General features: G+C 39.3%; 2 protein-coding genes across 3 annotated transcripts; one reads left to right on the top strand and one right to left on the bottom strand.

The window, feature by feature from the left end:
* Window positions 1-33,258: 33,258 nt before the first annotated feature.
* On the top strand, window positions 33,259-36,951 carry LOC142531751 (putative MO25-like protein At5g47540). Of its 2 annotated transcripts, none has more exons than XM_075638007.1 (11): window positions 33,259-33,730; window positions 34,126-34,274; window positions 34,395-34,513; window positions 34,996-35,070; window positions 35,227-35,320; window positions 35,721-35,780; window positions 35,937-36,005; window positions 36,125-36,223; window positions 36,349-36,393; window positions 36,488-36,590; window positions 36,665-36,951. In XM_075638007.1, the coding sequence occupies exons 1-11, from the start codon at window positions 33,523-33,525 to the stop codon at window positions 36,772-36,774; spliced, it is 1,131 nt and encodes a 376-aa protein (XP_075494122.1). In that variant the 5' UTR covers window positions 33,259-33,522; the 3' UTR covers window positions 36,775-36,951. The 2 variants fall into 2 exon arrangements, with proteins under 2 accessions (XP_075494122.1, XP_075494119.1); XM_075638004.1 differs by having other exon boundaries at window positions 33,259-33,738; window positions 34,113-34,274.
* A 124-nt stretch (window positions 36,952-37,075) lies between these two features.
* LOC142531761 (small ribosomal subunit protein eS8-like) lies at window positions 37,076-39,229 on the bottom strand. Its single transcript, XM_075638017.1, has 5 exons — window positions 39,085-39,229; window positions 38,937-39,009; window positions 37,962-38,289; window positions 37,640-37,812; window positions 37,076-37,322 (listed from the first exon to the last, which is right to left on the bottom strand). Exons 1-5 carry the CDS (start codon window positions 39,086-39,088, stop codon window positions 37,241-37,243), a joined length of 660 nt encoding a protein of 219 aa, XP_075494132.1. The 5' UTR covers window positions 39,089-39,229; the 3' UTR covers window positions 37,076-37,240.
* Between the last annotated feature and the right edge of the window lie 32,860 nt (window positions 39,230-72,089).

Genomic DNA, 72,089 nt, shown 5'->3' with positions numbered 1-72,089 from the left:
ACAGCCAAAGCCCATTTAAAAAAATTATACTTAGATACCATATAGTAAATAATTATATCTAATTATTTAATAAAACATTTTTTCATTATTATCTCTGGTCTCGAGCGCGAAATGCAACTTAACATCCTAATGCATGAAACTTTAACAAACAAAGAAATAAACACCTATCCATGACATAATCATGCAATCATTGCATAAAATTCATTAAACACCTATTTTAAATAAAACCCTAGATTGCATGCAGTCAAGTTATGAACATTTCGAATTTCCTGGACCTTACCAAAATAGTCATTTTGCAACTGGGTCGAGTTAGCAGTCCTGACGGCGTCCTGATCACAATTTGACATGTTTTATATGTTTATGATATCACGCATATGACTTTTTATGGAAATATGAAAATACGCTGCATGCTTGACTTTAAGAAAATTTACGAATATGCATGATTTTGAAAAGTGATGAATAATTGAAGGGCCAAATGGTAAGAAATTCGAAACTCCACGGGTCAATTTGCAATTTCCAAAAAAATTCAAGATTAAATTTCGAAAAATTTAATGGAACACTTGGAGTAAATCAGTGATTGTTTAACGATTTCGGGTTAATTACTAATAGAAAATGCCTTAAGTTTCAATATGAACAGATTTGATGGTACTAGGAATCATACCAGAGGCTATGGATTTTGGATTCAGAGTTCCGATTCCATCCGGGGATAAGATATTTACCTCATAGATAGTGAATAAATTGGAGCTTTGTTTACAAAAAAACATGGTGCAGGCAGACGTGATTGTGCAACCGTTACCGGAGTTCGACATTATTTTGGGTATGGACTGGCTTTCTTTGAATGGAGCTGCTATAGATTTTCATCGGAGGTCAGTATCTGTCCGACCGCCCAGCGGTCAGCAATTTATCTTTGAGGCAGCCAGACACCAGCAGATGTCACACATCATTTCGTGCATCTGTGCGAGGAAGCTCATGAGGAGAGGCCGTTAGGCATTTTTGGCCATTATTGTCACAGTGACCGAGCCAGCCAGTCAGAGACTAGAGGACGTCGAAGTTGTGAGGGATTTTCCATGTGTTGTCTCGGACGACGTGCCAGGCATTTCACCAGACAGAGAAGTGGACTTTGCTATCGAGATGTTGCCAGGTACAGTGCTGATCTCTAAGGCACTCTATCGTCTAGCACCTACAGAAATGTAAGAGCTGAAGGATCAGATGCAGGATTTGCTAGATAAGAGTTTCATCCGCCCAAGATTTTCTCCATGGGGCGCACTGGTAATGTTTGTTAAGAAGAAGGATGGCAGCATGTGACTTTGCATTGACTATAGTGAGCTTAACCGGATCACAGTTAAGAATAAGTATCCACTACCCATGATTGAGGATCTATTTGATCAGCTTCAGGGAGCATCAGTATTCTCAAAGATAGATCTCCAATCAGGATACCACCAGCTGAATGTAAGAGAGTCTTATATGCATAAGACGGCTTTCAGGACGCGTTATGGACACTATGAGTTTTTGGTGATGCCCTTCGGATTGACGAAGGCGCCAGTGATCTTCACGGATCTCATGAATTGCGTGTTCCAGCCGTATTTGGACCCTTTTGTCATAGTTTTCATAAACGACATCCTGATCTGTTTAAAGAACAGAGGGGAGCACAATCACATCTGAGGACCATAGTGCAGACTTTATAGGACAGACAGCTGTATGCCAAGTTCAGTAAATACGAGTTTTGGCTAGACAGAGTGGCATTCTCGGTCCACATTATATCCCGTGATGAAGTAGAGGTTTATCCCAGAAAAGTTGAGGCAGTGTGAGACTGGGCAGTGCCGAAGAGTGTGACAGAGATCCGCAGTTTCTTGGGTCTAGCTGTGTCACGGTCTAGCCCACTTGTGATATTGTCCGCTTTAGCCCGAGGCCTCACGGCTTTAAAACGCGGCATATTGTGCGGCGCCACACACTGGCTCAAACCTCGCTCTGATACCAAATGTCACAACCCAGCCCACTTGTGATATTGTTCGCTTTGGCCAGAGGCCTCATGGCTTTAAAACGCGTCACATCGTGCGGTGCCATTAACACTGAATCTCATACCACATGTCACAGCTCAACCCACTAGTGATATTGTCCGCTTTGGCCCGAGGGCCTCACAGCTTTAGAACGCGTCACAAGGGGTTGCTACATGCTCATTTAAATACCCAGCATCTCTCCCGTTGTTTAGCAATGTGGGATTTTTCCTAAGGGCCTTTTCACCCCCCTTTCAGGATTCAGCGTCCTCGCTGAGGTTTCCCCCACCATCCCAAACCCACACGAAGTCGCACTGATACCAAATGTCACGGCCCAGCTCACTTGTGATATTGTCCGCTTTGGCCCAAGGCCTCACGGTTTTAAAATGTGTCACATCGTGCGGCACCACACAATGGCTCAAACCTCGCTCTGATACCAAATGTCACGGCCCAGCCCACTTGTGATATTAAAAGGCCCTTAGGCGAAATCCCACAGTCGCTAAATAATGGACGAGATGCTGGGTATTTAAATGAGCATGTAGCATCCCCTTGTGACGCGATTTAAAGACGTGAGGCCCTTGGGCCAAAGCGGACAATATCACAAGTGGATTGAGATTTGACATGTGGTATGAGAGCCACTGTGAATGGCAGCTCACAATTTGACGTGTTTTAAAGCCGTGAGGCCTCGGGCCAAAGCAGACAATATCACAAGTGGGCTGGGCCGTGACATTTAGTATCAAAGTGAGGTTTGAGCAAGTGTGTGGCGCCGCACGATGTGATGCGTTTTAAAGCCGTGAGGCCCTCGGGCCAAAGCGGACAATATCACAAGTGGGCTGGCCCGTGACATGCTGGGTATTACAGGAATTTCATTCAGGGCTTCTCTTCTATTGTAGTGTCTATGACCGCCTTTGTAAAAGCCTAAAAATCCTTACTTGACAATTGCGGAAAATTTAAAATTTTTCTTTTAATAATTAAAATTGCCTCATTCATAACTGAACTGATAAATAAAGTTTGATGTTCAAAGTGGCAGCGGAAGAAATTAACATTTTCGGAATAACAGTAAAAGGTTTTTCCAACGATAATTAAAATGTTTGAGCCATCAAATAATAATAAATGTTGAACTGAGGTCCTCGGGTCCTACTACTTCCGACTCGAGCCTGCTCACTGGTCCCCGCCCTCGGTCCCGACATCATTAGCACCTACAACAATCAAGTCTAGTGAGTCAAAAGACTCAACATGCATATATCGTAAATAACAAGTAAATATAGTAAAATTTCATGAGAGTACAAATATCATGTCATGAGGCATAATGTAAAGTATCGTGTCAAGATTAATTAAATACGTGCATAGCTGAACTGAAAATCATAGTGAAAAATGTTTGCTCATTGGATCCCTGTACTGAAATAGCCTGTAATAATTTTCTGGTGAGATATGGTCTACGCAAGTTGTCCCTGAACTGAACTGACCGGTAACTGGCGACCGGGCCTGTAACTGGCGACAGGACTTAGTAATGTACGTCTGATCAGACCACTGCCACAGTACTGGGTGAAACAACTGAACTGACCGGTAACTGGCGACCGGGCCTGTAACCGGCGACAGGACTTAGTAATGCTCTCATAACCGGTAACTGACGACCGGACCGGTAACTGGCGACCGGATTTAATCATGATAGTAAAGTGACCACAAGCCATATCGCATAAATCTCAAAATTTGTATTTTTGCACGTAATATAATTAAATAACTGAATTAAATATCCTGTAACAATTTTACTGAATTGATTGGATCGCTCCCAGGCTCATTGCAACCTAAATATGCCATGAAAAATATGCAATAGATTTATGGGACCAAACTATGCAATAACCTTCAAAAAATGTGACAATTACTCCTACCGACTTCGTATTTAATCACGACTCCGAACCAACCCGAACCAACACTGAATCATCATGTAGTCATGATTAAAATACGCCTAAAATAATTCTCCTAAAATAGTGAGGGCCGAAATCTAGGTGAATGGAGGCCAAAACATGAAACGCTCTTTCGAGAGTCAATTTGGCACATCGCACCGTAAATTCTCGTACGACCTCAAAAATGATCCGAATGACGAACGGCTAAAAACATGACCTTTGTAACTCAATGAGGCACTGTCCAGTCCAAGGCCATAGGCTAAAAGCCAACCGAGAACTCGAACGATCCACCGAACCGACACAGCAAGTTGCTGTCCAAAAATACAGCAACTGTGCTTGGTTTGCTTGCATCGTTTGCAAGGCTAATGGCCATTGGGGCTTGAACCACCGACCAAAACCTCTTACCAACATCCCAAGGAAAGATTTGAACCATGGCTAAGGACCCTAGGCCAGCCACAATTCGAACCACACCAGCAAACAACCGAACGTTCCAACCGAGAACAAATTCTGCACGTAGGATGCATTGCTTTTGTTTGGATATCACTAATCGTTCCAATGGCCATTTGATTGACCATGACACGATCTAGACATCTAGGGGCATGGTATGAACCGTGGCTACAGGCCATAGGCCAACCAAGATCCACACCAAACCACCAAAACCGAACCACACATGCAGCACAAAGGGAGAAGCCGAAGGGGGTGCTAGGCTGTTCTAGCGTTTTAATTAAAAACCGATTCACCATGGACCAAGCCACCAAAAGGGCGACTTAGTCACGTCATAGACATGCTAGGGAAGTTATCTAACCATGGCTATAGGCCCTTAGAGCAGCCAAGATCAGATCATTTCCCCTTGACAGCAAAAACCGAATTTTTGAAGCACAAAATGGCACCGATGGAAAGCTGCTGTCATTTTCGGATTTCATCATGCATGGGGTTTGTTTGAATGCTCCAACGCTGTCCTAATGCCTCCTAATACATGTCTAGATGTCCCCTTGGGAGCCTGGAGTCGAGCCAACCACCTGAATATACAAAAACAAGCAAAACCGTGAAGGCACAAGAGGGACCGAAAATCTGCATGTTTAATTTTCTGAAAATTGTTGGTATATTTCGGTTTTAGCATGAAAGTGATGATCATGAAATGTAAAAATAATGATAATAGTACTTGATTGAAGAGTCAAGGAAGAATATATGCATGCCTGGTTTCGTTTTGAAATAAAACGAAAGAACGAGACGATCCGGCGCGGAGGAGGTGGAGCGCTTTCTATTCTACCTTGCTTCTTACTCGATTTTTCTCCTATCTTCCTAGCTATGGAACCCACGGTTTTTCTTCTCAATTTCACTCTGAATTTCGAGATTAGGGAGAGGAGAATGATGGTTGGAAAGGTGAGGGGGAATATCCACTAATAAAAGGATTCAAATGGTATGACCAAGTCTCCTCTCTTTTTGAAATTTGAATTGGTTGATATCAAATGGCTTCTTGGATGGATCTAGAATGAGTGGCTGATTCTCTCATGCAAATCTAGACTAGGATAAAGCTTAATAATTAATTAATTAAGGTTGATTAATAATTAAAAGGTTAGCATGCTAAAATAACAAAGAATGGGTCAAAGGGTGAGTTGGCATATCAATGCTTAATCAATTAAGGGTGGCCGAATTTACACAATAAAAATGAAGGGGAAATGTTGTTTAGTTGATAAATTTTAATACCTTAAGAGCCTTACCTATCCCTTAATTAATTTAGTGAACTAACCCCTTAATTAAGGAACTTAAATAAATTTATTTTCTACTCACCTCAAGTAATTAAATTAAATCTTCAAACCTCCTTTTTAACTTAAATGAACTTATTTGCTAGCTAAAATAAATCTCGAAATATTTTCTGAATCTTAAATTTTATCTCTAAACTCCAACTTCAGTCCGGCCTCACTGAAATAACTGCAAGAATAAAATTTAAACTACTGAAATAAAATAATTAACTTTACAGAAAGGCACTTTAAGTACTCATGCAATAAAATCAATTTACTTTAAAATACTAGAATTATGCATGGCTTATACGTAGTCTAAGTTACGGGTTCTACAATCCTTCCCCCTTAAAAGAAATTTCGTCCTCGAAATTCGCTTATCCTTGATAAACAAAAAGTTTAGACTCTTAATTCTAGAATCCTAATAATCCACGCTTCCGATGCGCTACTCTGATAAGATAAATATTAAGTTGTCCTTATGTCTCCTCAATCCTAAATAAATTTGTCTACCAAAGTCCTCGTTTGTGAATCGCAACTTAAAACAACTTATGGTGACTTAGTTCTATTCAACTATAGCCCCGAATTTTGACTTATCCCGCAGTTTCTCATACTAGAGATGGATGTCTAAACTTATCGCACCTTACTTTTCTTATACTATACTCGTACCCTTAATCGACCTATTATATCAGCATTTATGCAGTTCGACTAAAAAAAAACCTTTGTACCAGAATTTACTGATCGACTTCTATTCTCAGTAGAACGCTTAGAAGTTATACCTTATTTCAACCTCATAATAGTATTAGCCTAAAATCCTTGAATCGAATCTTTATCTTACGACACCAAACTTACGTAACTTATTATTTAGAAGTTCATCCCGATTGTGAAATCGTTGTAAATCTTAAACCTCGAATAACGTTAATCCATAAAACTCAATTATACAACATCGACCTCCTACCTTAATAATAACACTTCTCGCATCAATTACCTGCTCAAAGTATCCTCTCCCCAATTACAATCTACTTGAGGCCTAGGACTCTGAACTCCTCATTGGAACAAGTGTCGCATTCTTATGTATCCTTAATGCTTACTTAATTCTATCATATAAACTTAATAAGTTAGCCCATGGTAGCATTAGACCAACTTTAATAAACCAATTTCACTTATAACCCATAGAATTCTAGAATCTCCATATCAAGATTTTAGATTCCTTACTTGATAAAAATCTTATTATTCATCAATTGATAATTTATATTGAACACAACTAATTTCCTTTTGTTTTTATTTCACCCAAAATTTTCGTATGAACGCATATCCCCTAAATTTGAAATTCAAACTTACGCAACCCAAATAGTGTTGGATAACATAATTCCAACACACATATTCACTTATTCTCAAGTTTCTTCATGACTTACAAAAATTCCTCAAGACAAGGTGTCTACCTCAATTCTTACATGTCTCTATTAAATAACCTAATCATCAATCATACCCAACTTTCTAGAAAATCAAATTCCAACAAAGTTATAAGTTTAACTCTTAAGATCATGATTAAAGCTTATGATACACCAAAATTAATTTCCAAAATTTTGTTAGCTCAATGTCTACTCTTATAACTTAACTGACTGATCAAGTTCACCTTAAATTGTCATCACTTCAAATTCTTAATTTGCCACAACATTATTTCACTAACGCTTAAATTTTCACGCCTAAGATTGATTCATCCTACAAAGTCCTTGGGTTACCATACATTATAACATTATAACCCAATTATCTAAATATTTTATATCTCCTTCGAGTCTAAATAACCGAAAATTCCTATCATTTGAACCGTTCAATTCTCACTTACTACTAAATAGGTTCTCAAATTTCTTAAAATTGTAAAATTAATTCTTACTTTCCTCGAATATCATCCAACTTTTCCCTAAATCTCGAAATTCCACAATTACCCATTAGTTCTCAGTATTCGTAATTTCATTTTATAGATTTCCCGCATCATAAGGTTCAATAGCCTTAAGTTTATTAAACCCAAAATTAATTCCCATAACACGTCTTACATTTCTATAAATACTTAAAATTCCAATTCCTCAAAAGTTCGCATTTAATCCTTAAAATTTTGAAAATTGCAATCTGACCCTTACAGTTCTCCAAATTTACATTTTGGCCCTACAACTCTTCGAAATTTGCATCATTGTCCCCATAAAATTTTTCATCTTTACCTCATTAAACTTTTAGATTCTCGAACTCGAAATTTAATCCCAAAATTTGGTAAATTCGAAAATAGTCCCTTAGAATTTTATTTTTTGAACCTAGGTCCTCAAATCATTGGTTATTACAATTAGGTCCTTAAAATTCTCAATTCCTGCAATTCAATCCTTAAATCCAACTATGTAGAGCATGTGTCCTAAATAAATTCTCATAACTAATCTTACATTTTTATAGATACTTAAAATCCTCAAATTGTACATTTATTATCCTAAAGATTGTCGTAGTCTTCGAATCGTTATTGCTTATATGAAATCCTCAAAAATTCACTCGACTAGCAACCAAGAACCATCAATAATTTCTTAGAATTTCTACAAATCCCAAAAGGATTCATAATTTTTTAAGATTAACTTATAACCCATAAGGAGGACATTAACACTACTGACCTAAAAATTAATATAGTCAAATCATTTTCAACCTCTCCTAAAGCCCAATATTTGAATTCTTAGACATGTCCAATTCCAAACGTACCCAACATGTATAATTCCTTAATTTATTTATTTTTTTATATATATAAACACTGAACAATTAAAATCTGAAGGTAAAGACATTTCATGAAAACATGCTGTTAAAATAATTCATACTTTAAATAAAATGCGTAAATGTAAAACTTATAGACCGAAGACGTGAATTCATGAGCTTCTCGAGATCATTAGTAGTACAACCCTATACAGAACCATTGCTCTTATACCAGCTGTAGAGGCCTAAAAATCCTTACTTGAAAATTGCGGAAAATTTAAAATTTTTCTTTTAAATAATTAAAATTGCCTCATTCATAACTGAACTGATAAATAAAGTTTGATGTTCAAAGTGGCAGCGGAAGAAATTAACATTTTCGGAATAACAGTAAAAGGTTTTTCCAACGATAATTAAAATGTTTGAGCCATCAAATAATAATAAATGCTGAACTGAGGTCCTCGGGTCCTACTACTGCCGACTCGAGCCTGCTCACTGGTCCCCGCCCTCGGTCCCGACATCATCAGCACCTACAACAATCAAGTCTAGTGAGTCAAAAGACTCAACATGCATATATCGTAAATAACAAGTAAATATAGTAAAATTTCATGGGAGTACAAATATCATGTCATGAGGCATAATGTAAAGTATCGTGTCAAGATTAATTATAATACGTGCATAGCTGAACTGAAAATCATAGTGAAAAATGTTTGCTCCTTGGAGCCCTGTACTGAAATAGCCTGTAATAATTTTCTGGTGAGATTATGGTCTACGCAAGTGGTCCCTGAAATGAACTGACCGGTAACTGGCGACCGGGCCTGTAACTGGCGACAGGACTTAGTAATGTACGTCTGATCAGACCACTGCCACAGTACTGGGTGAAACAACTGAACTGACCGGTAACTGGCGACCGGGCCTGTAACTGGCAACATGACTTAGTAATGCTCTCATAACCGGTAACTGACGATCGGACCGGTAACTGGCGACCGGATTTAATCATGATAGTAAAGTGACCACAAGCCATATCGCATAAATCTCAAAATTTGTATTTTTGCACGTAATATAATTAAATAACTGAATTAAATATCCTGTAACAATTTTACTGAATTGATTGGATCGCTACCAGGCTCGCTACAACCTATATATGCCATGAAAAATATGCAATAGATTTATGGGACCAAACTATGCAATAACCTTCAAAAAATGTGACAATTACTCCTACCGACTTCGTATTTAATCACGACTCCGAACCAACCCGAACCAACACTGAATCATCATGTAGTCATGATTAAAATACGCCTAAAATAATGCATCCTAAAATGGTGAGGGCCGAAATCTAGGTGAATCGAGGCCAAAACATGAAACGCTCTTTCGAGAGTCAATTTGGCACATCGCACCGTAAATTCTCGTACGACCTCAAAAATGATCCGAATGACAAACGGCTAAAAACATAACCTTCGCAACTAAATGAGGCACTTTCCAGTCCAAGGCCATAGGCTAAAAGCCAACCGAGAACTCGAACGAGCCACCGAACCGACACAGCAAGTTGCTGTCCAAAAATACAGCAACTGTGCTTGGTTTGCTTGCGTCGTTTGCGAGGCTAATGGCCATTGGGGCTTGAACCACCGACCAAAACCTCTTACCAACATCCCAAGGAATGATTTGAACCATGGCTAAGGGCCCTAGGCCAGCCAAAATTTGAACCACACCAGCAAACAACCAAACGTTCCAACCGAGAACAAATTCTGCATGTAGGATGCATTGCTTTTGTTTGGATGTCACTAATCGTTCCAATGGCCATTTGATTGACCATGACACGATATAGAAATCTAGGGGCATGGTATGAACCGTGGCTACAGGCCATAGGCCAACCAAGATCCACACCAAACCACCAAAACCGAACCACACATGCTGCACAAAGGGAGAAGCCGAAGGGGGTGCTGGGCTGTTTTAGAGTTTTAATTAAAAACCGATTCACCATGGACCAAGCCACCAAAAGGGCGACTTAGTCACGTCATAGACATGCTACGGAATTGATCTAACCATGGCTATAGGCCCTTAGGGCAGCCTAAGATCAGATCATTTCCCCTTGACAGCAAAAACCGAATTTTTGAAGCACAAAATGACACCGATGGAAAGCTGCTGTCATTTTTGGATTTCATCATGCATGGGGTTTGTTTGAATTGACCAACGTGGTCCTAATGCCTCCTAATACATGTCTAGATGTCGCCTTGGGAGCCTGGAGTCGAGCCAACCACCTGAATATACAAAAACAAGCAAAACCGTGAAGGCACAAGAGGGACCGAAAATCTGCATGTTTAATTTTCTGAAAATTGTTGGTATATTTCGGTTTTAGCATGAAAGTGATTATCATGAAATGTAAAAATAATGATAATAGGACTTGATTGAAGAGTCAAGGAAGAATATATGCATGCCTGGTTTCGTTTTGAAAGAAAACGAAAGAACGAGACGATCCGGCGCGGAGGAGGTGGAGCGCTTTCTATTCTACCTTGCTTCTTACTCGATTTTTCTCCTATCTTCCTAGCTATGGAACCCACGGTTTTTCTTCTCAATTTCACTCTGAATTTCGAGATTATGGAGAGGAGAATGATGGTTGGAAAGGTGAGGGGGAAGATCCACTAATAAAGGGATTCAAATGGTATGACCAAGTCTCCTCTCTTTTTGAAATTTGAATTGGTTGATATCAAATGGCTTCTTGGATAGATCTAGAATGAGTGGCCGATTCTCTCATGCAAATCTAGACTAGGATAAAGCTTAATAATTAATTAATTAAGGTTGATTAATAATTAAAAGGTTAGCATGCTAAAATAACAAAGAATGGGTCAAAGGGTGAGTTGGCATATCAATGCTTAATCGATTAAGGGTGGCCGAATTTACACAATAAAAATAAAGGGGAAATGTTGTTTAGTTGATAAATTTTAATACCTTAAGAGTCTTACCTATCCCTTAATTAATTTAGTGAACTAACCCCTTAATTAAGGAACTTAAATAAATTTATTTTCTACTCACCTCAAGTAATTAAATTAAATCCTCAAACCTCCTTTTTAACTTAAATGAACTTATTTGCTAGCTAAAATAAATTCTGGAAATATTTTCTGAATCTTAAATTTTATCTATAAACTCCAACTCCAGTCCGGCCTCACTGAAATAACTGAAAGAATAAAATTTAAACTACTGAAATAAAATAATTAATTTTACAGAAAGGCACTTTAAGTACTCATGCAATAAAATCAATTTACTTTAAAATACTAGAATTATGTATGGCTTATACGTAGTCTAAGTTACGGGTTCTACAGCCTTGGCGTAGAATAATGCCAAATTCATCTAGGGATCAGAGTGCCAGTTCTAGCTATGCCATGAGGGCAAGTAGAGTTTGTGCTTTATACAGATGCTTCGAAACTCGGTTTGGGCGCGGTTCTGATGCAGCATGACAGGGTTATAGCCTATTCGTCTAGACAGTTGAAGGTCCATGAGAAAAGTTATTCGACTCATGACCTCGAGCTAGCAGCAGTAGTATTCGCCCTAAAAATATGGAGGCATTATCTGTATTGGGAGAAGTGCAGGATTTTCACTGATCACAAGAGCCTGAGTACTTCTTCACACAGAAAGAGTTGAACATGAGACAGCGGAGGTTGCTAGAGCTAGTGAAGGATTACGATTGTGACATCAGCTACCATCTGGGTAAGGCTAATGTGGTCGTGGATGCCCTGAGCAGGAAGAATGCAGTGATCACTCAGTTGTCGGTAAAGAAAACACTACTGTTGGTAAAGAAATCACTGCAGGCAGAGATTCAGAGGTTTGAGCTTACAGTTTATGCAAGGGGCGATGCCCCTAGTCTTTCTACCCTGACAGTACTGTCGACACTGAGAGACATGATTCGAGTTGGGCAGACTTCTGACAAGCAGTTACAGAAGTGGAGACAGAGGGATAAGTCGAAGGACCTGAGGTTGTATACAGTTGAGGACGACATAGTCAGATATTGTGACCGACTTTGGGTTCCTAGCAATGATTCCCTGAGAGCGGATATCATGAGTGAGGCCCACAGCACCCCGGACTCCATCCATCCGGGGAGTACGAAGATATATAAGGATCTACAGACTCTGTATTTGTGGCCGGGCATGAAGCGAGATATTTTGTGTTTCGTCTCCTATTGTTTGATGTGTCAGCAGGTCAAGGCAGAGCATCAGAGACCTGCAGGGAAGCTGAGACCACTCCCTATTCCCGAGTGAAAATGTGAGAACATTACCAGGGTTTTCGTGACAGGGCTTTCGAGAATGACAGAAGGACATAATGTCATTTGGGTGATAGTTGATCGGATCACTAAATCAGCACACTTTCTATCGATTAGGAAGACTTACACCATGACTCAGTATGCAAAGTTGTATATCAGAAAGATAGTTAGATTGCACGGTATTCCAATGTCCATCATGTCGGACATGGACCCAAGGTTCACGTCTGCATTCTGGAATAGTCTGCATTAGGCATTGGGTACTAAGCTACTATTCAGTACTGCCTTCTATCCTCAGACCGACGGTCAATCAAAGAGGGTGATTCAGATATTGTAGGATCTACTCAGAGCTTGCTTGAACGACTTATAGGGCAGCTAGGATCCTGAGCAAGCTCTCTTGGAGTTCACATACAAAAACAGTTATCAGGCATCTATCGGTATGGCTCCATATGAAGCATTTTATGGGAGGAAGTGTAGGTCACTAGTCTATAGGGAGGAGGTAGGAGAGAGAGCAGATTTGGGGCCAAATATTGTCAGTCAGACTGCAGAGCTAGTGGTCAAGATCCGAGACATGATGAAGACCGCTCAGATCCGATAGAAGAGTTATGCAGATCATCGGCATAGAGATCTTGAATTCGTAGTAGGGGATCATGTATGTGAAGGTTGCAACGATGAAGGGTGTGATGAGGTTCGGAAAGAATGGCAAGCTCAGCCCTAGATTCATAGGACCGTTTGAGATCCTAGAGAGAGTTGGTACATGATCGAGAAAAACTTGCACGGTAAAACTCTTGGTTAAAATTAATAATATTTAAGCTCGAAAAAATCGCAAGTGCACGATGTCAAGTTATAATTTAATGTACTAGAGTACGAGTATCGTTCCACTAGAGACTGTATTTTGCAATTATTATTTTCAATTATTAAATCTTTAGCAACAAAATTTGAATGATTGTTTACTACTACTATGTTTAAATAAAAAATGCAAATGAGAAAGTTCAGGAATTAAATGTTGAAATACATAAGCTAGAATGGTGTATTTAAGTTCAATGAGAAATGAATTTGTTGGGAATTTCGGTTCACTTACCCCTCGTTATTTACTTAATTCATTCGATAGTGATTTACGCTTCCAACAGGATTTCCTATTCAATTGAACATGCTCTCTCGAGCTACACAAAACTAATTCTACGCAGTGAAGTAATTAAATTATTTAATTATTTATCAAAGGTGAATTGTATGCCAATCTATGAAATCCCCTAACTTTCAATCCTTATGACTATAACTATCAACATGTATCCAATTTCATACTTCAATGTAAATTGTAAATCCATGGACTATACTACTCGTTCTTATCACGGGCTATTTTCTCGAACTCACTCGCAATATAAAATCGTTATTAAAGTTAGCTATGCTCTAATAACGTGATAAAACAATAGCATAATTAAGAATAAACCAAGAATCAAAATATGAATTAACTAAATTCGGTTTCGGGGTAAGATCTCCTTAAACCCCAACAAATAATGTAAATTAGCTACTCGATGTCATAATTAAACTAAGAAAAACAATGTTTGAATAAGAGAAAAATAAACTCGAAATACTAGACGTAACGAAATCTACGAAGAACGGTGCTTGGAAGTCTCAAAATCTTCGATCCAAGCACTTGTCCAAGCTTTTTCTCTACTGCTTCACTTCCTTGGCTGCTGAATAATGTCTGAATGCCTCTCAAAATTCGTCCCAATCCTTTTCATATCAGCCTCCTTCAGAAAATTAGGAAAGAAATTGGCCAGCAAATCTTTCCAAAATTAAGTGGCACTCGGGCGGTAAAATCCTACCGCTCGAGCGCAAAGTCCTCTGTAAATTCTTTTCACTCTCAACAATCCGCGCTCGAGCGGTCACAGCCTACCGCTCGAGCGCCAAGTCTTCTGTAAATTGGATGGACACCAATTGCACCGAGCGCCGAGTCTTCTGTCTTTTTTTCTTCAGCTATCACCCCTCACGCCCGGGCGGTAAGATTTTACCGCTCGGGCACGAGCCTCTAGGCCCATTTTCCTTAGCTTGCACATTTTCATTCCGATTTCAGTTTTCCGGCCAATTTACCTGCAAATTCGTCACGTACAAGTGAGACACAATCATATGCACGTGCTTACTCTAAAACGAACAAAATGTAAATGAAATGAAAGCGTGTACAATGCAAACACACACAAAACTAATGCAATAAAACTCGTAAAAACCATACCTATCAACCCCTAGTACTTACCTTTTGCTTGTCCTCAAGCAAGCTAGGTCACTGACCACAACCAAGACACGAAACAAAACAAAAATTAAAAGTACTAAAACAACTCAACCGCTAGCGAAACAGCAAATTGACATCTCATGCCTCAGCGGATATTTGAATTACATCCAATTAGTCCAATCACATCATCCATTAAGACCCCATTCAAAACACCACAAAACATTTTAATTTTGCAAGAAAGCGTGTTCGTGTATGTGCGTTGTGGGTTTCACTAGCTTGTGCTTCAGATAGTTTTATTCGAAAATCATGTGGGTCGTCGAATCAACAATTCAACGCAAGTTTCAGTCTCCTGAGTTATGTTTCTATTCAGGACCAATAAGTAAACACAAAGTGGCAGAATTTCATAGTTGTACAACAAGATTTAGGGAGTCAATATCCATAAGTGCTCAAGTGGTTCAAAAAAATTGGTAGTACGTAGATCATTTTCACTATGCACTTGTCAGCAATTTTATCTGACATTCATCATCGCCTTACATCTCCATCTTGTTAGCCTTGGGATAGGATTTACATCCCCTTTTGTTTCTCACATTTTCTCTTTTTTTTTTGTCTTTTTTTTTAAGTGCATGCATAGTTTTCTCGTGCGTACTCCCTAGGCTCGGAATATAGGGTATGTTCATTTATTTGGTCTAGAGATGAATTTACAGGTTCTATGCACGATTGGGATGAAGGTTATTTGAGGTATACTTTGATTTTCTACTTGAGTTCATGCTACTAGTCAGTCAATCTTTTCAACAGACATTCATTCAAGTTCTACTCGCATCTCATGTTTTTTCAGTTTCCCTCACAGATTATTTTAAACTTGATTGTCATTCACACCACTACCAAAACCCACTATATGTGCATAAATAAAAACTTACAGTTCATGCTACCGGGGTGTTCATAACGAGTGACAAGACTAAGAAACATGCAATTCATTAATCCTAAAATCCTCATCGGCTACCAACCTACTTGTTTCGCCATTAATTGACACACATGCAGTACACAAACTAAATGACCCCCTCATACTAAGTGTGTGCAATTTCCCCATTGCAAAAAAACTGAAACACATAAATGGAAACACGGATGTAGAACTCAAAAACACATGCAAAATAAATGACAGAATGAAACAACAATTAGAACACAAACATAATGCAGTAAACAAGAAAACAAAAAGAAAGGGAACAGTAAACTCCCCCGATCAAGGCTCATCTTCATCATTTTCCCGTGGTGGCACTCCCGATGCATCCCCCTGCTGATAATAGTCATACTGAAAATGGTAAGGGGGAACGAACGGCGGAGGTGGTGGTATGGTCCCTGGGTCAACGCCCCCTTGGACGAGCATCGTGCACATCATTCACTCGACATAAGCAAAATGTTCCTTGAAGCTCGCGTTGACGCGATCCTGATGAGTCATAAATGTGAGAGTCTCATCCATTTTGTCGTTTTGGAACCGCCTGCGGGGCTGTAAGTGACGTGGAGCGGCGGTTCTCGATCCACCGGCATCCCCCTAAAGAGTGTGGAAGTATGTCTGTCGTTTCGCGCTCTTACGCTGCATTTCCTCCACACAAATGGACTTCATCAGTTGCAGCCATTCCTAGTCATCTCGGAAGACAACCCCCGCCCTGCCACACAACTCTGATATGATAGTGGGAAAGAAAAGACCGATGTGGCTATTATGAATACTCACCATGATTTGAGAGTTGATGAGCTTGCCCACATTGATGGCATAGTCCTAAGATAAAGCATAGAGAACCACTACCCGCTCTTTTTGTAACTCACTCTTGTGTGATACTGGCATCATCCTCCTAGCCAAGAACAAATACCAAAGGGCAACCTCGGCCCGCAAATATCGCTCGTCAAAACAACTCGGTGGCCCCCTTACTGGTTTCCAGGTCGCCCCTGGAAGACACAAACTCCCGAATATCACAGTGTAATCAGGGGCAGCAACCAATTCCTCAAATGCGGAGTCATCAATCTCGGTCGTTTCTAAGAGTGAGTTAATCGTGATAAAATCAAACGGCACAAGGCGCCCTCTAACAAAAGCCTTATCATCCGTCCTCTTACCGGTATTGGCATAGAATTCCATAACTACTGACACCACCGCCACCTTACGTTGTTCGCCAAATTTTTCCCATCCTCGGTTCTCAAAACCCACAAGAGGTCCCAAGTATCTATCCACCAATTTCTTACGGAATCTCCTCTCGGCAATTGGGTTTCGATGAATTTTTTCATTGTTATACCGAGCCCAAGCCATCTCATTCACATAGCGAGTTCTATCAAAAGACGAAGATTAAGAGGAGCCGGGAATGCCTTTCAGTTTCTTGGGTGCCATGGTTGTAGATGATGGAGATGGTGACCGGAGAGAGAAGGATCCTTGATTCCTAATGAAGAGTGTTATCCATGTTGCTTGAATAACGATTTGGGAGAGATTTGCTGCAAAAAAAACGAGAGTGAGCGAATTTGAGAGTTAGGGATTTAGGAGAGATTTTTGCAGCATGAGAAATGGGAAAGAGGAGGGGCGATTAACTGTGCAGTCGCGCGCGAGCGGTAAGATTTTACCGCTCGAGTGCCGACTGCTCTAGAAAAATTTTATGTGAAGAGGTGTCCGCGCTCAAGAGGTAAAATCTTACCGCTCGGTCGGGAACACTCTCCGTGTTTTCCTTTTTTTTTCAAAAATAAATAAGTAAAATAAAGAAACTAAAATGATAAAATCGAAGTAAGTACAAGATAAGGGGAAGAGAGGTAGTTCTCAATTTATAGTCGAGAGCTTGAGTGTCGGTCAGTTTCAGTTTGGATTGTCTTGGAACCGGGTGATTCCAAGTTTTGGCTCAATTATGCCATCCATGTAGTGCTTCAGTCACTGGGCATTGACCGTAAATTTCTCATCCTTTCCATCTTGCAGTTCTACAGCTCCCGATGGGTATACTTTAAAAATCACGAATGGACCAGACCATCGCGATTTCAATTTACCGGGAAACAGTCACAACCGGGAGTTGTAGAGTAGGACATTTTCACCTTCCTTGAATTCCCTTTCAATGATTCTCTTTTCATGAGCCCTCTTTGTCTTCTCCTTGTAAGATACTGCAAGATCATATGCCAGATTCCTGAATTCCTCCAACTGATCCAATTGAAGCAAACATCGTTCACCTACATCAGTAAAAATAAAGTTCAGTGCTTTTGTTTCCCAGTATGCCCCATGCTCTAACTCTACAGGTAAATGACATGTTTTACCAAACAGTAATGTAGTTTCTATAGGTGTTTTAAAAGTAGTCCTATATGTCCAAAGAGCATCATCTAACCTCACAGACCAATCTTTCCAACTGACACCTATCATTTTTCCAAAATCCGCTTGATCTCTCTATTAGACACTTCCACTTGACCACTCGTCTGGGGGTGATAGGGGGTAGAGATCTTATGTGTGACACCATATTTGCTCAAAAGTTTCTCAATTAGTTTGTTACAAAAATAGGTGTCACCATCACTAATGATTGTTCGTGGTGTTCCAAATATATTAAAAATATTTTTCTATAAAAATTTCAGGACCACTTGAGCATTATTAGTGGCATATGCTTCTGCCTCTACCCACTTAGACACATAATCAACCACAACCAGAATATATTTTTTCGTGAACGAACTGTGAAACGGTCAAATGAAGTTTATCCCTTGCACATCAAAAACCTCACACTCAATGATATTGTTTAATGGCATTTCATGACGGTTAGAGATGTTACCTGTCCGCTGGCATTTATCACAGGCAAGCATGTAAGAACGAGCATTTTTAAATAGAGTCGCGAATAGAAGCCACATTCAAGTACCTGAGATGTCGTCTTTGTTGGTCCAAAATGACCACCTACCTCACGGTCATGGCAATGGTCGAGAATTTGACCAAACTCTTCCTCTGCAACACACCTTCTTATCATGGAATCTGCACAAATCTTAAACAAAAATGGTTCCTCCCAAAAATAATGCTTCACGTCAGAAAATAATTTCTTTCGTTGGTGAAACGATAGATTTGGTGGTGGTATGCTTGTGACAAGAAAGTTACAAAAATTTGCATACCAAGGACAATGTTTCACCTCGAATAGCTGCTCATCAGGAAACCAATCATTAATGGCATGATCTACATAGTCATTAATAATAAGCTCCAATCTAGACAAGTGATCAGCTACCACATTCTCAACACCCTTCTTATCCTTTATTTCTAAATCAAACTCTTGTAAGAATAAAATCCACCTAAGTAGGCTTGAATTTGTATATTTCTTAGCAAGTAAATATTTCAGTGCAGAGTGGTCTGTGTAAACAATGACTTTGGACAAAACAAGATATGAATGAAATTTGTCAAGCACGAATACTATTGCAAGTAATTCCTTTTCAATTGAGCCTCATCTAGGGTCTTACTTGCGTAGTAAGTTGTATGAAATACCTTGTTTTGCCGCTGGCCAAGCATAGCCCCAACCGCAGTATCACTGGCAACGCACATGACCTCGAAGGGTACATCCCAATACGGTGGCACCAAAACAAGAGCCATCACCAAGCGCTCCTTTAAATCCTCGTATGCATGCAGATAGTTGGAATTAAAATCAAACGGTACATCTTTCACAAGTAAATAAGATAGAGATTTGGCAATTTTAGAAAAAATTTAATAAAACGCCGATAAAAACCGGCGCGGCCTAGAAAACTTCTAACTCCCTTTATGGCTATCGGAAGTGGTAAGTTCTTGATAACTTCTACTTTTGCCTTATCCACCTCTATTCCATGCTCCGATATTTTTTTCCCCAATAATATGCCTTCTTGTACCATAAAATGTCACTTTTCCCAATTCAGCACCAAACTCGTCTCCTCACATCTCATCAACACCACCTTCAGATTCTGCAAACAGTCATCAAAAAAAGAACCAAAGATCAAGAAGTCATCCATAAATATTTCAAGGAAAGTTTCAATCATGTCATGAAATATAGCGGTCATGCATCGTTGAAAAGTGGCAGGGGCATTACACAAGCCAAAGGGCATCCGTCTAAAGGCAAAGGTGTCATAAGGACAAGTGAAAGTGATTTTCTCTTGGTCCTCAAGCGCAATCATTATTTAGTTATACCCTGAATACCCATCCAAAAACAATAAAAATCATGACCCGCTAACCTCTCAAGCATTTGATCAATGAAGGGAAGCGGAAAGTTATCTTTACGGGTGGCATCATTCAATTTCCTATAATTGATGCACACACGTCATCCCGTAACTGTCCTAGTGGGTATTAATTCATTTTGTTCATTTGTGATAACAGCAATCCCACCTTTTTCGGCACACATTGAACAGGACTCACCTATGCACTATCAGATATAGGATAGATAATACATGCATCAAGGAGTTTGATAGTTTCTGCTTTTACTACCTTTTGCATCTTTGGATTCAATCTTCTATGAGGTTGCACAAGAGGTGAGTACTTGTCTTCCATCAATATCTTGTACATGCAGACTGATGGATTGATCCATTTGATATCTGCCACCTTCGACGCAAATGCACTCTTGTGCGCTTTCAACACTTTCAGCAGTTTGTCCTCCATCGAATCTGTCAAACCAGAAGAAATAATCATAGAAAGTTTATTATTCTCACCTAGATAGACATATTTCAGATGTGAGCTTGAGCTAAAGATTTGGTGGCTCCTATATGCTTGACTTTTGAGAGGTTAAGTCTCTCCGATCCCCCAAGTCCTCTAATCTCATCCTTATTGGCCTCTTCCATGGATGTTGGGCATTAAGGTATGCCACTATTTCAGCTTTCTTTTCATCCAATTCGTCTTCTCTCAGTTCAGTAGTGAGAGTGGCTTCCAAAGGGTCCTTAATAGCATCCTGCACATAGTTACACACAAGAGAATGAAAAGCATCAATTCTAAAACAACTATCAGAATGCAGTGTGTGCTTAAGTGGATTAAAGACATCAAAAGTAATCTCCTCCTCCCCCACTCTCAATCTAAACTTCCCTTCTTGCACATCAATTAGGGTCTTGCCAGTTGCAAGGAATGGCCTCCCCAATATCAACGGCATCTCTATGTCCTCCTCCATGTCAAGCACCACAAAATCTGCATGAAAAATAAATTTGTCCACTTTCACTAGCACATCCTCAACAACTCCTCGACATCATTGTTGGCTTAGGTTCTCCTAATCCCAGTTTCCTAAACACGGACAAAGGCATGAGGTTAATACTTGCACCAAGATCACATAGAGCTTTATGGAAAACAACATCACCAATCATGGAAGGAACAGAAAAACTCTGTGGATCCTTAAGTTTCGGTGGGATCTTATTTTGCACCAAAGCAGAGTAATTTTCAGTTAAATTAACCGTCATGTGATCCTCTAATTTTCTCTTATTTGCTAAGATGTCCTTCAGGAATTTAGCATAACTAGGCATTTTCATCCAAGCATCGGTAAAAGGAATATTGATGTGCAATTTTTAAATACCTCAAGAAACTTACCGAATTGCGCATCAAGTTTTGCTTTTTTCAAAGCTGCACGAAAAGGTGGAGGTATAAAAATTTTGTATTGTGCAGTGGTGCTGGTGTAGAGTTAGAAGACTTACCTTTGGATGTCTCAGCTTGTTCATTCGGTAATTGATTTTTTCCTTTTTCTTTGGACTCTAAAATTGTCCCACTCTTCAACTCGATCGCCTTCACTTGATCTTTTGGATTGGTCTCTGTGTTACTTGGCAAGGTGCCCGGCTCTCTACTTGCTATAATCTTAGCCAACTGTCCAATCTGATTCTCTAGCCCCTTTATCGATGCATCTTGATTTTGGAGTCTAGTTTCGGTAGATGAGATGAACTTAGACATCATCTGCTCCAAATTGGACTTTTCTTCTCTAGGAGGGTCAAATCTGTACATCGGTTGTTTTCCATACGGTTGCCCACCCTGTGGTCGATTCTGACTGTTTTGACCACCCCATGAGAAGTTGGGATGTTGCCTCCATCCAGAATTATATGTGTTCGAATACAGATCATTCCTTGGACGGTTTTGGACTCCCACTTGATTCACTTGTGCCTTGTTTTCCACAAAAAAGGGGTTGCCATCTTGACAGTCCTTTGCAAATTGTTCACCTCCACACTTATCACAAAATATCTCTTGAAGACGCATAGTCGTACCACCCATAGTCAAGACATCCAATTTCATGTTCAAGACATAAAGTTGCGCAGTAATAGCAAAAAGGTCAGTTACCTGGTAAACTCCTGCACTTCTCCGCTGGCTGTTCCTTTCAAATTGAGGATGATAGCTGCTAGCAGCCATCTCCTCCAATAACTCATATCCTTCCTCAGCAGTTTTTCTCAATAGGTTTCCACAAGCAGCAGCATCTATCATAGTACGATTAGGAGTAAGCAAACCATAATAAAATTTTTAAACGAATAACCCAAACGGCAGTTCGTGATGTGGGCATCTTCGTAATAAATATTTGAAGCGCTCCCATGCCTCGTATAAAGACCCTTGCTCGAATTGAGCAAATGTGGTGATGTCTGCCCGCAGCTTCATGGTCTTAGATGGAGGAAAGTATTTAATGAAAAATGCTTTCGCCATGTCCTCACATGTGGTGATAGAACCTACATGCAAACAATTTTAGCAAGCTTTAGCTTTGTAACCTAAGGAGAAAGCAAATAAAGGCAATCTAACAGCATCTTCAGAAACTCCATTAAATTTAAAAGTATCGCAAATTTCAAGAAAATCTGGGATGTGCGTGTTCGGGTCATCTAATGCAGTTCCCCCAAACTGGACCGTATTTTGGATCATCTGAATTATAGTTGGCTTGATTTCGAAGTGGTTTGCCCGCACAATATGCCTCACAGTGCTGTGGCGTGCACCATCCAAAGAAGGCTGGGCATAGCGACGCAGCACCTCAATATGTCTATCTTCATGGTGTTCCTCCTCATGCTCGCGCTTGTGCCTCTCCGTCAGTTCCTTCAGTCTCTGCTGTTGTCTTCTTTTGCGGAAAGTTCTTTAAATTTCAGGGTCAAACTGCTCAAAGCTCCACGTCAAGTGAATTTGGAATGCACTGGAAAAGCTATCTGGAATAGAATATGGAGTGTTAGCTCAAGAAAAATAAAATAATGCTAAAGAAGATAAATAAAAATAAAATTGTAAATTAGCAGTCTCCGACAACGGCGCCAAAAACTTGATCGAGTAAAACTTGCACTGTAAAACTATTGGTCAAAATTAATAATATTTAAGCTCAAAAATCGCAAGTGCACGATGTCAAGTTATAATATAATGTACTAGAGTACGAGTATAGTACTACTAAATACTATATTTTGCAATTATTATTTTTAGTAATTCAATCTTTTGCAAAGAAATTTGAATGATTGTTTACTACTACTATGTTTAAATAAAAAATGCAAATGAAAAAGTTCAGGAATTAAATGCTGAAATATATAAGCTAGAATGGTTTATTTAAGTTCAATGAAAAATGAATTTGTTGGGAATTTCAGTTCACCTACCCCTCGTTATTTACTTAATTCGTTCGATAGTGATTTACGTTTCCGACAGGATTTCCTATTCAATTGAACACACGCCAAACTAATTCTACGCAGTGAAGTAATTAAATTTCTTTAATTATTTATCAAAGGTGAATCGCATGCCTATCTATGAAATCCCCTAACTTTCGACCCTTAAGACTATAACTATCAACATGTATCCAATTTCATATTTCTATGTAAATTGTAAATCCACGGACTATACAACTCGTTCTTATCACGGGCTATTCTCTCGAACTCGCTCGCAATATAAAATCGTTATTAAAGTTAGCTATGCTCTAACAACGTGATAAAACAATAGCATGATCAAGAATAAACCAAGAATCGAAATATGAATTAACTAAATTCGGTTTCGGGGTAGGATCCCCTTAAATCCCAACAAATAATGTAAATTAGCTACTCGATGTCATAATTAAACTAAGCAAAACAATGTTTGAATAAGAAAAAATAAACTCGAAATACTAGACGTGAGGAAATCTGCGAAGAACGGTGCCCGGAAGTCTCGAAATCTTCAATCCAAGCACTTTCTCCATGCTTTTTCTCTACCTCTTCTCTTCCTTGGCTACAGAATAATGTCTGAATGCCTCTCAAAATTCATCTCAATCCTTTTCATATCAGCCTCCTTCAGAAAATTAGGAAAGAAATCGGCCAGCAAATCTTTCCAAAATTAAGCGGTGCTCGGGCGATAAAATCCTACCACTCGATCGCTAGGTCCTCTGTAATTTGTTTTCACTCGCAACAATCCGTGCTCGAGCGGTCACATCCTACCGCTAGAGCGCCAAGTCTTCTGTAAATTGGATGGACACCACTCGCGCCCGGGCGGTAGTATTCTCCTAGACTTATGTCTTTTTATCTTCAGCTATCACCCCTCGCGCCCGGGCGATAATATTCTACATCTCGGGCGTGAGCCTCTGGCCTATTTTCCTTGGCTTGCTCATTTTCGTTCCGATTTCAGTTTTTCGGCCAATTTACCTACAAATTCGTCACGTACAAGTGAGACATGATCATATGCACATGATTACTCTAAAACGAACAAAATTTAAATGAAATGTACGCATGTACAATGCAAACACACACAAAACTAATGCAATAAAAAACGTAAAAACCATACCTATCAGGACACTTACATACATAGTAGCTTTACCGCCGAACTATCGGGAGTTTATAATGTGTTCCACGTCTCGATGTTGCGGAATTACATGTCGAACTCTTCGCATGTACTAAATTATGAGCCACTGCAGTTGACGCCGAACCTATCTTTCAAGGAGAGACCCAATAAGATATTGGATAAGCAGGAGAGAAGACTCCAGAACAAGGTGGTCTACATGGCCAAAGTCAAATGACTGAATCATTCCGAGGAGGAGGCTACTTGGGAGACGGAGACCGAGATGAGGAGTCGCTACCCGGAGTTGTTTGGTATGTTTTAAATTTCGAGGAAAATTCTGTTTAAGGGGGTAGAACTATAAGGTCTAGGAAATTCAAACTACATAACCGACTGAATGCAATCTAGGATTTTTACTCAAATATGTGTTTAATTACTTTATTGCATTAAGTGCACGTTTATTTCATGATTATGTGTGTTAGTTCATGGTTTGTTTATAGTTTCATGCATTAGAGCTTAAGTGGTATTTCTCACTCGAACGAGAAACAGAAACCGGGGATAATCAGGAAAAAAATTATTAAATAATAATTTTTTAATTAATTAATATATGGTGTAATTTAGTGTGCTTTTCGAAATATTTTTCAGAAATATTTTTGGGCTTGACGGGTTTAGTTTATTGCATAATGGGGCTAAAACATTTTTTAAAATCCTTTAATTATTATTAATGGCCAATTAGTGCAGTATTATATTAACTTAAACACATGTGTAAAACCATAAACCTACCCTCAACCCCACGGCCGCCCCTCCCCTCAGCAGCAGCAGTTTTTCAAGGACTCCATCAGCTCCTCCTTCGTTTTTCTCTCAATCTTTCAAAGAGAAATCATTCCACGTCTCTCCCGTGCTCGTCCTACGTGTAGATATTCAAGGTTTCGAGCGTGTAAACGCAAAGGCACGCTAGATCAAAAGATTGAGCAAGCCAGTGGTGCAGGGGCTGTTCCGAGCCTTGGACCAGACCATGGTGGGTTTAATTCATGGCCTAGAATGACTCCAACCCTGCTGGTCTTGATCATAGAGATGGATGAGAGATCTAAGTGCGAGAGTGTCTCGCTTAGGGCTGGGTGCGAGGGTTCACGGGTTTTTACACTTGGCAGCATGCATGGGGATGATGGATAGGGTCATGTCGGTCTAGGAGGGTCTAACGGTGGGCTAGGAAGGGTTGTCTCGGGGCTGGTCCTAGTCGGTTTGGGCTAGAGTCGAAAATTCAAGGCTAGGGTAATACTAGGGTTTCGTGGTAGGTGCGCAGAAAAATTCCTGCAACTTTCAGGCATTTTCGTAGGTCCTAATGGGTCTAGAACAAGAGTTTTAGGGGCTGGTTGTGTAGGTTCGAGTCATGGTTTAAGTTGGGAGAAGTTTGGTTAAGTTTCGAGTTGATTCGAGTTAAAACCGGGACCCCAGTACAAGTTTTAAAACGAATCATTTAAGTTATGGAACGGGCTCGATTTTATGCTTACGAAATGTTTATTAATATGTTTTCAGGTGTTCTTAGGAGTTTGATTGACTTCGAGTCGAAATTTAGAGGTTCAGGGGTAAAATGGTCAATTAGGGTTTTCAGGGGCAAAATGGTCATTTTGCACCTGGGTCAAGTTAGTAGTCCTAGCGGCCCTGATCACAATTTGACATGTTTTAAATGTTTATGATATCACACATATGAATTTTATGGAAATATGAAAATACGTTGCTTGCTTGACTTTAAGAAAATTTATGTATATACATGAGAAGTGATGTATATGATGTCATGTTTTGAAGGGCTTGTAACTAAATATGATGATACGATAATATGATGACATGTAAGGCCAAGTCTCAGTGGATGGGTGATACTGTCGCTAATTTCCCCATCGCTAGGTACCGCGGTTATACGTAGATGGATCTATCGACTAATACGATGATACGAAAGTCACAGCTAATGAACGAAATTGAAATAAATAAAATGCACACATATATGTTGATATGTTAATGCATGTTTAGACAAATTTATATTTATGTTACGCATATGTTCACGCTTTTAAGACTGATGAAGTTTATTTTAAGTACAGTAATTTTCACTGCTTCATGTTATGTATATGTATTTGTTATAACGATTTTGGTGTGTTGTCTTTATACTCACTAGGTGTGATTGATGCAGGTGAGCAAATATTGTTGATGAGATTGAAGGCGCCGAAGACTGAGTAGGCGGGCTGGATGTGCGTACGCTAACCCGAGGACTATATTTTCCACACATCATGTTTATGAGAGAGGAATGATCACGGATAATTTCTTATATTTTATTATTTATATGTTTATGGTTTGACTGGACTTGCATATTGTTTATTTGAGCTCTTTTAAAGTTGCAATACTGTTACTCGGTAGTGAATACCTTTTATTTTTTTATTATGTGCTTGAGGTAGATATTGCATGCATACCTACAAAATATTTTTGAAATAAAATGTATATTTCGATATTTAAGTAAAAAAAAATAGTAGTTTAAGTTGTAGATGTTTCATTAATTGAGACATTCGTATTAGGTGTAGTTCAATGGATCCATCAACGTATAACCATGGTACCAGACAGCGGGGACATCAGTGACACTCTCACCCGTCAACTAAGCATTGGCCTTACATATCATCATATCATCATAATCATCATATCATCGTATTAGTCACAATCAAGTCACCTCCTTCATCCTTTCATCACTTATAAAAATTCGTGCACATATATCATTTTTCTTTTTAAACTAAGCATGCAACACGTCTTTTAGTGTTATCGTTTTTCATAATAAAATTACATTAACTTTTAAAATGAACATTTTAACATTCATTACATAATTTAGGGTACTTCCGGGACATATGAAATTTTTCAGATGTAAAATGACCGTTTTGCCTCTGAAACCCTAAATTTCCCAATTTACCCTTGGACCTTAAAACGACAACCAGAATCCAATCAAACTTAACCTAATACCTCAAAACACACCCATAAATATTTCTTAAACGTAGACTTAAGCTCCTCGACTAATTTCCAAATTCGTTTTACAACTTATGAATACGTCCCGATTTTAACTCGATTCGACATGAAACTTAACCAAACTTTAACAAACTTGAACCATAGCTTATTAACACCTAACCATACCCTATACAACTCAAATAAAACAGTTTAAGACTTTTGATCAAGCTTATAATGGTACTTAATTTTTTGCACTTTTTCGAAAACCCTAGCTTGTTCGAACCCTATGCCCCTTTGTTCCTAGCTTTTATCCGACACAACCAGCCCCTACGCCACCACCTTAGGACCATATTCGTCCCCTAGAGACCCTTCTGGACCAAACATAACGAGCCTAGAAGCCACAACCCCCAAACCCGATCGTTGCAAGCCATGCGCGACCACCCCCTTGCGGTTTGAGCCCTAACCCTTGCACCAGCCGACCCTCAGCCTATCTAGGACCATAATACCATCCCCTTAGGTCTCTTGGATGTTACAGAAGCTAAGAGCCATGCCCCTCCAGGACCAAAACCGAAACCCTAGTCCATGCAAATCAAATTTTCTGTCATCAAGGTTCCCTATCTTGTCCAGCCCTTAAACATGCATCTTATGACCCTTAAACATGCTAAAAACTTCCCTTCTAGTAACCCTACCATGGCAGCCCTTTTTGCATCATAATCATGAGTTTTAAAAGATGAAAACTCTAGTTTTGTTGTTATGCCATAAAAACGAAAATATTAGATAGTGTATCATATTTTTCATGCAAACATGTATCAATTCATATAATATGGTATCAACGATGAGTGAAGGAAGATTAAGGCGTGTCTTTGCTTATTTTACGTACGAAAATAAATCCTTGATGTGATGAAAGTTGACAAAGAGAAGGGGGAGAAGAATCCTTGATGCGTCTTTCCTTAAAGTTCACGTGAAAGCCTTGGTTCTGAGGGTGAGTGATCGCATGTGGCTGCTGCATGGAGAGTGCTAGTGCTTTTGTGTGATGTGTGCATGTGTTTTGTGTAGGCGTTTAGGGTTTCCAAACACTAGTTTTAATATAAAATAGCATGGCAAAGGTTTAGCTCAATAATCTAGTATAATAGGCTTATTAGACCCATTAGATAGTAATTAAAATATTTTGTTAGGGAAGTTTTCAAAAATATTAGCCGAGTTCCCAAAAAGTCTCATTTTCGTCAAAAATCAATTACCGGTTTAAAATACGACTCAACGTGTAAAAACACTTCAACAAGCATCATTTTCGAAATTATCATTTAAAATATACCATATATTAAATTATTAAAAATAATCATTTACTAAAAAATATTTTCCCTTTTTATGATCATCAGTCTCCGTTTCTCGATCGTGTCTCGAATTACCTTTTAAAACATTGTTTTATGCATTCTAGTAAAAATCATATTTTAAAAATGTAGACATGCCTAAAACATTTACTTCATGCAAGCAAAATAATTTAATTAATCATTTTTCATTTTCCTAGATTTACATGCAATTGGGTTACGTTATCGCATTTTGGACCTTACATTAACCTCATAAAGATGTCTTGGTTCCAAACCATATATCCCATAAGGTGTTTCGTGTAAGAGAATTTGACATCTTCTTGACCTGATTCTAGCTGAGTATGCTTCTCAACCAACCTGGAAATCATTTCGATTGTCCTCCCATGTGTGTATCATAGGATCTCACACTTTCCTTTAGTAGTTCTTGTATTCTAATAACTAAGAATTATTCACCACCACCAGTTGTGGGTTGTTCTAGATTTTGAATTCTTCTTTGAGTAACATTTAATATTCCTAGAATTTCATCTTGTTTTTAAATGATTTCTTCAATTTTACTTGGTACATAGTATAGTTGATTGTCTAGTTTGTATCTTTTTTTGGATTTGTCTAAGACATCCGGAGAGTTTAGAAGAATACGGGACTATTTCTATGAACCTATTAATCTGAATCATAAATTTACTTTAAGATTCTGATATGTTCTTCTTTGTTCTTGATATCTAACCTTGATTCGGATCCAAATTTTTTGAGAAAATATTCTCCTTAAATATTTATTTGCATAGTAATAATAATTTTTTATATTTGAAATAATTTTATTTAAGCTCTGATACCATTTTTATGACCCATTAAAATAATTCCTTAATAAATTAGAATCAAGGGTAATTTGGTATATTTTGAAAGTATTTATCTGAGGACCGTTATGGTCAAATTCTTTGACACATAAGGACTAATTTGGGATAGTTGAAAGAACAGGTATTGAATTGAGATTTTGTTAAATATTAGGAATCGAATCGGGGTTTTGCCCTAGAGTATTAGTAGATACTGAAAAAGCACATCATTATCAATTGATTTGTCTTCTTTTAACACTTCATGTTTCTATTGAAACAATATAACGATCATTCTCAGCTATAAAACTTTTAAAACTCTCTCCTGAATAAGGAAGCAGAGATATCGACAAATTCTATGACTGTCTACATTGAAAGAGTAAACACTACAATGATAGACATTGATTCAATAATTATGAGTTTTATTCAATGAAAAACCGCTAGCACATCTTCGGTAGTTTATATCTCATTCCTGTCACTGTATAATATTTATAGTTATTATTAAAGATTTTTAGTGTTCGCTGATTATAAAATAGTCTTTTATTATATTTTAATTTTTAAATATTTGATTTATATTATTTAATATTTTTTATAGGAGCATTAAGCTCAAGTCTAACAAATTTCTAGCTACGTTCCTCTGTATACTGTTTATCTTTCTAAAAGTAAAAATAACGTCATAAACATTTTTCGCTTGAAGTTTTATACCCAGAAAGAGTGTGCGTATATATTATCTAGTTTTACATTATTATATTTAAAGCAAAGAAATAGGTGGCAGAGATACATGAAAAGGTCATTTATTCTATAGTTCTCAATCCTTCTTTTTCTTGTGACTTCAGAAGTTTCACACTGTTCTCATAACTGCTCTCTCTTTTCTTCCATCAACCCAACTCACTCATTAATTCATTACTTTACAGGTTATCGAAATTTTAATTTTATATTGGAAAAATTATGAATATTTTTTTATCCTGCATAAATTTTTTAAACAAAAATTATTCAATCCAATTTTACATTTTTTTTTCAAATTAAAAACTCAAATGTTAAATTTTCTTAAAAAGCCATAAAATTGATTTAAGAAAACTAAATTCTAGTAAAAAAATGTACATTTTGACGTGTTTTCGAGACACAGAGTTTTACAAAATTATATTCGTGTACATTAAATAAATTTAAAACTCCTATTTTATATCCAAAAACTCGAGTGCATTTAGAGATGTCTGAAGCTATTAAATTAGTTTTATAGGATGTGTAATAATTATGAATAAGCAATAACATGTATCTATTTTATGATTAAATGATTAGTTAGGCATAGTTTGGTACACATGATAAGATAAACAAGTGATATATAATATAAGGATAAGTTAATGATAAATAAGATGTAGTATATTATATTTAATGTTTGGTATGATTTTAATAATAGTAATTAAATTTATATATTAGATAGTAATGACAAAATTAACCTTATCATAATAAATTTTATAATTTCAAATTTGTTGCTTTAGTTCATATTTCTTATCTGTTCATGCAACGATAGTGCTTGCATGATTTATTTTTTTTTACCTAATTTTATATATTATATAATATGATAATTGAGTCTTTAATTTTGTGAGTCAAGAGTCAAATATAAATTTTTAAGGTTAATCGAGTGATACTAATAATTTTATTGAGATTTATACAAATCATTTATATAATTATCTGGAGTTCATTTATATAATTATCATATTATATAACATATAAAAATAAATAAAAATATTTATTTGAGTTTATTTTCAACCTACAAGTAAATGAGAGAATAATATGGTTTAAGATTTTTATATATTGAGGGCAATTAAGTCATTTGTGGTGTTTTTATCATTAGATTAAAATTATCACATCTCATAAAAAGTATATTTTATCCATATATAAAATTATTTATCAAATATCATGGGCTTTCTAAAAAGGTACCAAACATAGGATAAGAGAGGATTATTTATCAATCCATCTCTTATCTCATGTACTAAACAATTTTAACTTCCTTCTATAATAAATAATCTTATTTGTATTTTTAAAATTGGGATTGTGATTTTTATTGAAGAATGTAAATTATTATTAATTAACATGTAAGTTGTTTTAATTCATCAAATTTATTAGGTATAAATATTATTTATTTTTAAAATAATAAAAATTAATAAATTGAGTAAAAAAAATTCGTGAATAAGGATAAAATCAAATGAAACGTATTAATAATTTCTTAAATTATTTGAGTTTTTATTCATGTTTTATAATTTTTTAAATGAAGTTTTTCATATATTATTTTTTTTTGGAAGTAAAGTACGTTAATGTAATTTTTCCAAAGTTGGAAAGAGTATTAATTAAAAATAATTATTTATCACATTTTTTATTATTCATAAATCATCAAGTTTTAAAACCTAAATTAGATAAGAATGGATGAATTTACAAGTTGATACAGATCATAAAAAGACTAGGTCTCTTGTGAGTATAGATGTTAATGGGACGGGTATGAGGTGGATATGGCTAAACCCAAGACCCGCCTCATGAAGAAAACTTCGACCCATTACCCGCCTCGCCCCGGTTAAATATTCTTCGGACCCGCCCCACCCCGAATACGGAACGGAGCTAGGTAGACCCATGAGACCCGTGAGACCCGAATTTTTTTAAAATGAAAACAATAATATTCTTCTCACATAACTGAATTATATATGAAACAAAAAAGTTTCTAAATACAATACAATAGAAAACTAATTCATATCTTCGACCACACTTAATAATAAAAAAAGTATTTTTATGACATAAAGAATTACATAAAAAAGAGATATTAGCTCTCCAAAAAAAATCTTGACATCCCAAAAAATAAGCCATAACAGAACTTAAACAGATCAATATAAAATCAGCGAGCATGCAATAATTCAGACACATTCTTCAGGATCATCTTCCTCTTTATCAAGAATGGTGGGACAAGTTGACAAACTATTTGAAGAATTACCTACAAAATTAATGAGAGAAATTATATTGAAAAAATAAAACTGTAATTTAAAACAGTAAAAAAATTTAATAAAACTAAAACCCTATAATATTTATATCCACATATACGGGGCGAGTATGAGGCGGGTATTATAGGACTCATGACCCGCCCTATACCCAGACGGGTCTGAAAAATTAGACCCGAGACCCTCCCCATGACCCATTTAATATGCCCAAACCCGTCCAGATGGGGCGGGTCCATTGACATCCCTACTTGTGAGACGGTCTCACGAATCTTTATCTGTGAGACGGATCAACAATACTGATATTAACAATAAAAAATAATATTTTTTACATAAAAAGTAATAATTTTTCATTGATGACCCAAATAAGTATTTGTTTCACAAAATACGACCTGTGAGACTGTCTCACACACATTTTTATCTCGTAAAAAAACAAGTAAACATAAATTGATAAGATTATTAGTTTAATCTTATGCTTATCGTATAAGTAAAAGTAGCTAATTGAACATAAATAAGTATGTCGCATGCTCACGCCCATTAATTATCACATCATAAAATATAATAATATTATATTTTATAATATTAGCCATTTTTTTAAGTAATATAAGATACCTCAATATTTTCTACCACAATCTTACAATAAAAAACCCAAGAATATAGGAGATAATATTAGGACTCCCCGAATCCTACGAATCTGTAATCAAGTCTCTCGAATTTCGACAGGAGTAAGACTCGAATTCTTCAAGATTAATACTGAACCCAGAATCCTTACATCAGGTCGCTCGATCTCCCAATTCTGTCCTTTCTCCCTCCATTCTATATAAAATCTTCCTACCCACAAACCTCTTTTTTTCCGATTCACCCGTCGTCTTCAATCTTCATACGTAAAACTCCGACAGAAAAAAGGGAGAAACATCGTTCGTTTTGTGTCGAAGAGATACGTACGTGATGTCGGCGGAAGAGAATGATCAGCCTTTGAGGAGGTCTGGTTCTTCGTTGAATTTCAAGAAGCTCGTTCCCAAGCTTTTACGTAGCGGTTCCATGAAAAACCTCTTTAAACCCAAGAAACATCGGACTCCTGCCGAGGTCGTACGTCAAACCAGGGAATTGCTCTTGTACCTCGATTCGGGGGCTGACGCCGGCAGGTTTAAACGAGGTGAAAAGGTGGTTTTTATAACATGCCCTGCCTGCGTTGAAGACTGTTATTGCGCTTGCATGTGGTCGCGTTTTTTATTACATAAATAAAAAAAATTTCTTTAGTTTGGAATTCTAATGTTTTGAGGTTTAATTGATTTCATGGTAGGCTGTATCGTTAACTTTTGTTCCTTTTTTTATGTTCTCTTTTTCCATTCAATTAATTCCTCGTAACAAAAAGGCGAAGCTAAAGTAGCAGATATTTAGAAAAGGATTCAGAATTCAGATATTGGCATTGGAATTTGAACAGAAATTTGAATAGAGAACAGTCTTGTTTCTTGATCTACCTTGATGGTTTTTTTTTGTTTCTAATCTCCTCATAAATTCCGGGCTTTAAATTTTAGTTGGAACTGTTAGATCCACTGATCAGGGAGCAGAAGGGGATTCTTTACGGCGTCGAAGATTCAGAACCTGTTGCCAAAGCTTGTGCACAATTGACTCAAGAGTTCTTTAGTGATGACACCCTGCGACTCCTTATTTCGTGTCTCCCTAAATTGAACTTTGAGGCAAGCACAATTATTTAATGTTGTATTTCTTCTGAATTTTCCTTGAAAATTTTCGAAAGAGATTGGATGTACACTACTTTGTTGTTGAACATAAAAAATGGCAAGTCGTTTTCTTTATAGACTCGCAAAGATGCCGCTCAAATTGTTGCGAATTTGCAAAGACAGCAGGTTCAGTTGCGATTGATTGCTTCTGATTACTTGGAAGCCAATCTTCATCTTATTGATCAGTTGATAACTAGGTGAGCTATTTTTGGCTTTGATCTTTACCTAATGTAGATACATATATTGTCTTTTTTTGTTGCTAGTAGTTACACAAATTTGACTGGACGATGGAGACTAAGGGAAACGCATAGTAAATTGTTCTACATGATAATTTTTTCGGTTTGAAGCAATATAGTAGACTGTTCTCAGGAGTTTTGGTTTTCTTCCAGACGCAGAATGTGGAGCTTATTTTTAATAGATTGCATGAGACTTGCTAATGGAATAAATTTAGTGTGTCAATGATTTGTCAGAGAATTAGAAAATGAGACGTGATCCATGTAGTAGAAGGGTTGATGACAAGAAGTGTAATCTTGCTCAGAAATGTTTCCTTTTCGCGGGGGTTAATTTTAGGTTGTGAAATAAGAGATGTGGTTATGGATAATATGTTTCCGTAACCTTCTTCAGTTGAACATCTTTGTTGATTCATGTATAGGACTAATTGTCTTGGTATTTTATAAAGGTATGAGGATTCTGCCATTGCTCTGCATTTTGGAGCAATATTAAGGGAGTGCATACGACATCAAGTCGTTGCTAGGTAATCAGGTTATATACTAGGAAACGTATTTACCTGTTTTCATTGAAAAATGTTGCCATTTTTAATCCATTCTTAAGCATTATAAGGTGTCTTTCTCTTTCTCCCTTCTCACTTAAATCTTGGCTACAAATTCTCGATCCAATCTTTCACGTGCAGATACGCGTTAAAATCACAGCACGTGAAGAAGTTTTTCGATTACATGCAACTCCCGACTTTTGATGTTGCTTCAGATGTTGCAGCTACCTTTAAGGTTGTTTATTATTCTCTTATTCTGTCTCTCGAAAAGTAGCGTCTCTCCTTTATCACCCTTCTTTATCTATTTTCAATATAATTTACATATGCAACTAGTCGATTTTTGAGTTGTTTCTGTAAGTTGAGTCTGTTTGGCTTTTCTTAAAATGGTAATCAAGATGTACAATGCAAGAATCTAAAGCACAAAATAAGGATGTGAATTCTTTTGTTCTGTTGGAATCAAAGGGCTCTTTCTTTCCTCACTTGGCTTAGATATACGGTTCAAGATACCCTCGATAATGTTTGACCCAGTATTTAACGAGCTTTGAAGCTCATTAATATGCACAAGACCGACTTGCCTGTTAAAAATACTACAACAGTCCTATTTCTATGGTTATGTGCTCTGTAATATCTTGCAGGAGCTTATGACAAGGCATAAGTCCACCGTAGCAGAATTCCTTGCTGCAAATTACGGCTGGGTAAGAGCTGATACTTGTAAGGCTAACATGATTCATGTTCTTTTTAGCAACTTGGTTCCATAATTTTAACTCCTTTCACGTGTAACTATCTTGTTTTAACCATTAGAATTGATATGACCCTGATATTTTCCTTTCTATGTACGTCTTTTCCCGTAGTTTTTTGCTGATTTCAACTCGAAGTTGTTGATATCTTCAATTTATATTACTAGACGATACGCTGTCAAGGTATACACGGAGAGTATGAATTTTTTCTGTTCGATGGTAGTTTTTACTTGATAGTTTACTTGTTGATGTCCAATTTCCATGGACCTGACACTGTCTGTGCTTATCCCTTCAATTTTCAGCTTCTGGGAGATATTTTGCTGGATCGTTCGAATACTGGAGTAATGATAAACTACGTCAGCTCCAAGGATAACATGAGAGTTCTAATGAATCTACGAAGGGTAAATACCTGATGGGAATTCCTCTCTTATTACTAACTGCTAGCATCATATAATCCAAAGAAGATCAAATTTTCTGTTAAATTATACACTGCAATTCCATAACGCGTCTATGTTCATTGTTGCAGGAATCACACAAAAGCATACAAGTTGATGCATACCGTGTTTTCAAGGTTTCACCAGACTAGACTTCCAACAATGTCAAAAATGTGTGAAATTCAACTAGTTTAATAAATTTTAATTCTTATTTACATTTCTACGGTGCAGTTGCTTGTGTGCAACCAAAACAAACCACCTGACATTATCAATATCTTGTGCGCAAATAAAAGCAAGCTTTTTCGCTTCTTAGATGCATTCAACATTGAAAAAGGTACTGCATTTCTCGTCTCAACTTTAGCAACCATCGGAAGTTAGATCCTAATGTATTTTTTTTTTAATCTGCAGAGGATGAACTGTTTGAAGCAGACAAAGCTCAAGTGATGAAAGAAATTGAGGAATTTCAGTCAACTCCTGCTGCCTGTTCTGGATTACTATTCAAACCAATAGTCGTATAATAAGATGCATTCTTAATTCTTTTCAAATTTATCTGTTTTTACCTATAAAGAATCTGTTTTTACCTAGTATCATAAAGCAGGGAACAGATTCGTTCATACCGTAGAGCATAAACTCTACATGAAGCAAATTTCTTTTGGATTGAAGTTTCTGATGCTTATTATTTTGAGACTGCAGCCTTGTGTACACAAAAACTAATCCCACTTTCGCTTTTGCAACATGATTACAAAATGGGGGAAAGGTTAACTGCAACATAAGTATTTACTAATCATAGCAGCCAAAAGATTGCAGCGACAAGCAAAAGAAGAGAAAATCAACAAAATTCTCATAATTCAGGTATGGAAACTGAAATGTTCGACACAACTCTAGAAAACTGCAGTAAACTTTAGTTCAATCCATTGCAAAAGAGAACCAAATAGATAAATAAGAAGTTCGGGAATGGAAAGTTCAAAGGAGATCTGATGCAATTTAAGCACCACCAGCACCCTTTCCTTTCTTCCTCTGGATTTTCTTCATGTAAAATTCCAATTCCTTACCCTCCAAAATATATCTAACGAAGATAAAAATTAAGTCAGAACAAAAAAATTGAATAAGTTGTGCAATCGGCACACACATTTGGTGATTAAAGATCAAACAAAGTAGTCCAATCGAAAACATGAACTTCGACTACAGAGGATTATGGACAATTGGACATGTAATAGAAACTCGTGATTGTAAATTAGTTTTCACAAAAATTGAATCATGAACAACTCTTGTAACATTAAGAAAGATTGATGCCAGTTCTTGGTGCAATCAAAATTTTATTAAACATTTTCCGCATGTGTGAATTGGAGACCCAAGATAAAACCACGAAAGTACAACACATACCCATCTGCTCTCCCACACTGGCCAGGACGTGAGGAGATTGCAGCCAACAAACGGCCACCACCGAATTGTTCCTCGAGATGTGGGTCAATCTTGCGATCAGCCCGACGCTTTGCAAGTTTTCTCAGTACATTATTGCTCTTCTTTACCTCTTCAACAATAGCGGGCTCGGTCTCCTAAAGCCCAATTAAACAATATTTATCAATAATTTGATTCCTAAATTTTGCAAAGTGAACACATATTTTCCTGCAGAACATTTTTTATTGATAACACATCAAATCCCAGCCTATTGAAATCGACAGATGAAATTATGACTTGTTGATACCTCTGCTTCAGCCTTTGCAGCAGTCTTCTTCTTGCGACCAATATCAATTCCATAATGCTGGAGATACCACTGTTTGAATGGTGCAGCATCCACTTGGATAATAGCACTCTTCACCAAGGTTTTGGTCCTGACCAACTCATTGTTTGATGCATTATAAGCAACATCCAGAATACGAGTCTTTCTTGTCACAGCTTCGCTACCCCATGAGTAGTTTCCAGTGTCCAGCCTTAAAGCACGCCACTTTACATTACCCCCTCGAACCCTCACGCGGCGTACGGTCTTGTCACTCGAAATCTTTGTATTTGCTGGTTGTCTTCCGAGTTCATACCTGATTAACGAAAATTCAACACAAATAAACCAGTCAACTTGTGGATGAAAAGTAAGCAGAAAATCAAACAAAAGTGCAACCTTTATAAAAATGGCATTACTTCTACAGAAAACAGATAAAACTGAACTTGAGAATGGGTATATAATAACCAGAAAAGCACATTGTGATTGTGAATCATGTAACAAAAACAAAGATAGAGCATACCAAAAAATAACATAGAATATATCAAATTCTAAAACAGCTCAATTAACACAGAAAATTGGAATGAGAAGAGCTAAGAATGCTCATCCAACAATCAACACGAGCGAGAAGATCTGTCGGATGAAATGAAACCAATTCGTAACAGGCGCAAAGATAAAATATTTTCTTCTTCAAGATGATCAAACACACGTAAACTAGTTAATTTGTGGACTAAAATTAACAGAAAATCGAACGAAGGAATTAACTAGACGAAAATAGAAATGTAGTCTACACAAGGCTAAACCAATGCATTTGAACAGGAAAAAAATTTACACAAGACTCAATCGAGTACGTAGTGAATTGCACAGAACCAGGTACAGATAAAAAAAAATTATATTAGTGATCATCGATAAGAAAAGGTAGGAAAAACGGGAGATTTCATATGGAAAAATAGGAAAAAGAATTACTTTCGCTTCTTTCTCCAAGCCTTCTTCTTTCCTCCAGTGGCACGCCTCTTGTGCATAGAATCCCGTGAAATACCTAAGGAAAACAAGATTTCAGTCACTTTCTCGTAAAATAAATACAGAATACATCCAAATTAATGTAGTAGAATACCCATGATTGCCGACGAGAGGCCCTGCGGTGACGATGGATCCCCGGCAGAGTGCAGAGACGAAAACGGCGAGGTAAAGAACAAGCAAGGGAAATGGTTTGGGCTTTATCGAGGTTGCTCAAAACCCTAGACACGTTATATTACCAATATATCCTTATTGCTACTCCCGTTATGACGACGTTGGCTCATTTTAGGTGCATTCGTCGTAGACAATTATTTTTTTAAATAACAGATTTATTTTTGCAAAATATTTTCACATGATTTTGTAAATTTATTTTTCACGATTTTTATTGACATTTATAAATATTTCATAAAACTTTATAGATATTATCATTTTTAATTATGATTTTGTTTTAACTTCAATAAATATAATATTAAATTTCGTGAGGTTTTGTGACCAAAACTCGAAAAATAAATAAAAGATGTTAATAATTTTGATTAGAATCAATTTTAGTAATAAAAAAATTATTTTTAAAAGTCTAAAAATATATCTTTGAGAAAAGAATGAATTGGTTAGTGTTTTATTGATATTGTTTTTTTTTATAGAAATGAAAGTGAATTTGTGAGTTATAAGATATTTTATAATTAAATATTCACCAAATATTCAGGTCAAATCAAAAAAAGAAATTAACATTTTATAGTTATAATTTAGACTTTAGTTCTTGTACTTAATAAAATTACATTGAGTCATAAAAAATCTATTGATATTTTTAATATTTGTATACTTTTGAACAGCTTTTATAGTTAAGTTTGAATATTGGTATATTACATTACTTTTTAAAACTGTACAAAAATTTAATTGAATATCACTAAACTTTTATAGAGTATATAAAAATTTATATTGAATATATCTAGACTTTTAAAGTTCATAAAAGTTATTAAAAATCTAAAATCAATACACCTCTCTTATCGTTTCTAACATTCTTTAACATCGAGCCCGCGTATTATTCGTTTATATAGTATTTATTTTACATCATTATTGTTATCTGAAAGGTGAGTCGGCAAGCCATCGTCGCTAGGTGTGAGCAAATCACGTGAGCAGTCGTTTTTAAGACATCCTTGTATATATTTTATATAATAAAATTCGCTAAAGCAATGGAACTCGATCATTATCAAACGAACTGCAATATTTTTCTGTTCTTGAAAATCCCACCACATCGCATTCTACTTCTAATAGGTCATGAACTAGATGCGAATCATTCTCAAAGTGTCCATAGGAAGTGATTCCGTTTTTTCATCGTGTTCGGGTAGAGACCAAAGATCTTGAGCGACCGATACGGCAGAACAACTCAAAAGATAAAGAAGTACCGTTATTTCTTCATGCTCGTTCCAAATTCGAAATATCATTTGTATAAATAAGAATCCCCTTCGTGACATAATTACTTCTTCATATAGATAGATGTAGGATCTAGGCTTGTCAAATTGGGTCAGGCCCGTCGGGTCGGCCCGCCCCGCCATAAAATTGAGCGGGTTGAGTTGATAAAATAGCAGCCCGTTTGGAGGTGGGCCAAACGGGTTGAGCCCGTTTGGGTTGCAGGCCAAATGGGTTGAGCCCGTTTGGGTTGCGGGCTGGCCCGCCAAATTAGGGTAGAATTTTATATTTTTAAATTTTATATAAAAATTCCTATTTCTTCCTTATTTTTTCTCATGTGCCTAACTTCAATTACTTTGGTAAAATCTATATGCTTCTATTTTTTTTTGAAGATGTTATACTCTTCAGTCCCCTCCCTTTTTTTAATGTTTAACTCGAACTAATCCAGAATTATCAAAATAATATAGTAAATAAAGTAATTATCTGTATTATTGAAAACATAATATTACATGAGTTAATTTTTAGTACATGTGTACGATGAAATCTTGTGTGAATTAGAATAAACACTTTATTTTTTTTATGTATTATGTTGATTGTTGTATGCTTTCAATGTCTTATTTCAATGTTTTTAAGTTTTTTATGAAAATATTTGATTGAAATATATTTTTCTTCTATATTTATTTTAATACTGTTTAGTATTTTTTTTAAAAAAAATAATAAGCGGGTTGGCCCGCCTAGCCCGCGGCCCAAGGTGGGTTGGGCTGGGTTGGCCATTTAGAGGCCCGCCAAAATGGCCCGCCCCGCCCCGCCTAATGGCGGGTTGCGGTGGGTTGCGGGGGGTTGCGGGCTGGCCCGCCCTGTCAGCCCGTTTTGACATGTATAGTAGGATCTATGGGAGAATTACTCGGTTTCGATTAAACCAAAATAACTTAGGTCATGTTTGGTAGAGCTGGTTTGGGTTTGAAATCGATAGTCTAAATCCCATATAATTTATTGAATGCCCAATGGATTTTGTATTTCTAAATCCATCTATTTGTCCAATGGAATTGACCTTTATTTTCTCTAAATATAAAATTCACCCATTACACCGTTTATTTGAAATCCACTCCGAAGAACTAGACCCACAATCGCTTAATGGTTGAACATCTAGTGCCACAGCCACAACTTTCGAAGGCTTCTTCTCTCCGAAATCTATAATCGCATCAAGATTTCAGAGGCTGTGCTTTTCAGAGGCTTCTTCGATCCTCGTTGATCTCCACTGTCGAAAGGCACATGCTTCGAAAGGTACGTGTTGCTATAGTTAATCGATTGTGGTTTTTTTGTTATTTGTTTTTTTATTTTGTTTTACTATTTCAATTACGTTATATGATAACATTTATTCCGCTACAGTTTTCTATTGTAGAAAATATACAAATACAAATGCTAAAATATACAGGTAGAGAAAAGGTGGGGTGGGTTCGTTCTCTGACTCCGGTGCTTTCTTGAATTCATCATGTTTCATGAAAATTCTTCTTTATATTCTTTAATTTATACTAGTCACCGAGACACACGTACGAGATTAATATATTAAATATTCATGATATTACAAAACCATGACACGAAAACATTTTGTATTTGATCCATGAAAGATAAGGGATTCCAAAGCTTAAATAAATATGTCAAACTCAATTTGTTACATCACATGGGTGTTGATCATAAAATTAATATTTTTTTGAAGCAGTAATATTATCTCATGTGAAATAATGATAAACTTCAATGCAAAAGAAGTTAACAAATAGTCAAAAGATTGTCCAAAAAATATGAGAATATCATCAAACAAAAATTTATTGAATATAAAACCTAAAATTTGTCTTCTACATTCAGCTAATAAATAGAACAAAAAACAATTAATGTTGTAGTTATTTTTAAGCATTTTATGCATAAGCTAAACCCACTCTGCTCTAGCGTAATAAAAAATATTCATTTTATCGAATCATACAATAGTATAACATAAACATACAAAATAAATATAACAAACTATTAAAACGCGATATAAAAAATTGATATGACTAAACAAAATGTAAACTATTGCAAGTATTTCGCTAAATACATGGCAAATAAAGTAGTAATTGGCAAACTCCTTTTATTTGCCAAAAAAATAGAAATATTGTAAGTAGATCACTTGACAAAGATGAACAATACAAATTGTAGCAATAGTGGAGGAATGTAAAGTTAAGACAAACAATTATAAAATTAACTTCGTTACAATTAAATCATGATCCGAATACACATAATATGTTTCTCTTAAGTTGAAATAGAAATTAACAAATTAAGTAAATAGAACAATGAAAATAATAAATTTGTAAATCCATGTTAATGTCAAGTTTATTACTATAATGCAAAGAATTTTAAAAACCTGTGGCGTTGGCTATTTATGACACTATTTTCGCTCCATCATACGCGTTCTCCATGTATTAATCTTCATATTTAAATACATATGCAACAAAGATTCAAATATATCAGAGCAGTAAAGATGCAAATGTGGCATATAAAAGTTCAGATTTTGACATCGGAACTATGCTAGATCTGGAAACATTTGAGTTTAAAATATACCAACCAAAATATAAATTTGTCTGTAAAGATTATAATAAAACAATGTCTAAGAAGCCCTTTCATAATGATTTAGTGAATCTGTTGAGAATATGCGAGAGATTAGATCATAAGACCTTGAAGCTCGTAATAAATACATTATCTCACCTGCAAGATAAAAACAAACAAACGAATTTAATATGATCACTAATATAAAGCAACATAATAAATCATAGACCATAAACTTATTCATTGTTAAAAACAAACCAGATGAAGATGCGGGCAAGTAGATATGATCCATTGAATTGAATATGTCATTTCTACAAATACTTTGTCTGCAACCAGTATCCTTTAGTTTTTGAGAAAAAAAACACACATGCAATTCATAATCAGCAAAAAATTCAACTTAAAAAAACAAAAAAAAATCATAAATAATATGTTAATCCATTAGGCACTACTCAAGTACTGTTTAAATTTGATTCAAAAATATAGAAAGTTTAGTACCCATGCCAAAATTAATTATTCGGGAGACGTGATAAGATAGAAGATGAGAAATAGGGAATCATGAACAGAGATAAATACATGGACATAATATATAGTGCGACATATAGCTAACTGTGGTTGAACATATATAATGGAATTTATCAGCATCCCCCAAATTCTAACGTTGAAACATGTAGCACGTATTTTACGATTATTTTTTACTATTTGTACATAATGTTTTTTTAAAAAATTACAATAAGTAGATTTGACTTACTTACACTTTATCATTCTATATTAGGTAGCAATACGTCTTTGAAAACCTCATTTCTTGTGAATACACCATATTGACGCTCTAAATTCCTGTCTTTTACCAAATTTTTTGTAGAATTTTGTGAGACTTCTCTTGAAAGTGCCACATATAGCTGATCGTGGCTGAATACATGGTTACGCAAAAATATGCCAATATTTGGGATTGTTTGACCTTGTGCTTTGTTTATTGTCAGAGCAAAACTAAGTCTTATGGGAAACTGTCGACCTGTCAACTCAAATGGTATTCCTGAATTATCTTCACTTTTCAAAGGCATTATGTAAGGTCCAGGAATTTAATTCACGTAACCTGAATGCATGAAATCTAGGGTTTATTTATTACGTGTTTAATTATTTGTATGTATTTTATGCATAATTATTGCATGATAGAAATTATTTCATGATATTTTAAAAGTTCATGCATTAGGATTTTTTAAAAGCTGCATTTCGCGCTCGAGCGAGGAACGGAGACCGGAAAATTATCAGGAAAATTATTTTAATTACATGATTAATTTTTATTAATTAATATATGATGTTTTAAATGTATTTTTCAAGAAATAGGCTTTGTTGGGTGTTTTTACCCTCCAGAGCATATTTTTGTTCGGTACACAAATTTTATCGAATCGGGGGACTTTTTGAGAGCTCGGACAATATTTTCAAAAACTTACCTAAACGAAATATTTTCCGGGAGTGTGTTTGGGCTTGATGGGCCTATTTTTAAGCTTGGTGGTGAAGCGCTCTTATCCGAGCCACTACTAAACAGACTAATAAACTTGCAAACTTAAACTTAATAACAACAATTAAACAGCGAAAACCAAATACTTAATCATCTTACAACCCATACGAAAACAAAACCATAACAGCAGTCTTAAACATTAATACAACCATAACGAAAACATAACCTAAAACGAGAAAACGATACACCTCATAAAACCTCTACTGGATCACCACTGAAACCCAGCTGCTCTAGCCACTGCCCTGGTCGTCCGAACCGTCCAACCTAAGACCTGCCCCGTGGAATGGGGTGCCCAAGATGAAAACAAGGATGTGAGCGACGATCGCCCAATACGAGAATGTACGAGTATACAAACTGATATGATGCATGCAAAATGCAATATGCTCGGATATCAAGGATCAAGTCAATAATCTCATGCTCAGTCTAGAGGCGCATGAGTGTGTAGTCTCTGATATGCCCTAGGCATGTTTTGGCTCCCACACTCATCATCAAGACGTGGATCTACAATGTCCAGGCCATCAGAGCCCGCGGGTCCCGTCGGACAATGTAGTTCTCGATTCCCATCGTCCACAATACAGAATAGGGCTGAGCGGCCCCAACAAACGAGGTATATCTCAAAAGATATCAGGCTCAACATGATATATCATGCATAATATGCCAAAGTAGTAAAACATGTATCATGCAACAGATAAATATGCATCATATAAGTGTGTATACTACGCTTGAATATTTCAGTCAGTACATCACGTACCTCACCAAAACAATCTGACAAAAAGCTCTGAACCTAGACAATACCAACATAATGAAATCACTATTAAACCAGATCAAACATGCTACAAGTTCTCCCTAATGATCCTTAAATCACTATTTAAGGCTTTAGGATTATACATGCGTCCGTCGTCAGCCCGCTGATGATGTCTCGATCTCAGATCACCGACCCCTCCTCGAGTCGACACTTGCTCCGAAACTTTCCGACACCAAAGTGCCCTAGAAACTGGCTAGAAAACCTAATATATATCTAGAACTCTCTCTGAAGAATGCGGTGTAGGAAACAAAGAATCGGATTCCATTTATAGGCTGCATCTGGACTATTTCAGAAAATCTGAATCAATCTTATCTGCCACGTGTCAGAATCTCATTTGTCTAGTTTGATTTCTCCAGATAATGTAATCTGAAGTAGATCGGTTTATCCCTTTTTAAATTCGGTGGATCCCAACAGCTTGATCCCGAATTATCAATGCCTTAATAATACTTAATTAACAACTCATTAATTATCTCTTAATTAATGCTTCATTCAAAACAAGGATTCGGGTCATTACATCCTTCCTCCTTACAAAGATTTCATCCTCGAAATCAAAACTGAAGTACAATACAACTGAATAAAATACAACGCAAAACAAATGTGGATAATCTGAGCGCATACGACTCTCTAACTCCCAAGTCGCTTCTGCAGTACCTCAACATTGCCATTGCACTAGAACAAGAGAAATGGTCTTGTTCCTGAGCTTTTTCTCTTTCCTACCCAGGATTAAAAGCGGCTGCTCGACATAAGTCAAGTCTTCTTCAAGTTGAACATCTGTCGGACCAAGAACGTGCGATTCATCTGCTACATACCTTCGTAGCAACGATACATGAAAGACATTATGAATGCTGGACAGATATGGCGGTAAAGCCAATCGATACGCCAAATTTCCAACGCATTCCAAGATCTCAAAAGGTCCGATGAATCTTGGGGTTAATTTTCCCTTTCCAATTCTCATCACCCTGCGGAATGGTGAAACTTTAAGGAAAACTTTTTCCCCTGACTTAAATTGTAGAGGTCTACGCTTGGTATTTGCGTAACTCGATTGACGATCTTGTGCAGTTTTAATTATCTTCTTGATCAATTCCACTACGTCAATCGCTTGTTGCACTAATTCAGGTCCTTGCACTTGTCGTTCTCCTACTTCGTCCCAAAACAAAGGAGTACGACAACGTCTACCATACAATGCTTCGAACGGAGCCATACCAATGCTGCTGTGGTAGCTATTGTTATATGCAAACTCCACTAGCGGCAGATGATCATGCCATGCTGGTCCAAAATCCAAAGCACAAGCACGCAACATGTCCTCAAGTGTCTGAATAGTCCTATCAGACTGACCATCGGTCTCTGGATGATAGGCAGTACTCAGACTCAATGTCGTTCCCAACGCTTTTTGAAAACTTCCCCAGAACCTTGAGGTAAAGCGTGGATCTCTATCACTAACTATACTTGTTGGCACACCATGATATTTAAGAATCTCTTGGATGTATAGTCTTGCCATGCGATCAAAACTATATTTCCGATTATACGGAATGAAATGTGCTGACTTAGTCAGTCGGTCCACAACAACCCAAATTGCATCACAATTCTTAGAAGACAGCGGCAAGTGGGTGACAAAATCCATCGTTACATGCTCCCACTTCCACTCAGGGATAGGAAGATTCTGAAGTAATCCTCCTGGTTGTCGATATTCTGCTTTTACTTGCTGACAAACCAAACACTTGGCTACAAACTGATAAACACTTTTCTTCATACCTTTCCACCAAAACTTGGTCTTCAAATCCTTATACATTTTCATGCTTCCAGGGTGAATACTCAACTTACTCCTATGAGCTTGAGATAAAATCTCGTCTCTCAATTTAGAATCTTCTGGAACTACGATTCTTCCTGACAGACACAAGGTTCCATCTGTTTGGGACGCAAAGCCAGATGTGTTGTCTCCATTAGCTAACCTTGCTAACTTTTTCATTTTCAGGTCAGAAAACTGAGCTTCTCTGATTTTGGCATACAACGTCGGTTCAGATAAAATGCTCGTTACTCGAATGTGTTCCATTCCTTTCTTATGACGGAAGTGAAATCCTAGAGAACAACAATCTTGGATTACACTTGATATGAAACTTGTCTGAAGTGCAGATAATCTCACCTTGCGACTAAGAGCATCAGCTGTAAGATTCGCTGATCCTGGATGATACTTGATTTCGCAATCATAATCCTTTAACAAATCCATCCATCTTCTTTGGCGCATATTCAACTCTGCTTGAGTGAAGATATACTTCAAACTCTTGTGATCTGTAAAGATCTCAAATCTCTCTCCGTATAGATAATGTCGCCAGATCTTCAAAGCAAACACAATCGCTGCCAATTCCAGATCATGAACTGGATAATTCTCTTCATGCTTCTTCAATTGTCTGGATGCATATGCAATCACATGACCATTCTGGGTTAAAACACACCCAAGTCCTTGAAGTGATGCATCAGTGTAAACAATGTACCCTCCTGATCCAGATGGCAGAGCTAAAGCTGGTGCAGTTGTCAAACATTGACGCAGTTCATTGGAACTATTTTCACAATCATGTGTCCATTCGAACTGCACATTGTTACACATCAGTTGTGTCAATGGTTTGGCAATCTGAGAAAGTCCTGAGATGAATCTCTAGTAATAACCTGCCAAACCTAGAAAACTTCTTATCTCTTGAGCTGATTCCGGTCGTGCCCAACTCAACACTTCTCCAAGATATCGACCTAAGCTTCAGCAACATCAGCATTCTCATCTTTGGTCAACGGTGGAGGTCCAATCTTCATGAAATCCATAATGTTGACACGATTCCTATGCCTCCTTTCATCATGATCTCGGTGACGCCTTCCGTCACGATCTCTACGACGATGTTCTCGGCCAGCCTCATCGTCGCCATAACGGCCATGTCCCACACTACCGTGACTGCTTCTGTGAAGGGCCTAAAACTTCTTTCTTGAAAATTTGCGGAAAATTAAAAATTTTCTTTTTAAAAGAACTTAAATGGCCTCATTCATAAAATCACTGGTGAATCAAGTTCAATATTTCAAAATATTGCAGCGGAAGAAAATTAAAGTTTTGCCAACAACAACGATTTAAAAATATCCAACGACTGATAAAATTGTTTGCGAAAAAAATAACAACTGCTGCTCTGAGGTCCTCGGGTGCCACTACTGCCGATCTAAGCTGGCTCACTGGTCCCCGCCCTCGGCCCTGGCCTCATCAGTACCTACAACAATCAAGTCTAGTGAGCCTAAAGACTCAGCATGCATATATCACAGGTAACGAGTAAAAATCTGAATTAAAATATGCATGAGATAACATATCCTGTCCTGAGGCATACTGAAAATAATCTGTACTGAGCAATTATAATACGTGCATAATTGAACTGGAAATCACTGTAAAAATATTTGCTCCTTGGAGCCTGTACTGAAATATCTGGTAAAATTTTCTGTTGAGATTATGTTTTACGCCTGTGGCCACTGCACTAAGCTGAACTGATCGGTAACTGGCTACCGGGGAGGCTGAAACTGAACTGACCTGGCCGGTCACTGGCGACCGGGTGGTACCATACTGAACTGATCGGTCACTGGCGACCGTATAAAATAACACTCCCACATAGTGAATGAACCACAAGCCATATCGCATAAATCTCAAAATAATCATTTTCTATTTAATGCACGTAAAATAATTAACTGGCATAATGAAAATGTCCCGTAATTTTACCAACTGGATTGGATTGGATCGTTCCCAGGCTCGCTGCAACCTAACTATGCCATGAAAATTATGCAATAGCTTAAACTTGACCAACTATGCAATTTACGTTCAAAAGATGCGACTATAACGCCTAATGACTTCGCATTTAATCATGACTCCGAGCCAACCTGAACCGACACTGAACCGACGTATAGTCATGATTAAAATACGCTGAAAAATCATAAAATAATGTTCCTAAAATGATAGGGTCGAAATCTAGGTGGAATGGAGGCCAAAACACGAAACGCTCTTTCGAGAGTCAATTTGGCACATTGCACCGTAAATTCTCGTACGACCTCAAAAATGATCCAAATGATGAACGGTCAAAAACATGACCTTCCTAACTCAATGAGGCACTGTCCAGTCCAAGGCCATGGGCTAAAAGCCAACCAAGAACTCGAACGAGCCTCTGAACCGACACAGCAACTTGCTGTAATTTCCAGCAGCTGCGCAACTACAAGACTTGCGTTGGTTTCGAGACTATCGGCCATTAGAAGAGTGAACCACCGACCAGAGACTCTTACCAACATCCCAAGGAATGATTTGAACCATGGCTAAGGGCCCTAGGCCAGCCACAATCCGCATCACACCATAACTCAACCGAAGGGTCCAACCGAGAGCATCTTGAATGCGTGTGTAGTGTTTATGCTATGATCGATGTCTTGCGTCATTCCAGTGGCCATTTGATTGACCATGGCACGATCTAGACATCTAGGAGCATGATATGAACCGTGGCTAAGGGCCATAGGCCAACCAAGATCCATACCAAGCAACAAAAGAACGAACCAAAAGCTGAACAAATGAAGAAGCCGAAGGGGTATAGGGGCTGTTTTGACGTTTTTATTAAAAACCGATGAACCATGGACCAAGCCACCAAAAGGGCAACTTAGTCACGTCTTAGACATGCTAGGGAAGTGATCCAACCATGGCTATAGGCCCTTGGGGCAGCCAAGATCAGATCCTTCCTCCATGACAAGAAACTGAATTTTTCGAACAACATTCTGCACTAATGGGGAGGTTGCTGTCATGTGCTCGTTCCAGCATGTATGGAACTGAAACTCACGATCTATCATGGCCCTAACATGTCCTAGTACATGTCTATATGAAGCCTCGAGCCCCTGGAACGATCCATCCCTGAAATCGAAACAAAACATACCAATCGTGAAGCATGGAAGTCGATAAAAATCTGTGCAGAATTTTCTTTCTTGTTTTGCTGAAAATTTCGGTTTTTGAAATGATAAAATCTGATCATGTACTGAAAAATAATTAATAATATGACTTGATTGAGGTTTGAAAGAGATCTAGACATGCCTGGTTTCGTTTCGAAAGAAAACGAACGAAACGACGACGACGCGGCACGGAGGAGGTGGAGCGCTTCTTGTCTACCTTTCTTGCTCTCGATTTCTCTCCCTTATTTTCCTACTGGATTCCCACGGTTCTCAGCTTAAAATTTCACTCAGATTTCGAAAGAAAAGAGAGGGGGAAAAATGGTTAGGAAGGTGAGGAGAAAGGGTGCAAGATATAAGGAATGAATCAAGACTAAGTCCACTCTCCTTTGAAATTTGAATTGTTGTTTGATATCAAGTCTACTTGGGGATGAGGTGGCCGAATATTAGCTTGTTTTCTAGTCTAGGATATGTCCATTAATTAATTAAATTGTGCTCCCAAAAATCCTAGAATTATCCTACTAATTACATGCAAAGAATTGGTCAAAGTTGATGAGTTGGAAAATGAATCTTCTAGCAACTAAGGGTGGCCGAAAAATGCATAATAAAATAAAGGGGAAATGTTGGTTATCTAGTCAACTAATAATCCTTGAAAGCCTTACTAATCCTTTAAATAATTTTAGTGAGCTAACCCCTTAATTTAATAACTTAAATGAGTTCATTTCTTAATCACCTCAAATAATTAAATTAAATCCTCAAACCTCCCTTTCTAACTTAAATGAACTTGGTTGCTAGCTAAATTAACTTCTGGAAATATTTCTCGAATCTTAAATTCTATCTCAAAACTCCAACTCCGGTCCGGCCTCACTGAAATAACTGAAATGCTAAAAATCAAACTACTGAACTGAAATAATAAAATAATTAACTTCAAATAAATGCATTTAAAATAATCATGCAATGAAGTCAATTAAATTTAAAAATCTAGAATTATGCACGGCTTATACGTCTACTGACTTACGGGTTCTACAATCCTTCCCCCCTTAAATAAATTTCGTCCTCGAAATTAGAACTCACCGAATAACTCAGGGTATCGACTTCTCATCTCCGGCTCAGACTCCCACGTAGCTTCCTCCTCTGAATGGTTGAGCCATTTGACTTTGACTCGCTTAACCAACTTGTCCCGAAGTTTCTTCTCCTGTCTGTCTAGGATCTGCACGGGTCTCTCCTCATAAGATAAGTTCGGACTAAGCTGCAACGGCTCGAAATTCAGCACATGCGAAGGATTTGCCATATACTTCCTCAGCATGGAGACGTGAAAGACATTGTGTACTCCGGCCAGATTTGGCGGAAGAGCCACACGATAAGCAAGCGTCCCAACTCTGTCAAGGATCTCAAACGGTCCAATGAATCTCGGACTGAGCTTCCCTTTCTTGCCAAATCTCATGACACCCTTCATAGGTGCCACTTTCACGAAGACATGATCGCCCACTGCAAACTCTAACTCTCTCCTCCGCTGATCGGCATAACTCTTCTGTCGACTCTGAGCAGTCCTCATTCTATCACGGATCTTGACTACTACATCTGCTGCCTGCTGAACAATCTCTGGACCCAACTCTGCTCTCTCTCCTACTTCATCCCAATGAACAGGAGATCTACACTTGCGGCCATACAGCGCCTCATACGGAGCCATACCTATAGACGACTGGAAACTGTTGTTATAGGTGAACTCTACCAATGGTAAGTTCGACTCCCAACTCCCAGAGAAATCAATGACGCAAGCACGGAGAAGATCCTCTAAGATCTGAATAACTCGCTCCGACTGTCCATCTGTCTGCGGATGGAAAGCTGTGCTAAACAGCAACTACGTACCCATAGTCGAATGCAAACTCTTCCAAAACGAGGAAGTGAATCTGGGATCTCTGTCGGATACGATAGAAACTGGAATACCATGGAGTCGGACTATCTCTCGGATATACAGCTCTGCATATTAAACCATGGTGAAAGTCGTCTTAATAGGCAAGAAGTGCGCTGATTTGGTAAGACGATCTACAATCACCCAGATAGCATTCGATCCTCTGGCTGACCTCGGCAATCCGGTCACAAAGTCCATGGTAACATTCTCCCACTTCCACTCGGGAATAGGGAGAGGCTTGAGCAAACCTGCTGGTCTCTGATGCTCGGCCTTCACTAACTGGCAAGTCAGGCACTCGGATACAAAACGCCTGATGTCCTTCTTCATTCCTGGCCACCAATACAATAGCTGCAGATCTTTGTACATCTTCGTACTCCCAGGGTGAATGGAGTACGGGGACGTATGGGCCTCTGATAAGATGTCTGCTCGGATATAATCACTGCTAGGAACCCATATCCTATCTCGGTATCTCACAATACCGTCGCTGACTGAATACAAAACACTGCCCTTGGCTTCATCTCTCTTCTTCCACTGTGCCAACTGCTCATCTGCTGCCTGACTGCTGCGAATACGGTCAATAAGAGAGGACTGGATAGTCAAGGTAGATAAACGAGGAACTCTACCTCGCGGATAAGTCTCAAGATCGAACTTCTGCATCTCAATCTGAAGAGGTTTCTGAATCGTCAAATGTGCCATCACTGCGACTTTCCTGCTCAAAGCATCCGCAACTACATTAGTTTTACCCGGGTGGTAGCTAATGTCACAATCGTAGTCTTTCACAAGCTCCAACCAACGCCTCTGACGCATGTTCAGCTCCTTCTGCGTAAAGAAATACTTGAGGCTCTTATGGTCGGTAAAGATCTGGCACTTCTCTCCATACAGATAGTGCCTCCAAATCTTCAAAGCAAAAACTACGGCCGCTAACTCCAGATCATGGGTAGGGTAATTCTTCTCGTGGATTTTCAGCTGTCGAGAAGCATACGCTATCACTCTCCCATGCTGCATCAAAACTGCACCTAAACCAAGCTTCGAAGCATCGGTATAAAGGACAAACTCGCCGGGCCCTGATGGCATGGCCAAAACTGGTGCTGAAATAAGAGCTTGCTTCAAAGTATCGAAGCTCTTCTGACACTCCTCGCTCCACACAAACTTCACATTTTTCTTTGTCAGTGCTGTGAGTGGAACGGCGATAGAGGAAAATCCTTGGATGAATTTTCTGTAATATCCTGCTAGCCCAAGGAAACTGCGGATCTCGGATGCATTCTGAGGCACAACCCAATCTCTGACTGCTACAACTTTTGCGGGGTCTACCTCAATACCACTGCTAGAAACAATGTGGCCCAAGAACGCCACCTTCTCTAACCAGAATTCGCACTTACTGAACTTTGCGAATAATTTGTGCTTCTGCAATGTCTGCAATACTGTGGTCAGATGCCTGCTGTGCTCCTCCCGATTCTTGGAGTAGACGAGAATGTCATCTATGAACACTATCACAAACTGGTCGAGGTACGGCTGAAATACGCGATTCATGAGATCCATGAAGATCGCTGGCGCATTCGTCAGACCGAACGGCATCACAAGGAACTCGTAGTGACCATAACGAGTCCTGAAAGCTGTCTTCGAAACATCAGCACCTCTCACCCTCAACTGGTGATAACCAGAACGCAGATCTATCTTGGAGAAAATCGAAGCTCCCTGCAACTGGTCAAACAGATCCTCAATCCTCGGCAGTGGGTATTTATTCTTCACTGTAACCCTGTTCAACTCCCGGTAGTCAATGCAAAGCCTCATCATGCCATCCTTCTTTTTCACAAATAAGACCGGCGCGCCCCATTGAGAAAAGCTCGGGCGAATGAACTCCTTGTCGAGAAGTTCCTGGATCTGCTTCTTAAGCTCTGCCATCTCTGTCGGTGCTAGTCGGTACGGCGCTTTGGATATCGGAGCCGTACCTGGCATAAGCTCAATGGAAAACTCCACCTCTCTCTCTGGTGGCATACCAGAGACGTCTTCGGGAAAAACGTCTAAGAAATCTCTGACAACCGGAACATCTGAGGCTGACTGGCTGGGTTCCTCGGGGACAGATAAAAAGGTTGCTAGAAATGCCCGACACCCTCTATGCATGAGCTTCCTAGCCTGAACATAAGGAATAATGCGCGGTAAAGGAAAGTACCTATCCGGCTCAAATAAGAACTGCTCCATTCCAGGCGGTCGGACAAGAACAGATCTCCGCTGGAAGTCTATCAACACTCTGTTCCTCAATAGCCAGTCCATCCCTAGGATGATGTCAAATTCCGGCATCGGTAGCACAATCAGATCCGCATAAACAAGATTACCGTGCAACTCAAGGTCTATATCTCGGATAACATTGGTAGCTGCCATCTCCTCGCCTGACGGCAATACTACTGAAAAGGCTGTATCTAGCCCAATGGTCTGGATCTTGAGGAAGTTAGCAAAGACCTCCGAAATAAACGAGTGAGCGGCCCCTGAATCTATCAAGGCGTTGGTAGCGGAACCAGATATAAAAATTCTCCCTGTCAACAACATAGTCTCCGGGTTGGTTTCCGCGGCATGGAGAGCAAAAACTCTGCCTTGGGTAGGCAGATTCCTCTGAGGGCACTGCAGCAATATGTGGTCTGGACTGCCACACTTAAAACACTTTCCTGAGCCAGCCATACATGCTCCAGGATGGCGACGTGATCACCTGGGACAGACTGGGTGCTCCTGAGTCCTCGGGGCCCCGCTGCTGCTGCTGCTGCTGCTGGTCTCGGTTCCTGGGCGGTCCATGAAAAGGCCTCTTATTCTGCTGCTGATGTTGATGAGGAGGAGGCCGGTGCGGTGCCTGGACTGGGCGCTTGCCCTGGCGATCCCTCTCGATATCCCGCAGATCCTGCTCTGCGGCTAAGGCCTTGGAGACGGCAACCTCATAAGTAGCAGGGTCAGATACCCTAACATCCCGGCGCAAGATCGGCCGTAAGCCCACCAGGAAGTGCATCAGCTTGGCTCTGGCATCATTCGCTATCAGGGGCACAAAGTGACAGCCCCTCTCGAACTTACGGATAAACTCCGTAACCGACATATCCCCCTGTCTCAGACTCATGAACTCGGTGGTCAGCCTGGTGCGAACCTCCTCAGCAAAATACTTGGAGTAGAAAACCTCCGTAAAGCGGGTCCAAGAAAGTGTAGCCAATGTCAGGGCTACTGAAGCTCCTTCCCACCATAAGCGGGCGTCTCCAGTGAACAGGTAGGTGGCACATCGGACTCGGTCTGCGTCCCCCAGCTCCATAAAATCGAAGATAACCTCGAGGGATTTGATCCATCCCTCGGGAACCATGGGGTCAGATGCCCCAGAGAATTTCTTCGGGCGCATCTTCATGAATCGCTCATACACAGCCTCGGGCCCTGTCGGCCTGGCTGCGGCTGCGGCTACGGCTGCGGCATTGCTCCCCGCAAACTGTGCGAAGAACTGTGCCATCCCAGCTAACATCTGGGCACTCATGTCCGGTGGGGGCGGTGGAGGAGGTGGTAGGTCTCCCTCTGGTCTACGCTCCTCCCTGTCTTCTCGGCGAGGCTATTCCTCTCTGTTGCGCCCTAAAATGCGTCTAGGGGGCATACTGTTCCAACATAACCCATACGTAACTAACATGCATAATTCCATAATTTATTTTAAATGAACTCTGAAATACTGAAAATCTGGAAGCATGCTGACAAACTAATTCATGCTTTAACTAAAATGCTGAACAAAATGCTAAACTGAAAAACTTACAGACCAAAGGCGTGGATTCGTGAGCTTCTCGCGGTCAGTAGTAGTGAAACCCTATACAGAACCTGGCTCTGATACCAACTGTGAAGGGCCTAAAACTCCTTTCTTGAAAATTTGCGGAAAATTAAAAATTTACTTTTTAAAAGAACTTAAATGGCCTCATTCATAAAATCACTGGTGAATCAAGTTCAATATTTCAAAATATTGCAGCGGAAGAAAATTAAAGTTTTGCCAACAACAACGATTTAAAAATATCCAACGACTGATAAAATTGTTTGCGAAAAAAATAACAACTGCTGCTCTGAGGTCCTCGGGTGCCACTACTGCCGACCTAAGCTGGCTCACTGGTCCCCGCCCTCGGCCCTGGCCTCATAAGTACCTACAACAATCAAGTCTAGTGAGCCTAAAGACTCGGCATGCATATATCACAGGTAACGAGTAAAAATCTGAATTAAAATATGCATGAGTTAACATATCCTGTCCTGAGGCATACTGAAAATAATCTGTACTGAGCAATTATAATACGTGCATAATTGAACTGGAAATCACTGTAAAAATATTTGCTCCTTGGAGCCTGTACTGAAATATCTGGTAAAATTTTCTGTTGAGATTATGTTTTACGCCTGTGGCCACTGCACTAAGCTGAACTGATCGGTAACTGGCTACCGGGGAGGCTGAAACTGAACTGAGCTGGCCGGTCACTGGCGACCGGGTGGTACTGATCGGTCACTGGCGACCGTATAAAATAACACTCCCACATAGTGAATGAACCACAAGCCATATCGCATAAATCTCAAAAATAATCATTTTCTATTTAATGCACGTAAAATAATTAACTGGCATAATGAAAATGTCCCGTAATTTTACCAACTGGATTGGATTGGATCGTTCCCAGGATCGCTGCAACCTAACTATGCCATGAAAATTATGCAATAGCTTAAACTTGACCAACTATGCAATTTACGTTCAAAAGATGCGACTATGACGCCTAATGACTTCGCATTTAATCATGACTCCGAGCCAACCAGAACCGACACTGAAACGACATATAGTCATGATTAAAATACGCTGAAAAATCATAAAATAATGTTCCTAAAATGATATGGTCGAAATCTAGGTGGAATGGAGGCCAAAACACGAAACGCTCTTTCGAGAGTCAATTTGGCACATTGCACCGTAAATTCTCGTACGACCTCAAAATGATCCAAATGACAAACGGTCAAAAACATGACCTTCCTAACTCAATGAGGCACTGTCCAGTCCAAGGCCATGGGCTAAAAGCCAACCAAGAACTCGAACGAGCCTCTGAACCGACACAGCAACTTGCTGTAATTTCCAGCAGCTGCGCAACTACAAGACTTGCGTTGGTTTCGAGACTATCGGCCATTAGGGGAGTGAACCACCGACCAGAGACTCTTACCAACATCCCAAGGAATGATTTGAACCATGGCTAAGGGCCCTAGGCCAGCCACAATCCGCATCACACCATAACTCAACCGAAGGGTCCAACCGAGAGCATCTTGAATGCGTGTGTAGTGTTTATGCTATGATCGATGTCTTGCGTCATTCCAGTGGCCATTTGATTGACCATGGCACGATCTAGACATCTAGGAGCATGATATGAACCGTGGCTAAGGGCCATAGGCCAACCAAGATCCATACCAAGCAACAAAAGAACGAACCAAAAGCTGAACAAATGAAGAAGCCGAAGGGGTATAGGGGCTGTTTTGACGTTTTTATTAAAAACCGATGAACCATGGACCAAGCCACCAAAAGGGCAACTTATTCACGTCTTAGACATTCTAGGGAAGTGATCCAACCATGGCTATAGGCCCTTGGGGCAGCCAAGATCAGATCCTTCCTCCATGACAAGAAACTGAATTTTTCGAACAACATTCTGCACTAATGGGGAGGTTGCTGTCATGTGCTCATTCCAGCATGTATGGAACTGAAACTCACGATCTATCATGGCCCTAACATGTCCTAGTACATGTCTATATGAAGCCTCGAGCCCCTGGAACGATCCATCCCTGAAATCGAAACAAAACATACCAATCGTGAAGCATGGAAGTCGATAAAAATCTGTGCAGAATTTTCTTTCTTGTTTTGCTGAAAATTTCGGTTTTTGAAATGATAAAATCTGATCATGTACTGAAAAATAATTAATAATATGACTTAATTGAGGTTTGAAAGAGATCTAGACATGCCTGGTTTCGTTTCGAAAGAAAACGAACGAAACGACGACGACGCGGCACGGAGGAGGTGGAGCGCTTCTTGTCTACCTTTCTTGCTCTCGATTTCTCTCCCTTATTTTCCTACTGGATTCCCACGGTTCTCAGCTTAAAATTTCACTCAGATTTCGAAAGAAAAGAGAGGGGGAAAAATGGTTAGGAAGGTGAGGAGAAAGGGTGCAAGATATAAGGAATGAATCAAGACTAAGTCCACTCTCCTTTGAAATTTGAATTGTTGTTTGATATCAAGTCTACTTGGGGATGAGGTGGCCGAATATTAGCTTGTTTTCTAGTCTAGGATATGTCCATTAATTAATTAAATTGTGCTCCCAAAAATCCTAGAATTATCCTACTAATTACATGCAAAGAATTGGTCAAAGTTGATGAGTTGGAAAATGAATCTTCTAGCAACTAAGGGTGGCCGAAAAATGCATAATAAAATAAAGGGGAAATGTTGGTTATCTAGTCAACTAATAATCCTTGAAAGCCTTACTAATCCTTTAAATAATTTTAGTGAGCTAACCCCTTAATTTAATAACTTAAATGAGTTCATTTCTTAATCACCTCAAATAATTAAATTAAATCCTCAAACCTCCCTTTCTAACTTAAATGAACTTGGTTGCTAGCTAAATTAACTTCTGGAAATATTTCTCGAATCTTAAATTCTATCTCAAAACTCCAACTCCGGTCCGGCCTCACTGAAATAACTGAAATGCTAAAAATCAAACTACTGAACTGAAATAATAAAATAATTAACTTCAAATAAATGCATTTAAAATAATCATGCAATGAAGTCAATTAAATTTAAAAATCTAGAATTATGCACGGCTTATACGTCTACTGACTTACGGGTTCTACAGCTTCCATCTCCTGACATTTGAAAGAAAACTAAAATCAACCTCTAAATCCTCAAAACAGAATTACTAATGTTCCAAAAATCTTTGCATGCTCTGATACCAACAAATGTAGCGCCCTTACCCGAGCCACTACTAAACAGACTAATAAACATGCAAACTTAAACTTAATAACAACAATTAAACAGCGGAAACCAAATACTTAATCATCTTACAACCCAAACGAAAACAAAACAATAACAGCAGTCTTAAACATTAATATAATCATAACGAAAACATAACCCAAAACGAGAAAACGATACAGCACATAAAACCTCTACTGGATCACCACTGAAACCCAGCTGCTCTAGCCACTGCCCTGGTCGTCCGAACCGTCCAACCTAAGACCTGCCCCGTGGAATGGGGTGCCCAAGATGAAAACAACGACGTGAGCGACAATCGCCCAATACGAGAATGTGCGAGTATACAAACTGATATGATGCATGCAAAATGCAATATGCTCGGATATCAAGGATCAAATCAAGAATCTCATGCTCAGTCTAGAGACGCCTGAGTGTGTAGTCTCCGATATGCCCTAGGCATGTTTTGGCTCCCACACTCATCATCAAGACGTGGACCTACAATGTCCAGGTCATCAGAGCCCGCGGGTCCCGTCGGACACTGTAGCTCTCGATGCCCCATCGTCCATAATACAGAATAGGGCTGAGCGGCCCCAACAAACGAGGTATATCTCAAAATATATCAGGCTCAACATGATATGTCATGCATAATATGCCAAAGCAGTAAAACATGTATCATGCAACAGATAAATATGCAGCATATAAGTGTGTATATTACGCTTGGATATCTCAGTTAGTATATCACGTACCTCACTAAAACAATCTGACAGAAAGCTCTGAACCTAGACAATACCAACATAATGAAATCACTATCAAACCAAATCAAACATGCAACAAGTTCTCCCTAATGATCCTTAAATCACTATTTAAGGCTTTAGGATTATACATGCGTCCGTCGTCAGCCCGCTGATGATGTCTCGATCTCAGATCACCGACCCCTCCTCGAGTCAACACTAGCTCCGAAACTTCCCGATATCAAAGTGCCCTAGAAACTGACTAGAAAACCTAAGATATAACTAGAACTCTCTCTGAAGAATGCGGTGTAGGAAAAAAAGAATCAGCTTCCATTTATAGGCTGCATCCGGACTATTTCAGTGAATCCAAATCAATCTTATCTGCCACGTGTCAGAATCTCATTTGTATAGTTGGATTTCTCGAGATAATGTAATCTGAAGTAGGTCGGTTTATCCCTTTTTAAATTCGGTGGATCTCAACAGCTTGATCCCGAATTATCTATTTCTTAATAATACTTAATTAACAACTCATTAATTATCTCTATCTTGTAATTAACTATTTAATTATCTCCGAAGCATCCCTAAACCTAAAACACTCTCATCAGCCGACACCACTCACCTCCAGTAGCCTTCCCTTCATCACTTTCAGAGGAAAATAGCAGCAAGGCTTCGGACAAGCTTGTTCCTTCAAGAAAAGTTCCTCCGGCAATTCCCCGACGCTCGTTTCTTCGATCTTCTTGCGTAAATTACATCAAGGAACGCTTGTACCTCCCATTTTCTCTTTATACACGCCATTATATGCTGGAATTATTGTGTGTATTCGAAAATTTAAAGATCTTTCATGTGGTGGTGTTTTGCTTCAACTTGACATGAATCTTGCATTGTATTGTATTATACTCACGTTTTTCTTGTATTTTGTGTAAGGGGCTGCAAGATCATTGTGTTAAGGGGTATTTTACGTTGAGGATTCTAGTGGTATATTTGCTGGAGTCGTAGGTGGCCGAGGGTGTGAGGAAGCGTCCGGATCGATGGCTTCTTGGGTGGCGTCGGGGAGATCGGGCAGTGGGAGGAAAGTTGGCGGTGACGGGATGATTCCAGGCCTTGGAACTGTCTCTGATGGGTCCAAACCATGACCTAGGAGGGCCCTAACACCGCTGGTCTGGCCCCTAGGGCTGCACGAGTGAGCTTAGTGCAAGGGAGTTTGCGGTTGGGGTGATTTTGATTCCTAGCTTGCATGTTCAGTGTGTAGGCTGCATGGGGATGGGGCCGTGAGTTCATTGGATCCAGAGGAGTCCTAGGGTGGTCAAGAAAAAGCGGAGTCGTGACTTGTCCTCGATGGTTCGGTCTAGGAAGGTTAAAATGCGAGTTCGGCGCAATAGGGTTTCGGTTGGTGACTTGCTGGAATTTCCAGCAGCCGTTCAGGGAATTGTTCGAATGTCTAAGGGACTGATTTGAGGTTTTTAGGATCTTTTAAATTTTTATAAGGTGTGGTAAAAAGTTGGAAAAAGTTTGGTTAAGTTTCGAGTCGATTCGGGTTAAAACCGGGGCTCCGGTCCAAATTTTAAAACACTTCGATTAAGTTTTGAAACAGGTTCGAGTTTACATCTAAGAAATACTTTTAAATATGTTTTGGGATATTTTAAGGAGTTTGTTAAGAATCGGGTCGAAATTTAGAGGCCCGGGGGTAAAACGATCATTTTGGGTTTCTAGGGGCAAAATGGTTATTTTGCACCTAGGGTGAGATTTTAGTCCTGGAAGCGCCCTGAGCACATTTTATCATGTTTTTAAATTTTTATGCGTCATGATCATGATTTTTATGAATTTCTGTAATATACGATGCTTGCTTGATTTTAAGAAAATTTTATGCATGTGCATAATTTTGATAATTGATGATGATGATCTTTGAATGATGGAAATTAGTTGTGGCTATCGGAGTATATGTAAATGCTTAAGACGTATATGTAAATGATGATGATGAGGCCTAGGCACAGTGGATAGGTCCGACAGTAGCCGGTTACCGCGGTTCTATGTATGATGGATCCATCGTAAATGATGAATGATGTACGATAGTCACCACTAATGAACTGAATTCACTAAAAGAAATGATGTATGATGAACGATGAATGATGATTAATGATGAGCTGTTTTGACATGTCACGAAATTCATACGACACGTTTACATTACACTTTTAAAGTTCATGAAAGGTATGTTGATTACATGATATTTTCACTACTGTGTGCTATGTATATGTACTTGTTATTTCTGGTACAGGTGTGTTGAGTCCTTTGACTCACTAGGCGTGTGTGATATAGGTGAGCTTGATATCGAGGGGACTGGAGGTGCCGAACTCTGAGCTGACAGGCGTGGTGGGGTGACACGACCCGAGGACCGCATGTTTCCGCACATTTATGATTTTACGAGATTGAGAGGATTTGAGTATTTTTGTACGCTGATTTATTTCACTGTTGGATGTTAGGATTTTTACTTGTTTATGTTCCGTTATATTTTTATTGGCAATTACTATGATTATTTTTAAATGATATTTTAAGTAGGACTGCATGCATACAAAATATTTGAACGCTTGTTTTTAAAATGTGAGCTTTATATATATAAAAAAAATTTTCCGCATTTTTAAATAGAAATTGTTTCAGTTGGTATCAGAGCAAGAGTCCTGCATAGGGTTGTGCCGCCGCCAGCTTCTACAGCTCAGTCTTCAAACCTCAAGTCTATAAGCTTTCATGTTTTAAATGTTTTAAATGATTTACTATTATCACCTGCATGTTTACATGATTTACGCTCTACGACAATTTACTGTATATGTTTAAATGCTTTTACAATTTAAGGATTTACTGTCTTAAAAATAAAAAACTTGATTAATTGCATGATGGGTTACGTTTATAAATTGGACTGTATTCAAATATTCCTCCCAGACGTGCTCCCAATACAGACTGGCAGGATGAGATTCCTGGAGGTGGCAGAGGACCACCACCACCACCACCACCACCACCAGGGGACCCAGCTACCCGAGTACTTGAGGGGATCGCTATACTCATGGAGCAGGCTCCCCGCCCACATACTGATGTTTATGAGCAGATCTGCCAGCTTAACCCGAAGGAGTTCGGGGCTACCACTGATCCATTCATGGCAGAGGGACGGATTAGGTCTCTGGAGTTTCATTTTGAATACCTACAGATGAGAGATCGCGACCGGGCCAGGTGCACCATTTATATTCTGAAGGATGACGCGTCTCTATGGTGGGAGGGAGTTGCACATGCAGTGGATGTGGCTACTCTCACTTGGGCCAGATTTAAGGATATGTTCTTCGGGAAGTATTTTTCAGCTGACGTCAGGAGCCACCTGACGAGGGAGTTTATGAGTCTCCGCCAGGGGGACTCGTCTGTGGTGGAGTTTATCCACAATTTGACAGGGCTGCCATTTTGTGCCCATGATAACGAGAGATGCCGCCCAGAAGCTAAGGCATTTCTTAGATGGACTAAGACCCACCCTTCGCCAGGATGTCATGCTTATGAGGCCAACAGGTTATGATGAGGCCACTTCTTGCGCTTTTTATGCGAAGCAGGCTCTGCGGGACATAGACTTTGAGATGCAGAGGAAGCGACATCAGACTCAGTCCAGCTCCCAGCCGTAGAAGAAACAGTATTCGGGGCCACCGAGGAAGCAGGGGTAGTAGAAGCCCCAAGGTCAAGTTAGGAGGCCCCAGCAGCAGAGACCTCCTCAGGCGCCAGGGGCACCTATGTTAGATGACAGACAACCATGCCCGCAATGCAGCAAGTTCCATGTCGGCAAGTGTTTGTGATGGACCTACAGATGCTTTGTTTACGGGCAGGAGGCTCACAAAGCAGTGGACTGCCCTAAGAACATGGGCCCCATTACTGGCCGAGCTTATGTGACACATGCCGAGGAGGCTGATGCGGAGCCAGATACTACTTTGATCACCGGTAACATTTACGCTTAAGTTTTATATGATTACCGCTTTGACTGCATTAAGTGATTTGATTATTATGGGAATTAAGTGCTGAAATTGAAAACATAGAAGGATTAGGGTGCATGCTCTACCTAGTAGGACATAGGATTTAATTGCTTGATTTAGGAATTTTAGGGACCCAAGTGTAACGAATGTTAATATGAGGACCTAATTGTTAGACATCGAGATTTTGGGGATTATTTTCGAAACTTCTGTAATTTTGAGGATTTAATTTTGATTTTTTGAAATTTTTTTCAATTTTTGGATTAAAATTCGAAAATGAGGAAAGGGGTCGTATGCAATTTTGAAAATTTTTAGAGGGGTCATGTTGCAATTTTCGAAAAGTTGAAGGACCCAAGAGCAATTTTTGAAACTTTGAAGGGCTATTGGGCATTTTTTGAAATTCTGAGGGTTAAAATTTGAAATTTTTGAAGAATACTTGGGGTTAAATCGTTGAAATTTTGAGGATTTTGGGTTAATTGCCGGTAAGAAATTCCTTAAGTTCAACACTATTAGATTTTATCGTATATTTTGTCACATGGAGGATATATATTGCAGGTGTAGCCACACATGCATTGCTAGATTTAGGGGCTACACATTTGTTTATATCCGAATCTTTCGTCAAGCGACTAGGAATCATATTAGCAGCAATGGATTCAGGGTTCAGAGTATCGATAACATCCGGGGATCAGATGTTCACTTCCCAGATAGTGAAGAGATTGGAGCTTCGGTTACAGAAGTATACGGTGCAGGGAGATTTGATAGTGCTACCGTTGCCGGAGTTTGACATCATTCTCTGTATGGATTGGCTTTCGTTGAAAAGATCGGTCATAGACTTTCGACAGAGGTCTGTGTCCGTCCGACCGCCCAGTGGTAGGCCCTTTGTTTTAAAGACATCCAGACACCAGCAGTTGCCGCATGTCATTTCCTGCATGGGTGCGATGAAGCTTATCAAGAGAGGCTGAAAGGCATTCTTAGCCAGCATTGTATCATTGACAGAGCCAGTTAGTCAGAAGCTTGGGGATATGGATGTAGTCAGTGAGTTCTCTAGTGTTTTCCCTGACGATGTTTCAGGCGTTTCACCCGACAGAGAGGTAGAATTCTCTATTGATCTCATGCCAGGGACAATGCTGATATCTAAAGAACCCTACCATCTAGCACCTGCCGAGATAAAAGAACTGAAAGATTAGATACAAGATTTGCTAGATAAGGGATTCATTCGCCCTAAGTTTTCTCCATGGGGCACGCCAGTACTGTTTGTCAAGAAGAAAGATGGCAGCATTCGACTGTGCATTGACTACCGAGAGTTGAGCATAGTTACAGTCAAGAACAAGTATCTGTTGCCGAGGATCAAGGATTTGTTCGACCAGCTCCAGGGAGCATCAGTATTCTCGAAGATAAACCTCCGATCCGGATACCATCAGCTGAAGGTGAGAGAGGCTGACGTGCATAAGACAACTTTTCGGATGTGTTATGGGCACTATGAGTTTATGGTGATGCCCTTTGGTTTGACGAACGCGCCATCGATCTTCATGGATCTCATGAATCGCGTGTTTCAGCCTTACTTGGATAAGTTTGTCATAGTTTTCATTAACGATATCCTGATCTATTCGAGGAGCAGAGAGGAGCATAGTCAGCACCTGAGGACAGTACTGCAGACTCTACATGATAGGCGGTTGTATGCCAAGTTCAGTAAATATGAGTTCTGGTTTGACAGGGTGGCATTTTTGGTCCACATTGTATCTCAGGATGGCATAGAGGTCGACCCCGGTAAGGTCGAGGCATTCAGAAATTGGCTAGTGCCTAAGAGCATGATAGAGATCCGTAATTTCTTGGGATTGGTGGGTTGTTACAGGAAGTTCATCCAGGGCTTCTCTTCTATTGCGGTGACTTTGACAGCCCTGACAAATAATAACGCCAAGTTTATATGGGGATCTGAGTGCCAGGAGAGCTTTGATAGGTTGAAGCAGGCATTGACCACCGCACCATTTCTAGCTATGTCATTAGGGCAGGGAGAGTTTGTGGTATATACAGATGCATTGAAGCTCGGTTTGGGCGCGGTTCTGATGTAACATGACAAATTTATAGCCTACGCGTCCAGACAGCTGAATATTCATTACAATAATTATCTGACACATGACCTCGAGCTAGCAGCAGTGGTGTTTGCTCTGAAGATATGGAGACACAATCTGTATGGGGAGAAGTGCAGGATTTTTATTGATCACAAGAACCTGAAATACTTCTTCACATAGAAAGAGCTGAATATGAGGCAGAGGAGATGGCTAGAGCTAGTGAAGGATTATGACTGTGACATTAGATACCATCCGGGTAAGGCTAATGTGGTTGCAGATGCTCTGAGCAGGAAGCACGCAATGATTGCTCATTTGTCGGTACAGAGACCGCTGCAGGCGGAGATTCAGAGATTTGAGCTTGCAATTTATGCCAGGGGTGATGCCCCGAAGTCCATCCATCCAGGGAGAACGAAGATGTATAAAGACCTTCTGTAGAACCCGTAAGTCAGTAGACGTATAAGCCATGCATAATTCTATATTTTTAAATTTAATTGACTTCATTGCATGATTATTTTAAATGCATTTATTTGAAGTTAATTATTCATTATTTCAGTTCAGTAGTTTGATTTTTAGCATTTCAGTTATTTCAGTGAGGCCGGACTGGAGTTGGAGTTTTGAGATAGAATTTAAGATTTGAGAAATATTTCCAGAAGTTAATTTAGCTAGCAAGTAAGTTCATTTAAGTTAAAAAAGAAGTTTAAGGAATTATTTAAGTTAGTTGAGGATTTTAATTTAAATTATTGGAGGTGATTAAGAAATGAGCTCATTTAAGTTACTTAATTAAGGGGTTAGTTCACTAAATTAATTAAATGATTAGTAAGGCTTTTAAGAGTTATTAAATTACTAGATAATCAATTTTCCCCCTACCATTTATCATGCATTTTCGGCCACACCCCTAGAAGAACAAACTAGGACTTGCCAACTCACCTTTGACCCATTCTTGGTTGATTAGCATGCTAATTCTTTTAGCTATTTTTCCACCTTAATTAATTAATACTAGACCACTATCCTAACCCTTGTTTGGCATGATAAAATCGGCCACTATAGTCTAGAATCACCCAAGAGATCATTTGATAGCAATTCAAAATTCAAAATTCAAATGCATGAAGACTTGGTCTTGATTCTTTTCTTATATCTTGCACCCACTTCCCTCACCCTCCTAACCATTTTTCCCCCCCTCTCCTTTTCGAAAATTCAGAGTGAAATCAGACCCCTTTTCAGTAGAAAAAAACGTGAATAACAGCTACGGAGAAAGGGAGAAAAATCGAGAGCCAAGAAAGGTAGAGAAGCAAGCCACTCCGTCTCCTCCGCGCCGTCTCGTCTCTTCTTTTCGTTTTCTTTCGAAACGAAACCAGGCATGTCTAGATTTCTTTCAAACCTCAATCAAGTCATATTATCATTTATTTTTCAGTACATGATCATGTTTATTCAAGTAAAAATCGAGATCCATGTCAAAATATTTTGAAACCACACATGCAGAATTTTCGATTTCCTTGGCAAGCTTCACGATTTCTTTTGGTTTGTGAGTTTCAGGTCTTGGATCGACTCCAGGCTCTCAAGGCGGCTTATATACATGTATTAGGATGCATTAGGACCATGTTGGTCCATTCAAACCAGCCCCATGCTTGCTGGAAATTCAGAATGACAGCAAGTCCCCATAGGTGCAGAAAATGTTGTTCGAAAATTCAGTTTCTTGTCATGGAGGAAGGATCTGATCTTGGCTGCCCCAAGGGCCTATAGCCATGGTTGGATCACTTCCCTAGCATGTCTAAGACGTGACTAAGTTGCCCTTTTGGTGGCTTGGTCCATGGTTCATCGGTTTTTAATAAAAACATCACAACAGCCCCTATACCCCTTCGGCTACTTCGGTTGGACAGCTTTTGGTTTCGGTTTGTGTTTGCTTGGTGTGGATCTTGGTTGGCCTATGGCCCTTAGCCACGGTTCATATCATGCTCCTAGATGTCTAGATCGTGCCATGGTCAATCAAATGGCCACTGGAATGACGCAAGACATCGATCATAGCATAAACACTACACACGCATTCAAGATGCTCTCGGTTGGACCCTTCGGTTGAGTTATGGTGTGATGCGGATTGTGGCTGGCCTAGGGCCCTTAGCCATGGTTCAAATCATTCCTTGGGATGTTGGTAAGAGTCTCTGGTCGGTGGTTCACGCCCCTAATGGCCGATAGTCTCGAAACCAACGCGAGTCTTGTAGTTGCGCAGCTGCTGGAAATTTCAGCAAGTTGCTGTGTCGTTTAGAAGGCTTGTTTGAGTTCTTGGTTGGCTTTTAGCCCATGGCCTTGGACTGGACAGTGCCTCATTGAGTTAGGAAGGTCATGTTTTCGACCGTTCGTCATTTGGATCATTTTTGAGGTCGTACGAGAATTTACGGTGCAATGTGCCAAATTGACTCTCGAAAGAGCGTTTCGTGTTTTGGCCTCCATTTCACCTAGATTTCGACCCTATCATTTTAGGAGCATTATTTTATGATTTTTCAGCGTATTTTAATCATGACTATACGTCGGTTCAGTGTCGGTTCAGGTTGGCTCGGAGTCATGATTAAATGCGAAGTCATTAGGCGTCATAGTCGCATCTTTTGAACGTAAATTGCATAGTTGGTCATGTTTAAGCTATTGCATATTTTTCATGGCACAGTTAGGTTGCAGCGAGCCTGGGAACGATCTAATCCAATCCAGTTGGTAAAATTACAGGAATTTTCATTATGCCAGTTAATTATTTTACGTGCATTAAATAGAAAATGATTATTTTTGAGATTTATGCGATATGGCTTGTGGTTCATTCACTATGTGGGAGTGTTATTTTATACGGTCGCCAGTGACCGATCAGTTCAGTATGGTACCACCCGGTCGCCAGTGACCGGCCAACTCAGTTCAGTTTCAGCCTCCCCGGTAGCCAGTTACCGATCAGTTCAGCTTAGTGCAGTGGCCACAGGCGTAAAACATAATCTCAACAGAAAATTTTACCAGATATTTCAGTACATGCTCCAAGGAGCAAATATTTTTATAGTGATTTCCAGTTCAGTTATGCACGTATTATAATTGCTCAGTACAGATTATTTTCAGTATGCCTCAGGACAGGATATGTTAACTCATGCATATTTTAATTCAGATTTTTACTCGTTACCTGTGATATATGCATGCTGAGTCTTTAGGCTCACTAGACTTGATTGTTGTAGGTACTGATGAGGCCAGGGCCGAGGGCGGGGACAAGTGAGCCAGCTTAGGTCGGCAGTAGTGGCACCCGAGGACCTCAGAGCAGCAGTTGTTATTTTTTTTCCGCAAACAATTTTATCAGTCGTTGGATATTTTTAAATCGTTGTGGTTGGCAAAACTTTAATTTTCTTCCGCTGCAATATTTTGAAATATGGAACTTGATTCACCAGTGATTTTTATGAATGAGGCCATTTAAGTTCTTTCAAAAAGAAAATTTTTAATTTTCCGCAACTTTTCAAGAAAGGAGTTTTAGGCCCTTCGCAGTTGGTATCAGAGCGGTGGTTCTGTATAGGGTTTCACTACTACTGACCGCGAGAAACTCACGAAGCCACGCCTTTGGTCTGTAAGTTTTTCAGTTCAGCATTTTGTTCAGCATTTCAGTTATAGCATGAATTATTTTGTCAGCATGCTTCCAGATTTTGAATATTTCAGTAATAAATTATGGAATTATGCATGTTAGTTACGTATGGGTTATGTTGGAACAGTATGCCCCCTAGACGCATTTTAGAGCGTAACAGAGAGGAGGAGCCTCGCCGAGAAGACAGGGAGGAGCGTAGACCAGAGGGAGACCTACCACCTCCTCCACCGCCCCCACCGGACATGAGTGCCCAGATGTTAGGTGGGATGGCACAGTTCTTCGCACAGTTTGCGGGGGGCAATGCCACAGCCGTAGCCGCAGCCGCAGCCAGGCCGACAGGGCCCGAGGCTGTGTATGAGCGATTCATGAAGATGCGCCCGAAGGAATTCTCTGGGGCATCTGACCCCATGGTTGCCGAGGGATGGATCAAATCCCTCGAGGTTATCTTCGATTTTATGGAGCTGGGGGACGCAGACCGAGTCCGATGTGCCACCTACTTGTTCACTGGAGACGCCCGCTTATGGTGGGAAGGAGCTTCGGTAGCCCTGACATTGGCTACACTTTCTTGGACCCGCTTTACGGAGGTTTTCTACTCCAAGTATTTTGCTGAGGAGGTTCGCACCAGGCTGACCACCGAGTTCATGAGTCTGAGACAGGGGGATATGTCGGTTACGGAGTTTATCCGTAAGTTCGAGAGGGGCTGTCACTTTGTGCCCCTGATCGCGAATGATGCCAGAGCCAAGCTGATGCACTTCCTGGTGGGTTTACGGCCGATCTTGCGCCGGGATGTTAGGGTATCTGACCCTGCTACTTATGAGATTGCCGTCTCCAAGGCCTTAGCCGCAGAGCAGGATCTGCGGGATATCGAGAGGGATCGCCAGGGCAAGCGCCCAGTCCAGGCACCGCACCGCCCTCCTCCTCATCAGCATCAGCAGCAGAATAAGAGGCCTTTTCATGGACCGCCCAGGAACCGAGGCCAGCAGCAGCAGCAGCGGGGACGCCCAGCCCCGAGGACTCAGGAGCACCCAGTCTGTCCCAGGTGCTCACGTCGCCATCCTGGAGCATGTATGGCTGGCTCAGGAAAGAATTTTAAGTGTGGCAGTCCAGACCACATGTTGCTGCAGTGCCCTCAGAGGAATCTGCCTACCCAAGGCAGAGTTTTTGCTCTCCATGCCGCGGAAACAAACCCGGAGACTATGTTGTTGACAGGTACCTTTAAACTTTAAGTTATTCTTCGAATTTCAGCATTTTGGGAATCGGGATTTAGATTTTTGAACTTAGAACTGTTATAGGATTGCATGCTCTACTCAGATTTATTTCGGGGAAATTAAGCTAGAGGAACCTAGACCTTTGCATGTCTATAAGTTTAGATCTTGTAGTGGGATTCAACTTAGAGCTCCGCTCTTTCAGGGAGAATTTTTATATCTGGTTCCGCTACCAAGGCCTTGATAGATTCAGGGGCCACTCACTCGTTTATTTCGGAGATCTTTGCAAACTTTCTCAAGATCCAGACCATTGGGCTAGATACAGCCTTTTCAGTAGTGTTGCCGTCAGGCGAGGAGATTGCAGCTACCAATGTTATCGGAGATATAGACCTTGAGCTGCACGGTAATCTTGTTTATGCGGATCTGATTGTGCTACCGATGCCGGAATTTGACATCATCCTAGGGATGGACTGGCTATTGAGGAACAGAGTGTTGATAGACTTCCAGCGGAGATCCGTTCTTGTCCGACCGCCTGGAATGGAGCAGTTCGTATTTGAGCCGGACAGGTACTTTCCTTTACCGCGCATTATTCCTTATGTTCAGGCTAGGAAACTCATGCATAGAGGGTGTCGGGCATTTCTAGCAACCTTTTTATCTGTCCCCGAGGAACCCAGCGAGTCAGCCTCAGATGTTCCGATTGTCAGAGATTTCTTAGACGTTTTTCCCGAAGACGTCTCTGGTATGCCACCCGAGAGAGAGTTGGAGTTTTCCATTGAGCTTATGCCAGGTACAGCTCCGATATCCAAAGCACCGTACCGACTAGCACCGACAGAGATGGCAGAGCTTAAGAAGCAGATTCAGGAACTTCTCGACAAGGAGTTCATTCGCCCGAGCTTTTCTCCATGGGGCGCGCCAGTATTATTTGTGAAAAAGAAGGATGGCTCGATGAGGCTTTGCATTGACTACCGGGAGTTGAACAGGGTTACAGTGAAGAATAAATACCCACTGCCGAGGATTGAGGATCTGTTTGACCAGTTGCAGGGAGCTTCGATTTTCTCCAAGATAGATCTGCGTTCGGGTTATCACCAGTTGAGGGTGAGAGGTGCTGATGTTTCGAAGACAGCTTTCAGGACTCGTTATGGTCACTACGAGTTCCTTGTGATGCCGTTCGGTCTGACGAATGCGCCAGCGATCTTCATGGATCTCATGAATCGCGTATTTCAGCCGTACCTCGACCAGTTTGTGATAGTGTTCATAGATGACATTCTCGTCTACTCCAAGAATCGGGAGGAGCACAGCCGACATCTGACCACAGTGTTGCAGACATTGCAGAAGCACAAATTATTCGCAAAGTTCAGTAAGTGCGAATTCTGGTTAGAGAAGGTGGCGTTCTTGGGCCA

This window comes from Primulina tabacum, chromosome 2 (genome assembly GCF_025594145.1).
Source record: "Primulina tabacum isolate GXHZ01 chromosome 2, ASM2559414v2, whole genome shotgun sequence".
In the NCBI taxonomy this organism is placed as follows: Eukaryota; Viridiplantae; Streptophyta; class Magnoliopsida; order Lamiales; family Gesneriaceae; genus Primulina; species Primulina tabacum.
The sequence above is the reverse complement of the archived record's forward strand: the minus strand, read 5'-3'. Positions and strand labels throughout refer to the sequence as shown.

Bases quoted from the DNA above. Each gene is read 5' to 3' on its own strand.
- LOC142531761 (XM_075638017.1), bottom strand. The intron at 38,290-38,936 runs GTAATTCTTTTT...TTCGTTAATCAG, and splicing joins GCTTGGAGAAAGAAGCGAAA to GTATGAACTCGGAAGACAAC. The intron at 37,813-37,961 runs GTATCAACAAGT...ATTGGGCTTTAG, and splicing joins CTGCAAAGGCTGAAGCAGAG to GAGACCGAGCCCGCTATTGT.
- LOC142531751 (XM_075638004.1), top strand. From the start codon at position 33,523: ATGTCGGCGGAAGAGAATGATCAGCCTTTGAGGAGGTCTGGTTCTTCG. The intron at 35,321-35,720 runs GTTGTTTATTAT...AATATCTTGCAG, and splicing joins ATGTTGCAGCTACCTTTAAG to GAGCTTATGACAAGGCATAA. The intron at 36,006-36,124 runs GTATACACGGAG...TTCAATTTTCAG, and splicing joins CTAGACGATACGCTGTCAAG to CTTCTGGGAGATATTTTGCT.